Source organism: Lissotriton vulgaris, chromosome 6, assembly GCF_964263255.1.
Source record: "Lissotriton vulgaris chromosome 6, aLisVul1.2, whole genome shotgun sequence".
In the NCBI taxonomy this organism is placed as follows: Eukaryota; Metazoa; Chordata; class Amphibia; order Caudata; family Salamandridae; genus Lissotriton; species Lissotriton vulgaris.
Window position 1 is genome coordinate 737,900,642 of NC_141694.1, and position 72,089 is coordinate 737,972,730.

General features: G+C 45.8%; 2 pseudogenes; both read left to right on the forward strand.

Moving 5' to 3' along the window:
• The first annotated feature begins 32,978 nt into the window (after nucleotides 1–32,978).
• Nucleotides 32,979–35,771, forward strand: LOC147707930 (18S ribosomal RNA; annotated as a pseudogene).
• Nucleotides 35,772–37,693: 1,922 nt separating this feature from the next.
• On the forward strand, nucleotides 37,694–37,847 carry LOC147707931 (5.8S ribosomal RNA; annotated as a pseudogene).
• The last annotated feature ends 34,242 nt before the right edge of the window (nucleotides 37,848–72,089 follow it).

Below are 72,089 nucleotides of genomic sequence, written 5' to 3' on the forward strand. Positions count from 1 at the left end.
CAAAACGTGAACACCAAACCCATTCCTCTTCGTTCTTTAGTTATTGTTAATTGATTAAATTTGATATCTGAAACTTATTATAGATCTGACCCTTTGTTTAAAACCAATGAAAATGGGGTTTTATAGATTGAGAAGAAGGATGTTTTCTGCATGTTTCTTATATATGTTTTCAGTTGTCAATGTATGTTTTTGATTTGATGATTGTTGTTTCTGGACCCCCATTCTAATTCTTGTATAATATAAAATGTATTCTCTTTTTTGATTCACCTATGTGCTGTAATTGTTTTTGCCCAATAATTTTTGTGAATTTACTCCTTAAAACTGTTTTATTTTTTATTTTTGATAATGGTCATTGGATGTCACCTAGATTTAGATAGATTACTGTGAATAATAATTGTTAAATGAATCCCATGTGGGCACCTCTACCTTTTCACTTACTAAAAGTGGCAATTCTAAAATAGTAATAAAGAATCCACCTACACCAGTAAGCATGATTTTTCACTACCATTCTAAGCATACCAAACATGGTTGCGCTACTCCTTTCAGACCAGGAATTACAACTTAAACATATTTAAGAGAATGCCCAATGCTGGTCTATGAGAGGAGTACGCCTCATAGTAGTGAGAAACAAACTAGAGTGTTTGTCACTACCAGGAGATGCCACACAATAAAGGCACATGTCCTAGTTTTTACTTACACAGAACCCTCCCCATAGGGCTACCCAGGTCCTACCTTAGGAATGACCTAAATGCAGTAAAAGGCGCGTTTAAGGTTTGGCAAGTAGTTTTAAATCCCATGTCAAGGTGGCGGAAAGTGTGCATGCAGGCACTGCAGGGGCAAGCCTGACACAGGTTTTGAAATGCTACTTCTGTGGGTGGTGCAATCTGTGCTGCAGGCCCACTAGCGGTACAAAAGGGGGTGGTGATGGACGGAGCATCTGAATGATTCAAACTCTAACACCCAGTCAAAAGATCTGGGTTTAATCCATCACCATTCTTTAGCCCACTCTGCCACCCCAGTTCAGACATGGCTATATGCAAATCAGTCTGACCCTGTGCCTCATGGGAACAGTCCAGCCCGAACTGCCAAGCCATGTCTTCCCTGGACTGTAAACAAGCTTCCGAGGACCAGTTTCTGGCATTCCAGCCGTCTTCAGCCTGGCTTGCTTGAATCCAGTGGCAAAAAGAGCAAGGGATTCACATCTGAGCATACCCTGCCACACTTATGGCGGCCAAAAGCGGTACAAAAGGGGGTGGTGATGGACAGAGCATCTGAATCAATCAAACACTCACACCCAGTCAAAAGATCTGGGTTTAATTCATCACCGTTCTTTAGCCCACTCTGCCAAAAGTGGATGCTGGTGTAGGCGTACTACACTGTCCATTAACTCTGAAAGCACTTGCACAGAAGTAGATGCCAGCTTGTGCCCCAGGAGCACTAGGGAGTGCTCAATTTGGAAATCAGGCTGGTCTGAGGCAGTCAAAGCGTTCATGACACAACGCCTTTTGAAATAGGTTGCCGCACCTCAGACTTTCACCAGGGTCACCTCACATGTGCTGGTTGCAGAAAAAGGGAAGCAGTAAATAAACAAAACACATCATTTCCTTTACATCACTAAGTGTTCAGATTTCAAAGCTGCCCTGGAAGTCCATCTGAGGGCTCATTTGAAGCTTTAATGCCAATCAGGGCTCCAGGATGCCAGATACAATCTTATAAATGTCCCCCTCTGTCAGTCAGTGTGCATGGATTACAAGACTGGGTTGTGCTCAGGCAGGCCCAGGTAGAGGACCCGGGACCTAGTTTCTGTGTGCTGTGTTACAAAGTGCATGAATGGGGGACCTACAGGTCCTATTAGGCCTCCTGTGTTTTCCTGGGATATGAAGAGATAATCAGGCCGTGGATCAGAGCTACAGCAGTCCTAAGGGTTGGAAGCCCTGAGCCCTGTAACTTGGAGCCTGGGGCAAGGACCCATAGCCCCAGAGAGGCCTCCCTTTACTTGTCCACTGTAAGAAGCTCTGACTGAGTCCTGGGTAATAGACCCAGCATTTCCAGGTTCAAAGAACATAGCCCTGGGCTCCCTTCTTCAGCTCAACTTAGTAAAAAGTGCCCGGGCAGGATCCTGCAGGTCCAGGGATGTATCCCACTTGTCCAGGTTCAAAAGCTCTGATGGGGCCCTTGAGGGTCATGGGACAGAAGTCCCTGACCCTAGGCTGCATTGCCTCACTGGCCATGCCTCAGAGTGCCAACGATGGGGACCAGCAGGCCCGGGGAGGACTTCTCTACTTGGCTGGGTTCAAAAGCTCTGACTGGGACCCGCAGGATCTGAGTTGAAAATTCCCCAGCCCTGGGCTGTCTTTTCCAACCTGCCATGTTGCAGAGTGTCAAGGATGGGGTCCCGCAGGCCTGGTGAGGTATCCCAAGCTGAAGCCCTGCCCTAGCCCTGTTCAGGGCTCCAGCGGGCTCTGGTTTACAAGCCTGTGGCCCTGCGCTCCCTTTTCCAATCCGCCATGTTGCAAAGTGCCCAGGATTGGATCCTGCAGGCAAGAGGATGCCTCCCCTGATAGCCTGAGATAAGAAGGGCTGACGGGGCCATGGGGCAGAGCTCAGGTGCACCCTGGGGTGGAAGCCCTAGGGCCTGGGCTTTCTTCTCTGGCCCACCATTTCTCAAAGTTCCCAGGACGTGGTCCCTTGGACCTCAGGAGGTATTCCCTGCTTGCCCGGCATAAGAAGCGCTGACCAGGCCCTTGATCAGACCTCTGGGTGGCCTTTGCTTGGAAGCCCCAGGGCCTGTGTTATGTAGCCTATAATAAGTCTCGATTTTAGCTTTTAATTTTTAGTATTAAATGTTTTTATTCAGTGCAACAGAACATTCCGACTCATGCATGTAAAGGCATCGGTCACCCATGTACAATGGTTAAGGAAACTCCAGGCGGGCCTAAGTATCAATCTGTATAGTTAAACACAGCAAGCCGCCTACAACCCAGTTGGGCCGGCCGCGTCAAGTAAGTCTGGCATGAGTCGGAAGCAGTAGTAATCCATGCAGTTCAATTAACCCTCAACAAGCCTAAACAACCCCCCCCAATCCCGCTCCCCCTCCTTCTTGTCCGCTAAGTAAAGCTGGCCCGATCCCTTCCGTTACAACTGGTCTAGAGAGCTGGTACCCGAACTCTCCCGCCCTGAAGTGTGCGCCGCTGAGTCTTGACCTTGGGGTCCAGGATAGGAGTATCGGCTAGGCGCAGCAGCCGCGGGTAGCGTGGGCAGCTCAATTCTCGAAATTCCCCTGTGAGCAGGGTTAGGAACGGCCGCCACAGGTCAGCAAACTCCTCCCCCCTCCCGGCCGCAGTCAGGGACAGCTTCTCCATCCCCAGCACCAGCTTTTCATTTTTAACTTACCATTATTCTCCAGTGGTGGTTTGCACATGTTTCCCCTGTTGGGAGAATGTGCTCTGCACCCATTCATTCTTCACTGAAATTGTCTACTTGTAGTCTGTAAATTTAGTTCCAGGGTCGCAAAACACAGAACACGCTGTTTTGTTATTTTTTGTGCTTGTAGGAGATGACTTTGCTGCTTCAGTCTAATTAAACGTTCTGCACCTCTGGCATAGTATGAAAATCTTGCCATTTTATTATAAAAATGCTGTCAATGCTGAAGTAGGTGAGAGCTGCACTTCCTGCCGGAATCATCATTGCAGGCTGATGTTGTGCTGTGACTGAGATTCTGTTCAGCTGTCCCTGACCTTGCGAGAAGAAGTGTGCATGCTTGCACACTCGAGACTGGGTTCATTCTTTAAATGAACTAAGGTTGTCTTTCTGACAGACAGTTCCAAGGTATGGGGTTTGGACATTCCAATAGGCCTGGCAGATGGTTACGCCTTATATGCTCTATGTAGCATAGAGATATTAGTAATCAATAGGAGTAACCTTAGTAACATTATGAACAATTAAAATGGTTGAATTGTTTTTTTTTCTCACCATTCTAATAATGCTTATTACAATGATGTGTCTCATTGTTTTGATAATCGCATTCCGTGTTTTCTTTGCAAAGATTAGAGCTTTTCATAAAGCGTTTGAAAAAGGCAACACTATCTTTTTTGTGACACTTTGGGCACGCAAAATTAACAAATGAAAGGGTTAGATCTGTTTCCACGATTTCCTTGGAAATCTGAGAGTCATGTTATCGGTTACTGACAATATCTATAAACCTGTGGGTTTAGGAGTTTGGATGCAGTACAGTGAGCTAGCCAAACAGACCAACATTTACTGATTTTATGAGACGACTCAGTCTGTGTATTATGAAATTTAATGCTCTAAATACACAGGGCCCAATTCACAAAGGTTTAGTTAGACGAAAATCTAACTTTGAGACTTTTGGTATTCACAAAGGGCATTTGCTACTCATAAATGTCCTTTGTCAATACCAAAAGTCAAACTTTGCGACTTTCAGTATTCACAAAATGCATTTACGAGTAGTAAATACCCTTTGTGAATAAAGAAAGATGTAAAGTTAGGCTTTTGTCTCACTTTACCTTTGTGAATCGGTCCCACAGTCTTACTATATTTGTAGGAACAGTATATTTCTTTGAAAGATTTATATAGCGCTGGCTAGACCCAGAGGTCTCAGAGCGCTTTACATGAGCATCCGACCATAGTTGCAGGTTACATCGTTGCAAAGGTTACACGGTTATTAGAGCATAGCTACATAACACATGTGTTACATTGGCCCGGTGAGCCAGGTACATGTGGTCCCCCACGAGGGGGGTGTTTTTGTAACACCCCCTTCCTACGTCTGTCCCGATAGTCCCAACTGTGAGGTAGGGACGTAAGTGGTGAAATAAAGGTATTCGTGGAATTATCAAGTTAGTTGTTAAGACGTCCCTAAGTGTGTCTGTGTCTTTCTTGGTTTACCCCTAGTCTGGGCCTTGCATTTGTGAGCTTACATCCCCATAATTTGCCACAATTGACCTATATGTCGACAGATGGCGTCCAATACCATTACACTTAGGGGGGCCAGTTATCCATAAGTTGGGGAAATCAGTGGTCGTGGCTTGGCCACCATACACATACACAGCGTTGAAACGAGCACTGGCAGCTCACTTTGAACCACTAGCGAACCCTGACTATGAGCATTTTCTGCTACCTCAAGCCAGGCAGTTACCGGAAAAGTCTATTGACACATTTTATGCATGACTGAGAGATTTAGCTAGCACATGAACCTAGCCAGATGCTGCTGATGAAATCCGAGCACAATTTATCCAAGGCTGCTCATCCAAGTAGCTACGGGAAAATATTCTGCATGTTTCGGGCATGTCCATGGCAGACATGCTGACTATGGACAGATCGAAAAAACTTTCCAAAGTACGGCCCACCCACATGGAGGCAGCACTTCAACACTCTGTAAAAGTGGAGCCAGTAAATACTGTGGCTGCCAAGACTCCCTGGGTGTCTCCAATTGTGGTCGCCCGCAAACCCAAGCAGCCTGGAGAAGTTTGAATCTGTGTAGATATGCGTCTGTTCAACCTTGCTATAAAGCGAGAACGACATATTACACCCACAGTGGATGATATCGTGGCTGACGTCAGCGGTTCAAAACGGTTTTCAAAGATGGATCTACATGCCGAATATCACCAGTTGATGCCGGATCCAGTATCTTGAGTGATCACCACTTTTTCCACTCATGTAGGATTAAGAAGGTACAAGGGCCTCCGTTTTGGAATCTTGAGTGCTGGGGAGATCTTCCAGGATACCTTCCAGGGTGTACCTGCCGGCCTCGAGGGAGTGCTTAACGTCAGTAATGATATTCTAGTTCACGCCCTCACATTAATGGAACATTTTGACCACCTAAAGGTTGTATTTCAACGTTTAAAGGACAATGGATTAACGCTCCATAAAGAAAAGTGTGACTTCCTTAAAAGGGAAATATCTTTCTTTGGCTACCATTTCTTTCAAGATGTGGTGTCATCAGACCCCCTCAAGGTCCAGGATATCAATGCAGCTCCTGCACCCATCCGCTGAGGGAGTTGGTCAAATCGAATACTGCATGGAACTGGGGACCGGAACAGTGGAACGCTTTCCAGGCCACAATTCAGGACCTTTCAGCAGACACCACCCTAGCCCATTTTGACCCAGCGAAGGAATCTGAGCTGTTGGTTGATGCTAGTCCCACAGGCGTTTGAGCAGTGCTATCTGAATGGCAGGGCAACGGAGCATGGGCCCCGGTAGCATATGCAGGTCGAGCTCTGACCTTGACGGAACAGAGATATTCACACATTGAAAAAGAGGCAATTGCTATCCACTGGGGCTGCTGCCATTTTCACTTATACCTTTATGGACAGCCTTTTACTGTACATACTGATCACAAACCTATTATACCGTTGTTCATGGGGTCATCATCTAAGCCCCCAACTCAGGTGGTGGAAATGTTACACAAACCTCAGCTGAAGAATGAGCAAGTATCCAGGAGTCGTAGGGCTAGACAGAACTACTTAAAAGTAAGGGACGCAGTTATGGTGATGAATCGAAACCCCCGGGGAAAGTTTAGTCTGTCTTTTGAACTTGAACCTTGGTAAATACAGAAAGTGCAGGGAACCAGGATCACTGCGATGAGAGATGGAGCAACCATAACTCTGAATGTATCCTTTTTCAAGGCATACCAAACTCCGGACAGTAGTGAACCGGTGGGTCCTCAGATCCCGAGTGAGCCAGAACCAATGTTGGAGGATGAGTCAGGAGCATTTGGACGGTTTGACAATCTTGAGTCCCCAAGCTTGACGCAGTTGCTGTCTGGAAGGGGAAGTACCTGTTCGCCGGAGGAGTCATCAGGTGGGTCGGCTGAGAGAAACACGTCCCTCAGCCCGGAAGAGTCCCAGGAGCACAAGGATGGTGTCCGACATCAAGGGGCAGAGAGGTACCAGTTTTGCCCTTGTCCAGAAAGATCCTCTTGTTTGAAGGACTTTGTGGTATACTGAATAGAGTTGCTGAAAGTGAACATGTGTGTTGAGTTTTTGTTTTCAGGTCCTGTGGTTTTTGTGTTTTTACTTTTGGTTTTGTTTGTTGGTTGAGGAGGAATGTTACATGGGCCCAGATGAGCCAGGCTCATGTGGTCCCCCACGAGAGGGGAATTTTTGTAACTCTCCCTTTCTTTGTTGGTCCTGATAGTCCCGATTGTGACGTAAGGGATGTATAAAGGAACTGCGGGCATTACAGAGTTTCTTGTTAACATGTCCCTAAGTGTGTCTGTGCCTTTATTGGTTTACCCCTAGTCTGGGTCTTGCATTTGTGAACTTACATTCTCGTCTGGGCCTTGCATTTGTGAACTTACATTCTCGACTGGAGCTCGGCCAGAGGACATACCAACCTGGACTCCCGTCTTTGGCCCACTGTGGCGCAAAGTGCATGGATCAGGGAAATGCAGGCCCGAGGAGGCCCCCCTGCTTGCCTGAGTTCAGAAACTCTGATCGGGCCCTGGGTCAGAGTCCCAGTGTGCCCTTGAGTGAAAGCCCCAGGCTCTGGGCACCCTTCTCTGGCACACTGTGTCTCAAAGTGCTCTGGACGAAGTCCTGCTGACCTGTTATGTTATGTTATGGTATGTTATGTTATGTTATGTTATGTTATGTTATGTTATGCTATGTTATGGTATGGTATGGTATGGTATGTTATGTTAAAAGAGCTTATAAAGCACACGCACACCAATTGGTTTCATGGCCCTCGGGTCCAGGTGTGATGCTGTGGAGAGGGGATTAGTCATATGCTTGGCGGAACAGCCAGGTCTTTAGCTGTTTTCTAGACTGTGCATAAGAGGTCAGTGATCTGATCTTTATTGGACCGAATTCCATGAATGAGGGGCCAAGACAGCAAGCCTTAGTCCTCCAAGTTTCTTCAGATTAGAGGAGAGAATGACCAACAAATTCAGATGCGAAGACCTAAGGTCCTGGGAGGGAACAAAGCGCTGAATCCGAGAGAATACTAATGCTGGGCTCTTGCTGTATAGAGCTTTAAAGGTGTTACACCCCAGCTTGATTGTGCAGCGTTTGGCAACTGGGAGCCAGTGTAGACTTTCCATTAATGGCTTAACATGGTGCCATTTGGGCAGGTGATGGATTATTCTGGCCGCTTGATTTTGCACCAACTGCAGGCGTTTTAGTTGATATGCTGGGATACCTGCATAAAGTGTGTTGGCATAGACAATGCAGGAGATTAGCAGCTCCAAGATGATCTGGATTTGGGCTTCTGTAGTCAGAAATCTACTAATCTTCTGATTCATCGCAACTGGAAGAAGCAGGAGGAAACCACTGTCCCAATCTGGTCTTTCACAGACAGATCATTGCCGATAACAATACCCAGACATTTGATGGAGCATGCTGGGAGTGGGGGGTTTCCTAATTGGGTTGGCCAGAAGTTGGAATTTCAAGGGTTGGCTCATATTTATCAGGGTTTAATTTTACATGATTACTATTCATCCATTCACTGATAAATCGCATGGTGGAAATATCAGTTGAAGGTCATTGGCGTATTGAAAGGTGATGACCTTCATTTCTCCAAGATATCGAATCAAGGGTAATAGGTACAAATTGAAAAGAAGTGGTGAAAGGGAAGAGACCTGGGGTACTCCGCAGGTCAGTTTCATTTTGGCAGAAGAGAAGTTGGCAAGGTGAATCGCTTGAAAGCGGTTACTAAGAGAGGATGAGAGCCATTCAAGCGCCGAGCCCTGGATTCTGGCGTTATTGACACGGTTGATCAAAATATCATGGTCAACCGTGTCGAAAGCTGCCAAGAGATCAAGTGATCCCCCTATTAGCCCCCCTTTTAAGTTCATCCATGACCGTGAGGATGACCTCTGTTGAATGCACCGGTCGGAAGCCTGCTTGTTGAGGATCAAGATAGTCGGAACATTCAATAAAGAAGCTGAGGCAACTAGCCACATGAGCTTCCAGAATTTTAGTTAGATAGGGTAGCAATGAGATAGGGCAATATTTAAGGTTGAGGGATCGGCTCCTGGTTTCTTCAGGATTGGAACAATATCAGCATCTTTGAATGTATTTGGAACAATGCCCTGTTTAAGGAGTTTATCAGGAGCGAGAGAGGAGGATCCGGACAGGTGAGAAAAGCTCCCCACAAAATGTTTGGGGGACAGCAATCGTTAGGAGAGCCGGATCCAACCTTCTTTAGAAGGCTAAAAAGACTTCCCTAGAGATAAAAGGGATCTGATCTAACAGAATATGGTTTCTACATATGAGCGATAAGGATGTAAGAGAAGTATTAGTAGGAATACTGGACTTGATGGTGGCAATCTTTTCAATGAAATTGGTGCTAAGTGAGTCACATAGGGTTTGAGTGGGGGCGGGTTTTACTGTGACTCTGTCCGGTTTTGATAATTCATCCACAATAGCGAAGATTTCCTTGGACCTGTTAGTAGAGTTTAAGATCTTGTTGGAGAAGTATTCTGCCTTTGTTTGCAAAATGGCATTTTTTTATTCCTTAAGCTGAGTTAGGAATATATCTTTTTTGTTTGGGGAGTAATTTTGCCTCCACTTGCTTTCGGCTTGACGCCGGGTGAGTTTCTTTAGTTTTAATTCGTCAGAGAACCAACATTGAGCATCAGGAGGTCTCATAATTTTGGTTATCTTAGTGGGGCAACACTGTTGCTAGCAGATTCAAGCCAGGATTTGATACTTTCTGCTTGGCTGTTAAGTTTCTGCTGCTCTAAAGGTGCTGTATTAGCCAGCAGCGTGCAGAAATCATCTATGTTGGGGTGATTCCAGTTTCTTGCCATTCGCTCCCCTTCGAATGGGGCATGGTAAGGTGAACATTGGAGAGGGTGAATGTTATAAATAATGGTCTGACCAAGGACACAGAGAGATAAATAGAATAGATTAGATGTCCAAACTTTGATCAAGAATATGATCTTTTATGTGGGTCACACCAGGCACATTCTGGGTGCAATTCATCTCCGAGAGTAGATCTGTAAATTTAGCAGAGAAAGTACTCTCACTGGCATCATTAGCCCAGTAATTAAAGTCACCAATTATAAGAATGTTTACATAATTAATGGCCAAGTGAGAGATCATTTCGCCCAATAACTGGAATGCCATATGACAAGGAGGTCTATAGAACAGTGCACAGATGAAAGGAGACTGAGGAGACTCGAGTTTTATCATTTTAGCTGTCAACTAATGGTAGACACGCAACCGCTAGTGATGTAAACTGTAATGTATGATGTATAATGGCCGCAACACCCCCTCCTACTTTGCCCGTAGTCCTATCAGACTGAAGAATGTAGTAACTGTTAGGCACTGCTATCGGTATGCCAGGGGCAGACTCTACAGTGAGCCAGGTTTCAGTAAGAAGGAGTATGTCTGGCTTATCTGAGCCCAGTGGCTGAACAATTTCAAATTGGTGTTTGATCTGCGAACGGGTATTCAGATATACAATTGTAAGGGTCTTTTGCTCCTGGTGCCGTGGGATTGAGGGTTCGAGGGTAGGCTCCTGTCTAATACGATACTCCCTGCAGGGGGACTTTTGTTTGATTTCAGTGTAAATTTCTCTGTACTTTAGAATACCCATGTTTTTGAGTCTGGGACAGGGGATAGTGTCAATAGGCATGTTAACTCGCAAAGATTTCAGCTCCATAGATGAGTAGCTGAAAAATTAGGCACGGAGTCTGGCCCCTTGACCCGGTCGGATGCGGACGGGCGCAGACGGGCTTGGCTTTGGCACGCTGAGGCTATCATTTAAAGGTCAAGTACAGTAATTAGCTCCTCCTCCTCCCACACTCATGGGGCCCGTTGCAAAATGTGGAAATTCCATTCCAAAAGCCCGGAAAGCGGAAGATAGATCCTGAAGCAGTGCGCAAGTGCAACGTAGGAACAGGTTCAAATTCAACAACAATTGAAAAAAGAAATTAGCAGCATCATATTAAAAGGGCAGAATAAAATACAAACAGCGGGTTAATTTGATGAGGCAGAAGTTATATAAAAATCAAATAATCCAGGGAATTACAACATGCAGCACTCGTACCTAAGACGGGTGCTCCCACACTGAGGCCATCATTTGAAGGCCAAGCGTGGCAATTAGCCCCTCCTACACTGATGGGGTCCATCGCAAAATGTGAAATTTCCAGTCCAAATGACCGGAAACCGGAAGATGGATCACAAAGCTGTGCGCAAGTGCAAGGTAGGAACAGGTTCAAATTCAACAACAATTTAAAAAAGAAATTAGCAGCATCAGATCTAAAGGGCAGCATAAAATACAAATAGCGGGTTAATTTGATGAGGCAGAATTTATTGAAAACAAAAATATTCCAGTGCAATACAACATGCAGCACTTGTACCTGTGGAGGACTCCCCATCTTGCCCGGGATAAGGAGCGCTGATCAGGCTCCAGATCAAAGCCACGGCAGACCATGGGGTGGAAGCCCCAGGCCATGGGCTCCCTTCTCCAGTTTGCAGTTTCACAAAGTGCTCAGAGCAGGGTCCAGCAGGCCTGGGGACTGTTCAACTGCTTCTCTGGGTTCATAAGCTTTGAATGGGACCTGAGTCAGAACACCGGTGGGCCCTTTGTGGAAGCCCCAGGCCCTGTGCTCCTTGCACCGACCTGCCTTGTCATCCAGGAAGGTGTCTCAAAGGCCTGGGAAGATCTCCCATGTTTGTCTGGGTTCAGAAGATGTCACTGAGACCTGGGTCAAAGCTGCATGAGGCCCCACCAGTAGCCCCTTGTCTGATTCCCAACTTGGGATCTGAGAAACTGGGCCTCAGAGTCCCTGTCCCCTTCAATGGTGAGTGGAAGCTTTTTTCAGATGTCACGTTGCGACCAGATGCCTGTCCTTCAAATGCCGGTATCAGGCCGCTCCAAACATCTAGACATGCGTATTGTGTTCCTATGGCATGCTCAGATGGCCGGGCTGCACTAGAAGTACCAATGAGGGCTCACTTGAGTCTTCAAGCCCAGACAGGGCTTCATGCGGTCAGGTGCATTTTCTCTGACAGCCCCCCTGTCACTTTGCATGCACGGATTACAAGAAAAGGGGATAATCTTCCTCTGGCTTCTTAGGGAAAGGCTCCCTATGACCCCCTTGTTTTTTGGTCATTCTCACCTGGATGCCACCACACCTGTGGGGGCCTTAGAGCCCCCAGGAGTTTGGGTCTGCAGATGCCTTCCAGTCCTATCTGTTGGGCCTTTTCTCAAAGCCTTGCTTCCTGGATAGCAGGCAGGGATGTAAAGCTGGCATCCCTATGCGCTGTTGTTCGAGGGGGAGGATAGTGATTTAGCCAGCACAGTACTGTGATCGTGATGGCGGGGCTGATCTGGAAGTCCTGATAACATCTCAATTGAGTCTCCAAGCCTACCCAGGGCTCCAGGAGGTTGGGTGTGTTTGCTACAATGGCCCCCTTTCACTCGGTGCACATGGATTAAAAGAAAGGCTGGCAGCTTTCCTCCAGATTATTAAAGACAAGGAATGAGGGACACCATTGTCCTCCAGTCTTTCTCCCCAGGATCTGTGAGGACCTGGGATGGCTGACCTGGGGTCCCAGGGCATGAGTCTTTGGCGGTCTTCCAGCTCTGTCCTATGGGCCTTTCCTCCAAGTCCTGCTTCCTGGAGAGCAGGTAGGGATGCAAAGCCAGCACTGTACTCTGATTGATTGGGCTCAGAAGCAGCACTGTACTCTGATTGGTTGGGCTCAGAAGCTCTGACCAGACCCTGGGTCAGAGGTCCAGCTGGCCCATGGGTGGAAGCCCATGGCCCTGGACTCCCTTCTCCGGCCCGCTGTGTCGCAAAGTGCTCATGACTGGATCCTGCAGACCTGTAGAGGTCTAACTTGCTTGTCTTGGTACATAAGCTGTCACCGGGCCCTGGGACAGAGCTCTGTAAGGTGTCCCAAGAGCCTTTGCCTAATTCCTAGCTTAAACTCACAGGGCTCAGAGTCCTCGTCCCCTCCAAGGGTGAGCAGGATCTTTTTTCAGAAGTCACAGTGTGACCAGATGGCCATTCTTTGAGGTCCAGGCATCTGGTTGTGTGCCAAGCATTCCCATGGGGTGCTCAGATGCCCGGGCTACTCTGGAAGCCCCACTGAGGGCTCATATGGCTCTTCAGTCCCAGCCAGGTCTCCTGGTGGATGGGTGATTTTTTTCTTTTTCCTGTGGTCCTCTCTGTCACTCCTTGTGCCTGTATTATAGGAAAGGAGGGGTAGCCTTGCTCCAGATTAGTAGGAACAGTGTACTTGGGACCCCCTTGTGTTCTGTTGATTGTCATCTAGTAGCTGCCTGGATCTGCGGCTGCATTGCTACTAAGTCTGATGGGCCTTTCCTCTGGGCCTTGCTTCCTGGAGAGCAGGAAGACATACAAAGCTGACATCCCTTTGCAGGGTGGCCTGCTTGGGGTAGTTTACCCAGCACTGTACTGTGATTATGACACACGTGATGATCTGGAAGTCCTGTTAAAGGTTAAAAGTGACTCTCCAAGCCGAGTCAAGGGTCCATGAGGTCATATGCATTTGCTCTAATGGACCCCTTTCACTTGGTGTGCATGGATTACAGGAAAGGAATGGTGGTAGCCTTCCTCTGGATTATTAGGGGCAAAGTATGAAGGACCCCTGTTATACTCCGTTCTTTCTTCCCCAGGTGCTGTGATGACCAGGGCAGGCCCACAGTGGAGTCCCAGGAGCCTGAGTCTGTGGTTGCCTTCAAACCCTGTCCAATGGCACTTTCCTCTGAGCCTTTTATATCCAGAGTAGAGGCAGTAGTGTAAAGCTGACTTCCTCCATGCAGGGTAGCCTGCTTAGGGCTGATTTAGCCACCACTGTACCCTGATTGATTTGGCATTATTGGTCCACTTTGGGATGGACAGCTTAGCCAGCCTTGACTGTTGTTTCAAGCAATGAACGTCCATCCTGCCTGGATTGTCTGACTTGAAAGTCTGACTTTTGTAAAGGCCACTCAAAAGAGCAAAGGCAAAGCAGCATGGCAGCTTATAAAGTAGTCTTTCCAGAGTGGATGGGGTCAGGTGGTGCTAGTCTCAGATGATGCCTGGTGGTCTGGGTCCCATGTGCCTGTCTGTTCCTCTTTGCCTCCCAGTGCTTTTCCGTAGCAGCTTGGAATGACCATTCTGCAGGGTGGACCGGGCTGCCCAGGCTGGTACACAGCACCCCTGTGTCTTGCTCAGAATGCACCTTGGATTGCCCCTCCCTTTTGTCATTACAGAGCAGACTGGGCCTGCCAGTGCCTGTGTGACTGCCAGGTCCCTCAGCCCCTGCAAGCAAGCAGAGGCTCTCAAAGCAGGCTCCAAAGGGGTGTGAAGGTCGGACCAGGATTGGCATGCGGCTCCTCTTCAGACCACGACCAATCCAGGCTCGCTTGGCAACTTTGGTGACTGGAGATAACCTTGGGCTGATCACACGTCCCATGACAGTGGTGATACATACAGGTGTCTGCCGTATCAACTTTCAATGGTGCTTTCTGTATGTACGATGGAGACCACGAATAATGGGGAATCAGGTTTCAATTCTGGAAAGGGAGTCTGAGAAATAACTACCACATCCAATGAAGGCAGCAGTTGTGCAAATCACTCAATTTAAACTCAGTCAGCTAGTGCTGAAAAATTATAATACAGGACTCCTTCAAGGCCTTGCAATTGGAATCAGTATGTGGTTCCGTAGTTCTGAATTGGGTTCGATAGTTCCGAAACCGGATTTATAAAGATTGTCGGAAATGGACGATCTTGATGTCGGCAGACCGCAAATGACGAGTCTAACGTGTCTGAGTGTTTTCGTATGAATCGATATAGGGGAACACTCTGCATTTGAGGATTTAGTTTGAACCCTCGGGTTCCATTTTGTAAAGCGGCAGCCATCTTGTATGGTTGCCCTAACATAGGCCCTGTGATTGTGGCCGAACGAGTCCTTGACACGTATGCCTTAGCTGACACTTGGTTGACCTGGCCGAACTGACTTTTCCCCTGGGGCGAATCCTGCTGAGCCAGTTCCTTGGTTAGCAGCTGCACTGATAAAGATCAAAGAGCAGGACGTGGTCCGACTTTATGGCCTACCGTTCCCACTCCTCTATCTCCTTTCCATCTGTTCTTGCCTTTCCTTTACAACATGTTCATCGATCTAATGAAGGTTTTATGATAGGTTTGTCCGGCCCGATCGAACAGGAAAATAACATATGTGTGACCATTTGTGGTGGGCTGGACAACGGAAAATGGGATTAACTTTGACTGTCGTGATTCGCTACTTTTTGAAATGCTACTTGCTCATTGGTTATTTTTGTATGCACCGAATGTAAATTGTGATGTTGCCAGAAGCGTAATTTTCGGCATAAAAGACCGAGTTTCGTTCACTGAGATGGTGCAGTCTCTTTCGAACTACCCGTGTGTACTTCGTAGACCTATGTCCCTGGTTGCAACCATTAAACTTTGGTCTTTGACGTCATCGAGAAGTATCCCGTGTCTCTGTTTGCCAAGACAGGGGAATCCGGGGTCTTTGGGCGTTGTCCTGACACCGCTGGGTTTTTGTATTAGTATTGGTTCCGAGAAAACCCAGTACCTCATTTGGCGCCCAACGTGGGGCGACTTCAGCGATACCGGTCCAAGCCAGAGGTTTGTGAGGAGCGTCGTGTGAAAATTCCGGAGGTTGGCCAGCCACTTCAGCGACCCCTGCATGTCGACGTGGTTCCGAAGGTCTTTGCTGCGAGGCTTCCCGCGTCCCGACGGCTACGAAGGACTGCTGCCCTGACTGTTGCCCTGTTTTGGAGCCTTAGACGTTTGTAGAGCGAGACGATTGACGGGTCTTCTGGGGACGCCATCGACAATTCAGTTAAGTATAAAGGGAGCGTCTCCTAGTTCTTAGTTCATAGGTTTGGTTTGTATCCTTTAGTGGATAGCTTTGATTTGGTACCTGCAGGCCCCAAAGCCAAGGGATTCGTGTATTCACGAGCTTATCGATTTTAGATTACCCTTGTTGTTTGAAGCTAGACTAGTGAGCAAGATGCCTGGTTTTAGCAGTCTTAGGAATTTGTTTAGTTGTGGTACTATGAGGGATTCACGGTTAGAGGATTCGTGTCCGGTTCCTCCGATCGGAACTCCTACATATGAGTTATACGTGAAGCATGGCGTAGGTCCAATTAGCTACAACGAGATTTGGATAAAATACACGAAGAAGGACGGTGTCCTACAGTGGCCCCGTTATGGTTGTTTTGAGACAGAAGTTTTAGATAATCTTGAAGTGAAGTTGTTCAAGAAGAAAGCCCGGCCGGCAATGTTTGATTCTTTCCGCATTTGGCGCAAGGAAGCCAAACAGAAAGAAATTAAGTTAGCAAAGAAGAATAGGAAGGGTATGTCAATGGTGCAAGCCGCCGTTGCATGCAAGAACGATGAGGAAGAAAAAGATAGTGAGCAGATGCTTAGAGTGAGGAAGTTAGCGGTAGACAGATGCTACCCAGTTTTGCCAGCTAAAGAGCAGAAAGACGAAAAGGATCTTGTGAAAGACCCTTTGATGTCACATTTGCTAAATTCTCCACCACCCTATGTGCAGAATGCTACAGCTCCACCACAGCCTGTTGTGGCCGTGCAAGCTCCTGTTGCTTTGCCTCCTGTTATTCCTTTACCGCCAGCTCCTCCGTTGGTTGGTCCTTCTAATTTGCAGCCTTCTCAAGGGTTGCCTGCTTTGCCTTCTGTTACTACTGCTGTTCCTATGCCTGTTCCACCTATGGATCCGACTGCTATTGCTTCGCCTCCTCTTGTCCTTCCGACTGTTCCTTCTCCTAGACAGCGGCTGTCCGCTGCCTTTTCTAATTTCTTAACTCCTATTTTGGGGCAGATGGGTATGTCTCCTGTGACTGAGCGTAGACAACTGCGTAGTCAATTGCCCGCTACAGATGAGCGAGTGATTCTAGATCATATGACACGTAGATGGGTGACGTATACGTCCCAGTATGATCTGGAAGGTATTATGGATGTTTTCCGACAATGGGAAGCACCAAAGCACCAAAGCAGCGATATGTTTTCAAACTAATGTGTGCGTTCCTCCATGAACAATGGATGAATGAAGTGGGTAGAGTTCCTGTAGAATTATCCCGATTGCGTTCGGAGTTTGCCAAAGGAACGATTGTGAGTCTACCCGATGTTGAGAAAGCGGTATCAGTGTTATTGTTGCTGCGAAGCGACGTTCCTGTTGAACAGTTGTTTGAGCCAGATTCGTCAGTTAGGAGAAAAGCGCGTCAATATCCGATGCGAGAGGTTCCTCCAGTATGGAGACCTGCTGACCCTGCTGCTGTTCCACCGGTTCAAGCACATTTCCAACGTGTGTGGGTACATGTGCCATGGAAGCGTGCAGAAGTTTTAGCGCTTAAGCAGCCTTTACCAGATCCACGAAAGAACCCTGCTGGGTATTAGGCCAATGGTACAAAAAACATCAACGTATCTGAAGGATACCAAGGAAGTGTTAAACTTGCTAGAGGAGGTAAGTTTTGATCCTGAAACCCAGCTACTAATCAGCTGTGATGTGGAAAGCCTATACACCAGCCTGCCTCACCAAGCCACTCTGGATATCATTGAAGATGTCTTATTTGAGGACTTCTGGGAATACCAAACACCATGCAACGTGGTGATGAACTGTTGCGCACTCGCTTTGAAAGAGAACTTCTTTGAATACGAAGGTACCTTGTATATACAAAAGCATGGGACCAGCATGGGAAGTACATTTGCCCCTAGTATAGCTGGATTGTACGTACACCATCTCGAGGTAACCAAAATACTGAACTCCAACAATCCCTTCAGACCTAACATAAGACTATGGAAACGATATATCGATGATATCCTTATCATCTGGGATGGAGATGAAAGAGGCTCTGAACAATTTCTAACTTGGCTCAATCTACAGGGCGATTTCCTAAGGTTTACCAGCACAGTGTCCAGAAGCAACTTGGTTTTCCTAGACCTGAACATATTCCCCAAAGATGGTAGATTGATGACCATGACCCATTTCAAAAGTACATCCAAGAACTGCCTCCTCATGTATAACAGTTTTCACCCCAAACATTTGCGAGACAACCTTCCATATGGCCAGTTCCTGCGCCTACGCAGGAATTGTACAGAGATTGAGAATTTCAGAATTCAATCAAATGATCTCAAAAAGAAATTAAAAGCACGAATGTACCCTGACCGTGTTATTAACCAGGCCTACACACGAGCAAGAAATAACTGCCGTGAAAGCCTGTTGGAAGAGAAAACAGCCAAAGAGGAAGAGAAACGACCGATTTGTGTGACAACATATAACACCAGCTCCAATTTAGTGACTAAAATCATCAACAAAAATTGGAAAATTTTGAACAGTGGTGGGTTACAAATACCAAAGCCAATGTTTGCGCACAAAAGAGCAAAGAGTTTGAGGGATGTTTTGGTCCATACAAGACCAAAACCCAATAACAACACACAAAGAGACCCCAACTTTGTTCAGGGTCACTATCCCTGTGGAGGATGCAGGGTTTGTGGTCTTACTAAAAAAAGTAAAAAAATAACCTTCAACAATGGCACTGTCTGGGAACAGAGAGCTTTTAGCAACTGCAACAGTGTGAATGTTGTATATTTGATCACCTGCCCTTGTCAACTGGAATATGTGGGCATGACAAGCAGAGCGGTCAAGGTCAGGATAGGTGAACACAAGAGCACGATTAAATGCAGGAAATCCAGTACTAAGTTGACCAACCATTTCCTGGAAATGAACCATAAACCAGAGGATATTACATGGATGGTAATAGAACTGGTGAGCAACGAAAGATTTCTGTTGGAAAAGGAACAGAGATGGGTGTTCCGTGTTCAATCACACAAACACGGGCTAAATGACAATATACCCTGGAGCCAACTGTAAGGTACCGAGCCCTTCATCCCTTTCCACCTTTCCACCCCCATGTACTTCTACTGCCACCACGAGGGTTCTCTAAACTGAGAAACTCACCCCCAAAAAATACTGTCTGAATTGGGAAGTAACCAAAAATGGCCTTTAAGAATTTATCCAATTAAAAGGTATTGCGCCCATCTTTTCTTCCCACCACCCCCCTGTACTCCTATTTGCCACCACGAGGGCTCTCAGAACTAAAAGACTCACTCCCAAAATATACTGTTTCAATTGTGGAATTGTTCAAATGGTTTTTTAATAGTTTAACCTTTTTTTAAAAAATATTTTCCATTGAAACCTTCGATATGCATTATCAAAATAGATACTGCGGAAAGACTTCCGCATTTACCCACTCGCCGCGCCACGAACAGGCGGCCATTTTTCGATGTCAACGCTCTAGCGTTGCAAGGGAGGCGGCACCCGCGCCTGGAGCAAACGCGGAAGTGAAAAGCTCTTTAAAAACAAACGGAGGCACGAGTCCGGTTATCCTCGGAGGAGCACGGGGGTAGGAATAATGATTTCCGTTGCTGGTAGAAATGTGAGTACATGACTTTGACGCCGAGTCTCTAAAAACGGGTCGCTGGGGTGAAATGTATCGACAAAATTCTCGCTGATTCCGAAACCATCTAATACGAGATTTTGTCCTTTGCAGTAAACTGCGCATAATACCCCTCGCCTGCAAACTCATGGGGTGCTGATATTTATTGAGATAAGTATGTCATTGATACCCTGACCACTACTCTAAATGTTACAAAGGAGGTCCCCCTCCCCTCTCATTTGTTAGTCTGTTGTAAGTGCATTGAGTCATAAGTGTTGTGTGTGTGTGATGCGATGATAGTGGACCTTACAATATGAAACCACTATTGTCTCTACCGACAGGAAGTTGATATCGAGAGACATATGACAACTACATGTCAATTTACATGTAGAAATCGAACCGCTTTTAAAATTTACAATGCGGTTTGCTCCCAAAAATAGGGAAAAATTGTCTGTTTGCATTTACCACTCAGATAAGAATGCTTATTTATGCATCTATGTTGGTTTTTCTCTTCCCTTTCTTTTTCAGAGACCACATCAGGTCAATTTTTTCTGCTTCACCTGGGCCAGCTCATGCCCTGAAGCCCAAACAGCCAACTTATTTTTGTTGTTTGTTTGTAGGACAGTAGGCACTATTTGTTAGAACTGAGTAGTAACAGTAGGGATCGCTATATGGTCCTGATGAGTAAGCAGTAAGGGACTGCTTACGAAACATGTCGACAGGTAGTAGCTAATGCTCTACCACACTACCCCGTCTTAATGTTCCCAGCTAGAGAAGCTAATAAAATTGTTTTTTTCTACTAAGCCAGGGAATTTTTAACTTTTTTCCATTTTTTCACTTTTTGCACACTCACTAGTGTTAGGTCCCTACACTTTCACTGATACCCATGCACCTACACATAGCCTCTGTCACATCTTAGTGCTCCCGCGTATTCCGTCTGGTCGTAGCACGCCCCGTCCCGTTATAGGGGCGGGAAGACCCCTATGATGAAGCATGACACTAACGGTTTTTTAGTGTGTGAGGGGTATTTTAACAAGCACATTGTGCTCCCATCTTTCCATGTATAAGAGAGAGCCTAGCACCCTTTTAGAAACTGTAAAAATTAAAAAATCATCACTTTTTTCACTTTTTTGATAGAATCTCTGTGGTTAAAAAATATTATAAAGAACTTACACAGACTGTGAGTTCGTGTGTCATGAATTTGGCGGATATAGATATGCTTTTTGGGAATGTTGTTCCACAACCTATTTAGAATGTCATTCGTTGTACAGATCACAATGCTGAGTTGGGTGATTCGTGGGTGAATCTCGCTGCAGCAAATGATAGACAAGTGGGAGGTGCTAAGCCTGAAGATGTTATTACTGAACTTCCTGGTAGGATTATTACTTTCATGAAGACTTTAATGCCTGAAGTCCGTGTTAATTGGGATAAATTGTCAGCCTGTAAGCAGAAGAAAGAAGAGTCTGTTTCAGACTTTTTCTCGCGTTTCGAAGAGACGTTCGTAGATCATAGTGGTCAGGATATGGCTACCGAAGGTGGCCAGAGATTGTTTGTCGATAAATTTGTGCACAATCTTCTTCCCGAGCTGTGTACTAAGTTGAAAGATTCTGAGAGTTCTTGGCCCGTTTCTACTTCGGCGCTGATTCTTGCTACGGCTCAGTACTACGAGAATAGGCGCAAAGATGAGTTAGAGAAAGCGGATAAGAAGACTAAGGAATTGAAGACGAAAGTTCTTCTACAACAAGCTTATCCACCCCGTGTTAATAATCAGCGTGATTATCAACAGCCTCAACAGTATTCGAGGAACTCGCAACGTAACGAGACTCCTCAACAACAGCGTGTTCAGTATGGTCCTAATCAGTGTGCGTATTGTTAAGAAGAGGGTCATTACAAGAATAGTTGTCCGGTTTTGTTGCAACGTGCAAATAGTGCTCCTGGCGTTAGAGGTCGAGGTGCTCAACAAGTGCCTCGTGGTAGAGGTTGCGGACAAAATGCGTGCCCTTTGCCTCCACAGAATTCAATGAATAGTTTTGATCAGCAACAGAGTTCTTCTGGTCGATCTACACAGTACTATGTCGATGATTTCTATGTTGAAGGCGATGGTGAGCAAGGTAATGATTATTAGGACAGCCATGGACAAAGAGAGGGAGTTGTTTCAGTTCCGGTAGATCAGAATGGACCTTACGTGGAAGTGATTGCATCAGGTGTGTCAGAGCCTTTTCTGCTAGACACTGGTGCTACGAAGAGTTCTATTATGCATTCGAAACTCCCTGGCGCACCTTTGTCTGGCTTAAATAATGTTTCTATAGGTTTTTCTGGCGCCCCCGTTATGAATCCGATTTCCGTTCCATTGCCTATTTCTGTTGGTCCTCGAAGACTTGAAGCACCCCTTCTTTTGACAACGGGTTGTAATGAGAACTTACTAGGCCTTGATTTGCTGAAAAGATTGTATGCGACATTGTATTGTTCTCCAGCAGGAGTACATCTTACGTTGGGTGAGAATGTGATTTCTCCGATCTATGTTTCGAAAGATTGTCTTCCATCTGAATTGTCTTCCTTACCCGACTCGTTGTGGGCTACAGGTCCCAATGATGTGGGCCTGTTAGACATTCCTCCATATGTTGTGACGTTGAAGGCGAATGCTCAGTTGCCACGCATTCCGCAATATCGTATTTCAAGTGATGGTGAACGTGCACTTTTAGCGATCATTTATGATCTGATTGACAAAGATGTTATTGAAGAGACTCGAGGTAACGTGTGTAATAGTCCGGTTTTGCCTGTTCTAAAGAGAACTGATTCTTCACAGCCTCCGGTATATAGGTTCGTTATCGATCTTCGTGAGGTGAACAAAATAGTTGTTCCACAATTCCCTGTTGTGCCTGACATTACTGCGTTACTGACATTGATTCCAGCTTCAGCTATGTGGTTTTCGGTGATCGACTTGAAGAATGCTTTCTTCAGCATCCCGATTGCCATAGAGAGTAGAGATATCTTTGGATTCTCTTTGGGAGGACGAAGTTTCCGCTTCAAGCGCGCTCCTCAAGGTTATTGTGAGAGTCCATCGATTTATAGTCAAGCTTTGAAGACACAACTTGACTTGTTGGCCTTACCGGAAGGTGCGGCCCTTATCCAGTACGTTGACGATTTGTTAGTTGCTGCCGATACTGAAGAGATATGTAAGGATGCCACTGTGTCTTTATTGTCTCATTTGTCTAAATGTCACCACAAAGTTTCTCTTTCCAAGCTACAATTTTGTCGCCAAGAAGTTACCAACTTAGGTCACCTCTTATCGAAGGAGGGAAGGAAACTGACCCCAGAAAGAATTCAGACCATTGCGAAAATGAGTGTCCCTAGGACACAGAGAGAAGTACGTGCGTTTTTGGGTATCACGTCGTACTGTAGACAGTGGATTCCAAGTTTTTCTCTTTTAGCGAAACCTTTGATAGCTCTTACGGTTAAGGACACTCCGAATCCTATTCCTTGGACTGATTAATGTCAAAAGAGCTTTTCTGAATTACGTGATGCATTGTGTTCGGCTCCTGTGTTGGGTACTCCCGACTACAGTAAACCTTTCACATTGTATGTCCATGAAAGGGAAGGATGTGCATTGTCGGTTTTGACTCAACAATTTGGCGAGAAGCAACGCCCATGTGCGTACTTTTCGTCAACTTTAGATTCTGTGGCTAGAGCGTTGCCGAGTTGCTTGAGAGCAACTGCAGCAGCGGCTGTTTCGATTCGACAATCTGCTGGCTTGGTTATGGATAATACGCTAGTGGTTATGGTTCCACATGCAGTGGATACCTTGTTGAATCGGACGAAGACACAGCACTTGACTAGTGCTAGGTTGTCAGGGTATGAGCTTACGTTGTTGGCAAGCCATGTGTACATCAAGAGGTGCAATACTCTAAATCCGGCTACGTTGTTGCCAGTCTCGCTTGAGACAGACAATGATAGCGAAGAGCACCACGATTGTTTCTTGAGAACTGAAGAAGAGACCAAAGGGAGGATTGATCTGAAAGATACTCCTCTCCCTGATTGCAATGATGCCTTGTGGGTTGACGGCTCATGTTTTAAATTGCCAAATGGCGATACTACTGCAGCATATGCCGTGACGACTTTACATACAGTTGTCGAAGCTGCTTGTATCCCATATAATTCTGCACAAGCGGCAGAGTTGATCGCACTTACGAGAGCATGTGTGTTAGCGAAAGGGAAAAGAGTGAATGTATATACTGACAGTCAGTATGCGTTTGGAGTTGCGCATAGTTTTGGACGATTGTGGCGTGAACGTGGATTTTTGACATCGCATGGGACGAAAATCCAGCATGGGCAACTGGTGAATGAACTTCTTGAATCTCTTACGTTACCTTTGCAAATAGCGATTGTGAAGTGTAGCGCCCATAGGAAAGTGACAGATGATGTTGGTCGTGGTAATGCGTTTGCGGATGAGGTCGCGAAAGAAACTGCTAGAAATGTAACGAGTCGAATGTATGTTGCGGGTCCAGCAAGATGGGTTCCAGAAGCAGGCATGTGCGAAGACACCATTGAGAGCGTGAAGGTTATTCAGAGTGAGACCACGGAGAAAGAGTTGAATGAATGGAGAGAGAGGAAGGGTAGATTGGATGCGAGTGGTTGTTGGACTGACTTGTCCGAACACCAGAGATGGTTGCTACCGAATGCGTATGTGTTGCCAGTTGTTACAATGGCGCACGGACTGGCACATATTAGCTTGAAAGGGATTTGCAAGTTGTTGGCTCCGGTTTGGCAGAATACAGGAATACCCAAATGTGCAGAGAACTTGGTTAAGAATTGCATGGTATGCTTGATGCATAATCCTGGTAAGGGAACTCCAACACCAGCTGGTCATTTTGCTCCTCCGACATATCCGTTTGAGGCATTGCAGCTAGATTTTATTCATATGGAAAGATGCAACAACATGAAGTATGTGTTGGTGGTTGTTTGCTCTTTTTCTAGATGGGTAGAAGCTTACCCCCTTAAGGACAATACTGCCTTGTCCACTGCTAAAGTTTTGATCAAAGAATTCTTCCCAAGGTTTGGATTGCCAAGAATCATTTGGAGTGATAACGGAAGTGAGTTTGTGGGACGAGTGATGAAGAGAGTGTGTGAAGGTCTTGGGATTAGGCAGAAGTTCCACGCTGCAAATCATCCCCAATCAGCTGGTTTAGTCGAATGCTATAATGGCACTCTGAAGCTAAAGTTGGCCAAAATTCAAGAGAGCACTGGTTTACAATGGCCAGATGCTTTGCCTTTAGCGCTATTGTCCACCCGAATGACTGTACACTCGCGAATGGGTTTGAGTCCGTATGAGGTTGTGTTTGGTCGCCCGGCGAATATTTGGGGCGTACCAAGACCGAAGGGGTTTAGTGACCTTGAGTATCCTGTTTTGCTTGATTATTTGCGTGAACTGACAACTAAAATGAGTGTTTTACGCCAACAGGTTCACAACTCGCTACCACAAGCTACAGATGATCCAGGACACGTGATTGAACCTGGTTCCTGGGTCTTCATCAGGAACTTCCAAAGAACAAAGAATACTCAGCCCCGCTGGACTGGACCGTATCAGGTCCTCTTGTCAACGAGATCTGCGGTGCGAGTTTGTGGTAAAAAACACTGGATTCATGGGTGTCATACGAAGAAGGCACCCCTACCTTTACCATACGATCAGTGGGCTCAAGACGGTCTTGCAGATTCAGAAACAGAGACTGTCCCAAGGTTCGTCACGTTTAGTGATGCTCGTTTAATCGGCACCTATTCAGAATTTGAGAGTGATCAGCTTTTGCAAGAAGCAATACCTCCTGAGAAGCGGTTGGACACTACTGATCCTTAGCTGTTGTTCACCGATCAAGAACTGCCTGGAAAAGACAGATACAATCTAAGATCGAGAAATAAGGACTAGTAAAGTGAATAAAGTTGATTTTTTTAATGTTTGCAGGTTAACTCTCCACCAATGATCTACGTATTTTTATTTTTCTGAACTGCCATCCGGTTCTTGCTGCTAGGGTCGCGGTTGCTACAAGTCTTGGGAGTGCAAGCCTGAGACACTAGGTCTTAAGTTCCGTTAGTCCGAGGCTGTCTTCCTGGGTTTCGCGGAGGCCTCTCGAGCAGAAACAACCAACCACCGCGGGCAGCAACCTTAGTTTAGGATGGATTTCTTTGAGTCGGAGAGACCTGTGCAGACATTGACTTTTAGAACACGCATTTGTAAAATAATGTTGAAGAAATGTTTTTTGATACAGTGCATACTTTTACTACTGAGTATCGTAATTTTTATAATTGGTTATGTAGCATTTGTTTTTAAAGAGACGTCTAATTCCACTGTGCTATCTACACCATCACCTACTATTTCCTCTCATTCTTTCCACCCTTTGCCTGAATATGAGGAAGTTAGACGTAAGGAGTTTGCTAATAATTCCTTCATACAGCTTTTGCACCAGCATCAGTTAGTGATTAATACAACGAACTGCTGGATTTGTGGTTTAATGCCTCATACAGCTGACAAGGGAATTCCTTATTTAGTTTTGCCCTTTAGTTTAAATGGTTCGATTCGAGTTTACAGAACAATGTTTATATATGCCCACAGTGTTGACCCCTTACGCTCACCGAGAGATAATCCGAAGAATAGTCCTATAGCTAGAGGCATAGTCGATATGATTCAAGGGACTAATGCAGTAGAGACTATTCCACAAGACGAGAGACAACCATATAGTGGTTGGAGCGTAAGTGGATATGGAGTAAGTCTGAGTATTAACCAGCGTGCGAAAAGTCCCCTACGGATCTGGATAGTGCCCCATAAGGGTTACTATTGTCTACAGGGCAACGGTAAGAATCCGAGAGCTCAGTTAGGGAAGAGCATTTGCCCTGAGACTTACGTGTTTCCGTCTCAGTCTTCCCCAGTGTTTTTAGCTGCCAAGGGTACTTATTTTGTCTGCTATGACAAAGCATATACATGGTTGCCCCATGATTTTTCGGGCACATGTTTTGTTTCCTTTCTGTTACCCCCCACCTTTACAGCTGCGGCAGATTATCACAAGATGAGAATTGCTAGAGGTGTCTTTAGTCAAGAAGACACTGCAGGACAAGAATTGGGTGATTTCTTCAAGGGTTTTCTGTCGTTTTGGGGTCCTATGGCTAACAGTAGGAATATTCGTCAGCTGACCAGAGTGGTTGAGTCCACCATAGTTGAGACTGCCGGTGCCCTTGGTAATCTGACTGCTGAGCTCCAGTCGGATAGACTTATGACACTTCAGAATAGAGTTGCCCTAGACGTTATTCTAGCCGATCGAGGGGGAGTTTGTAGATTGATACAATCAAGCTGCTGCGTTTTTATTCCGGATAATGCTCCGTCAGTCTTCCAGGCCATTTCCAAATTGCATAAAATCTCCGATTCTGTCCACCTGGACAAAGGGGATTGGTCTCTGATGGGATGGTTATGGGGATTGATATCCACTTGGGGTTGGAAGATTTTGATGGTCATTGGTATGGTCTTAGCGATTCTGTTCATGTTCTGTCTCTGTGTGCAGTGCGCTCCGGCCCTTTTTGGCCTTTGTGCTACAATGTGCGTACGGAAGCCTGTCCGAAGAGAGATCCATAGCAATAAGATGATGTTACAGAAGCATATTGATGATCTGATGAATATAGATCCAGATTCAGATTAAAATGGGTTTGGGTTTATTGCCTATGATAGGGCAAAAGGAGGGTCTGTGGTTCCGTAGTTCCGAATTGGGTTCGATAGTTTCGAAACCCGATTTATAAATATTGTCGGAAATGGACGATCTTGATGTCGGCAGACCGCAAATTACGAGTCTAACGTGTCTGAGTGTTTTCGTATGAATCGATATAGGGGAACACTCTGCATTTGAGGATTTAGTTTGAACCCTCGGGTTCCATTTTGTAAAGCCGATTTACAAAAGGGGGTGGTGATGAACAGAGTGTCTGAATTGAGCAGACCACTCTTACCCAGTCCAAAGATCAGGGCTTGATCCATCACCGTTATTTATCTCACTGCCCCATCCCAGCTCAGAACCTGGCTATATGCAAATCAGTCTGTCCCTGGCCCAGTGCATCATGGGAACAGGGCAGACTAAACTACCAAGCCAATTCTTTACCAGAAAGGAGACAAGCTACCGGGGACCGGTTTCTGGCATTTCAGCCGTCTTCGGCCCGGCTTGCTTGAATCCTGATGGAGCAGTGAGAAAGGGACTCATGTCTGAGTATACCCTGCCACACCTATAGTGGCCAAAATCGATTTACAAAAGGGGGTGGTGATGAACAGAGTGTCTGAATTGAGCAGACCACTCTTACCCAGTCCAAAGATCAGGGCTTGATCCATCACCGTTATTTATCTCACTGCCCCATCCCAGCTCAGAACCTGGCTATATGCAAATCAGTCTGTCCCTGGCCCAGTGCATCATGGGAACAGGGCAGACTAAACTACCAAGCCAATTCTTTACCAGAAAGGAGACAAGCTACCGGGGACCGGTTTCTGGCATTTCAGCCGTCTTCGGCCCGGCTTGCTTGAATCCTGATGGAGCAGTGAGAAAGGGACTCATGTCTGAGTATACCCTGCCACACCTATAGTGGCCAAAATCGATTTACAAAAGGGGGTGGTGATGAACAGAGTGTCTGAATTGAGCAGACCACTCTTACCCAGTCCAAAGATCAGGGCTTGATCCATCACCGTTATTTATCTCACTGCCCCATCCCAGCTCAGAACCTGGCTATATGCAAATCAGTCTGTCCCTGGCCCAGTGCATCATGGGAACAGGGCAGACTAAACTACCAAGCCAATTCTTTACCAGAAAGGAGACAAGCTACCGGGGACCGGTTTCTGGCATTTCAGCCGTCTTCGGCCCGGCTTGCTTGAATCCTGATGGAGCAGTGAGAAAGGGACTCATGTCTGAGTATACCCTGCCACACCTATAGTGGCCAAAATCGATTTACAAAAGGGGGTGGTGATGAACAGAGTGTCTGAATTGAGCAGACCACTCTTACCCAGTCCAAAGATCAGGGCTTGATCCATCACCGTTATTTATCTCACTGCCCCATCCCAGCTCAGAACCTGGCTATATGCAAATCAGTCTGTCCCTGGCCCAGTGCATCATGGGAACAGGGCAGACTAAACTACCAAGCCAATTCTTTACCAGAAAGGAGACAAGCTACCGGGGACCGGTTTCTGGCATTTCAGCCGTCTTCGGCCCGGCTTGCTTGAATCCTGATGGAGCAGTGAGAAAGGGACTCATGTCTGAGTATACCCTGCCACACCTATAGTGGCCAAAATCGATTTACAAAAGGGGGTGGTGATGAACAGAGTGTCTGAATTGAGCAGACCACTCTTACCCAGTCCAAAGATCAGGGCTTGATCCATCACCGTTATTTATCTCACTGCCCCATCCCAGCTCAGAACCTGGCTATATGCAAATCAGTCTGTCCCTGGCCCAGTGCATCATGGGAACAGGGCAGACTAAACTACCAAGCCAATTCTTTACCAGAAAGGAGACAAGCTACCGGGGACCGGTTTCTGGCATTTCAGCCGTCTTCGGCCCGGCTTGCTTGAATCCTGATGGAGCAGTGAGAAAGGGACTCATGTCTGAGTATACCCTGCCACACCTATAGTGGCCAAAATCGATTTACAAAAGGGGGTGGTGATGAACAGAGTGTCTGAATTGAGCAGACCACTCTTACCCAGTCCAAAGATCAGGGCTTGATCCATCACCGTTATTTATCTCACTGCCCCATCCCAGCTCAGAACCTGGCTATATGCAAATCAGTCTGTCCCTGGCCCAGTGCATCATGGGAACAGGGCAGACTAAACTACCAAGCCAATTCTTTACCAGAAAGGAGACAAGCTACCGGGGACCGGTTTCTGGCATTTCAGCCGTCTTCGGCCCGGCTTGCTTGAATCCTGATGGAGCAGTGAGAAAGGGACTCATGTCTGAGTATACCCTGCCACACCTATAGTGGCCAAAATCGATTTACAAAAGGGGGTGGTGATGAACAGAGTGTCTGAATTGAGCAGACCACTCTTACCCAGTCCAAAGATCAGGGCTTGATCCATCACCGTTATTTATCTCACTGCCCCATCCCAGCTCAGAACCTGGCTATATGCAAATCAGTCTGTCCCTGGCCCAGTGCATCATGGGAACAGGGCAGACTAAACTACCAAGCCAATTCTTTACCAGAAAGGAGACAAGCTACCGGGGACCGGTTTCTGGCATTTCAGCCGTCTTCGGCCCGGCTTGCTTGAATCCTGATGGAGCAGTGAGAAAGGGACTCATGTCTGAGTATACCCTGCCACACCTATAGTGGCCAAAATCGATTTACAAAAGGGGGTGGTGATGAACAGAGTGTCTGAATTGAGCAGACCACTCTTACCCAGTCCAAAGATCAGGGCTTGATCCATCACCGTTATTTATCTCACTGCCCCATCCCAGCTCAGAACCTGGCTATATGCAAATCAGTCTGTCCCTGGCCCAGTGCATCATGGGAACAGGGCAGACTAAACTACCAAGCCAATTCTTTACCAGAAAGGAGACAAGCTACCGGGGACCGGTTTCTGGCATTTCAGCCGTCTTCGGCCCGGCTTGCTTGAATCCTGATGGAGCAGTGAGAAAGGGACTCATGTCTGAGTATACCCTGCCACACCTATAGTGGCCAAAATCGATTTACAAAAGGGGGTGGTGATGAACAGAGTGTCTGAATTGAGCAGACCACTCTTACCCAGTCCAAAGATCAGGGCTTGATCCATCACCGTTATTTATCTCACTGCCCCATCCCAGCTCAGAACCTGGCTATATGCAAATCAGTCTGTCCCTGGCCCAGTGCATCATGGGAACAGGGCAGACTAAACTACCAAGCCAATTCTTTACCAGAAAGGAGACAAGCTACCGGGGACCGCTTTCTGGCATTTCAGCCGTCTTCGGCCCGGCTTGCTTGAATCCTGATGGAGCAGTGAGAAAGGGACTCATGTCTGAGTATACCCTGCCACACCTATAGTGGCCAAAATCGATTTACAAAAGGGGGTGGTGATGAACAGAGTGTCTGAATTGAGCAGACCACTCTTACCCAGTCCAAAGATCAGGGCTTGATCCATCACCGTTATTTATCTCACTGCCCCATCCCAGCTCAGAACCTGGCTATATGCAAATCAGTCTGTCCCTGGCCCAGTGCATCATGGGAACAGGGCAGACTAAACTACCAAGCCAATTCTTTACCAGAAAGGAGACAAGCTACCGGGGACCGGTTTCTGGCATTTCAGCCGTCTTCGGCCCGGCTTGCTTGAATCCTGATGGAGCAGTGAGAAAGGGACTCATGTCTGAGTATACCCTGCCACACCTATAGTGGCCAAAATCGATTTACAAAAGGGGGTGGTGATGAACAGAGTGTCTGAATTGAGCAGACCACTCTTACCCAGTCCAAAGATCAGGGCTTGATCCATCACCGTTATTTATCTCACTGCCCCATCCCAGCTCAGAACCTGGCTATATGCAAATCAGTCTGTCCCTGGCCCAGTGCATCATGGGAACAGGGCAGACTAAACTACCAAGCCAATTCTTTACCAGAAAGGAGACAAGCTACCGGGGACCGGTTTCTGGCATTTCAGCCGTCTTCGGCCCGGCTTGCTTGAATCCTGATGGAGCAGTGAGAAAGGGACTCATGTCTGAGTATACCCTGCCACACCTATAGTGGCCAAAATCGATTTACAAAAGGGGGTGGTGATGAACAGAGTGTCTGAATTGAGCAGACCACTCTTACCCAGTCCAAAGATCAGGGCTTGATCCATCACCGTTATTTATCTCACTGCCCCATCCCAGCTCAGAACCTGGCTATATGCAAATCAGTCTGTCCCTGGCCCAGTGCATCATGGGAACAGGGCAGACTAAACTACCAAGCCAATTCTTTACCAGAAAGGAGACAAGCTACCGGGGACCGGTTTCTGGCATTTCAGCCGTCTTCGGCCCGGCTTGCTTGAATCCTGATGGAGCAGTGAGAAAGGGACTCATGTCTGAGTATACCCTGCCACACCTATAGTGGCCAAAATCGATTTACAAAAGGGGGTGGTGATGAACAGAGTGTCTGAATTGAGCAGACCACTCTTACCCAGTCCAAAGATCAGGGCTTGATCCATCACCGTTATTTATCTCACTGCCCCATCCCAGCTCAGAACCTGGCTATATGCAAATCAGTCTGTCCCTGGCCCAGTGCATCATGGGAACAGGGCAGACTAAACTACCAAGCCAATTCTTTACCAGAAAGGAGACAAGCTACCGGGGACCGGTTTCTGGCATTTCAGCCGTCTTCGGCCCGGCTTGCTTGAATCCTGATGGAGCAGTGAGAAAGGGACTCATGTCTGAGTATACCCTGCCACACCTATAGTGGCCAAAATCGATTTACAAAAGGGGGTGGTGATGAACAGAGTGTCTGAATTGAGCAGACCACTCTTACCCAGTCCAAAGATCAGGGCTTGATCCATCACCGTTATTTATCTCACTGCCCCATCCCAGCTCAGAACCTGGCTGTATGCAAATCAGTCTGTCCCTGGCCCAGTGCATCATGGGAACAGGGCAGACTAAACTACCAAGCCAATTCTTTACCAGAAAGGAGACAAGCTACCGGGGACCGGTTTCTGGCATTTCAGCCGTCTTCGGCCCGGCTTGCTTGAATCCTGATGGAGCAGTGAGAAAGGGACTCATGTCTGAGTATACCCTGCCACACCTATAGTGGCCAAATGCCAGAAACCGGTCCCCGGTAGCTTGTTTCCTTCCCAGTGTAAGAATTGGCTTTTGTAGTTTGGTTTGCCCTGTTCCCATCATGCACTGGGACAGGAACAGACTAATTTGCATACAGCCAGGTTCTGAAACTGGGATGGTGCAGTGAGCTAAAAAACGGTGTTGGATCTAGCCCTGATCTCTTGACTGGGTGAGAGTATTCTGTTTAATTCAGAGACTCTGTCCCTCACCACCCCTTGTTGTAACCATTTTGTAAAGCGGCAGCCATCTTGTATGGTTGCCCTAACATAGGCCCTGTGATTGTGGCCGAACGAGTCCTTGACACATATGCCTTAGCTGACACTTGGTTGACCTGGCCGAACTGACTTTTCCCCTGGGGCGAATCCTGCTGAGCCAGTTCCTTGGTTAGCAGCTGCACTGATAAAGATCAAAGAGCAGGACGTGGTCCGACTTTATGGCCTACCGTTCCCACTCCTCTATCTCCTTTCCATCTGTTCTTGCCTTTCCTTTACAACATGTTCATCGATCTAGTTGAAGGTTTTATGATAGGTTTGTCCGGCCTGATCGAACAGGAAAATAACATATGTGTGACCATTTGTGGTGGGCTGGACAACGGAAAATGGGATTAACTTTGACTGTTGTGATTCGCTACTTTTTGAAATGCTACTTGCTCATTGGTTAGTTTTGTATGCACCGAATGTAAATTGTGATGTTGCCAGAAGCGTAATTTTCGGCATAAAAGAACAAGTTTCGTTCACTGAGATGGTGCAGTCTCTTTCGAACTACCCGTGTGTACTTCGTAGACCTCTGTCCCTGGTTGCAACCATTAAACTTTGGTCTTTGACGTCATCGAGAAGTATCCTGTGTCTCTGTTTGCCAAGACAGGGGAATCCGGGGTCTTTGGGTGTTGCCCTGACACCGCTGGGTTTTTGTATTAGTATTGGTTCAGAGAAAACCCAGTACCTCAAGTACACATTAAAAACGTTAACAAGAATCCATAGGAGGGCACATTTGGTGCCAGCAGCTGTGGTAATTCCAGCTCCAATAGAGCATATTAAAGTTGGTGTAGTTAAAAAGTTTGTTGCTGGATCTTGGGATTGAGGTGGTGGTCTCCCAGAAGGCAAACTACTGCCTGTCCCAGCCTCTGCCTCTCATGCTCCCCTTGATGCTCTTGACTGTATGTTCTGCAGGGCTGTAGCGTTTACTTTGAAAACATTAGAGTTTTCAAAACAGGCCAGTGTCGTGGACACGTCACCTAGAAATAAAGGAATGGGACTTTGGTTCTATTTAGTTGTTTTTTCGGAACTGAGGCCATGATTAAGAGGGATGGTCTGTGCATTTGTACCATGCCTCTAGAGGTGAAATTCTTGGACTGGCGTAAGATGAACCAGAGTGAAAGCATTTGCCAATAATGTTTTCATTAATCAAGAATCAAAGTCAGAGATTTGAAGATGATCAGAAACCGTCGTAGTTCCACCCATAAAAAATGCCGACAAGAGATTACAGAGGCGTTATTTCCATGACCTGCTGAGCATCTTCTGGGATTCCGGGGGGAGTATGGTTGCAAAGCTGAAACTTAAAGGAATTGACAGAAAGGCACAACCAGGAGTGGATCCTACGGTTTAATTTGACTCAATACAGATAACCTCTCCCTACCCGGGCATGTAAAGGATTGACAGATTTATAGCTCTTTCTCTTTTCTGTGGGTGGTGGCTCATGGCCATTCTTAGTTGGTGGAGCGATTTGTCTGGTTAATTCCAATGACAAACGAGTCTCCTCCATGCTACCTAGTTACGTGACCCCCATTGGTTGGTGTTCAACTTCTTAGAGGGACACGTGGTATTCAGTCACATGAGACCGAGCAGTAACAGGTTTGTGATGTTCTTAGATGTCTTGGACTACATGTGTGCTACACAGAATACATCTTTGATAGGGGGTGGTGAAGGACGTGGCTATATGCAAATCAGTCTGACCCTGTGCCTCATGGGAACAGTCTAGCCCGAACTGCCAAGCCATGTCTTCCCTGGACCGGAAACAAGCTTCCGAGGACCGGTTTCTGGCATTCCAACCGTCTTCAGCCCGGCTTGCTTGAATCCAGTGGCTGGACTGTTCCCATGAGGCACAGGGTCAGACTGATTTGCATATAGCCATGTCTGAACTGGGGTGGCAGAGTGGGCTAAAGAACAGTGATGGATTAAAACCAGATCTTTTGACTGGGTGTCAGTGTTTGATTGATTCAGACGCTCCGTCCATCACCACGACCTTTTGTACCGCTTTTGGCCGCCATAAGTGTGGCAGGGTTTGCTCAGACGTGAGTCCCTTGCTCACTTGCCACTGGATTCAAGCAAGCCGGGCTGAAGACGGCTGTAATGCCAGAAACCGGTCCTTGGAAGCTTTTTTCCGGTCCAGGGAAGACATGGCTTGGCAGTTCAGGCTGGACTGTTCCCATGTGGCACATGGTCAGACTGATATGCATATAGCCATATCTGAACTGGGGTGGCAGAGTGGGCTAAAGAACGGTGATGGATTAAACCCAGATCATTTGACTGGGTGTGAGTGTTTGATTGATTCAGATGCTCCGTCCATCACCACGACCTTTTGTACCGCTTTTGGCCGCCATAAGTATGGCAGGGTATGCTCAGACGTGAGTACCTTGCTCACTTTGCCACTGGATTCAAGCAAGCCGGGCTGAAGACGGCTGGAATGCCAGAAACCGGTCCTTGGAAGCTTGTTTCCGGTCCAGGGAAGACATGGCTTGGCAGTTCTGGCTGGACTGTTCCCATGAGGCACAGGGTCAGACTGATTTGCATATAGCCATGTCTGAACTGGGGTGGCAGAGTGGGCTAAAGAACGGTGATGGATTAAACCCTGATCTTTTGACTGGGTGTGAGTATTTGATTGATTCAGATGCTCCGTCCATCACCACGACCTTTTGTACCGCTTTTGGCCGCCATAAGTGTGGCAGGGTATGCTCAGACGTGAGTCCCTTGCTCACTTTGCCACTGAATTCAAGCAAGCCAGGCTGAAGACGGCTGGAATGCCAGAAACCGGTCCTCGGAAGCTTGTTTCCGGTCCAGGTAAGACGTGGCTTGGCAGTTTGGGCTGGACTGTTCCCATGAGGCACAGGGTCAGACTGATTTGCATATAGCCATGTCTGAACTGTGGTGGCAGAGTGGGCTAAAGAACGGTGATAGATTAAGCCCAGATCTTTTGACTGGGTGTGAGTGTTTGATTGATGCAGATGCTCCGTCCATCACCACGACCTTTTGCAACACAGGATACATCAGCATATGTCTACTTTTTGCCGACTTCTGAGGGTACCCTGCTGAACCCCGTTCATGATAGAAATTGAGGAGTACAATTTTTTTCCATAAACAAGACATTCTCAGTAAGTGCGGGTCATAAGCTTGCGCTCATTAAGTCCCTGCCCTTTGTACACACCGGCCGTTGCTACAACTGTTTGGATGGTTTACTGAGGTCCATGGATTGGCCCTGCCGGGGCTGGCAAATATCTGGTGGAGCACCTAGATGATTAAATGACTTTCTAAAGAAATAAAAAGTTGTAACAAGGTTTCCATAGGTGAACCTGTGGAAGCAACATTAATGCTGCCTGAGTTATTGTGACGGCCTTAACCCTCTGGCACCTCCAAGATGGAACCCAATGCACAGTGCCTGGCCATTCCCTTGTGCGCCCTGGCTGGCGGAGTTGTCTGTGGTTGCTAGATGCCTCAGGTGAGGACCAGGCATGGTGTGGGCTCTTCCACCTGGGAGGACCGAACTAACATGTCAAGGACCAGGGCAGGTAATGCCCCAGACCCTCTGGAAGGAGGACAATACCTTAGACAGCCCTCCCAAGATTATACCCATGTTCATCCAGCATGCACCCTGGAGGTAACTAAATTGCAGTGCATCCCAAGGCTGGGCCCCCGAAGGACCTGCTGCCTGGGCCCTCTCAAGCCTAATATCAGCCCACATGGATTTGAGTGACTGAGTAGTGGGCTCTCTTGGGTGCCAGGCCAGCCTTGATAAGAAGGAGCTGGGCCATGGGGGAACCTTGGCTCCTCTCGGTGGCGATGCCATAACCCCTCAAAGCCAGTGTAAACTGTACTGAGGGGCGGGAGGAGATGCTACTCCGGGCAATTCAAGCATCCTTCAATGTACCAGACGTGGGTGATTTGCTTTGATGGTGTGGGGGATCCCGGATCTTCTCCTCGTGTTGCCTCATACCAGGATGCTGGCATGGCTCCGGATTACTGCCTAAGCTGGGAACTCTTGAAGTGCAGGGATAAAGCCCTGACTCCCACCGGCCCTAGTGGGTGGAAGATGGCTGATGTATTGGTGGGGCAACCTTCCCTCATTGTAAGGTACCTGGTGGACTGGTCCTGTGTGGCCAGGTTGAGGGTTTAAAGATTATGTGGGGTATTTGTAAAGCGCACTGTTACTCTAACCGAGTGTCCTGGCGCTGCAGACCGCTGGGAAACCCGTCCTGGTTTTCCCTGTGAGATGGTCCCTTACTGGGTATCTCCAGGGTGAAACCAGGCATCCCTGGCTTCTGTGGGGGCCGTTGTAGAGATGAGGCAAGCTTAATGCCCAGAGTTACCAAGTGTGTTCCCAGGTTAGAGTAAGCACTGAGGCGAGAATTATCGAGTCCGTTTGACCCTGGTCCACGACCCTGCCGCATTGGGAATTGAACCCTGGTCTCGGGCCGTTCTCTGCTTACAAGTCTGCCGCCTCTAACCAGTGAGCCACACCTCTCCACATTAGACTTATGCGGCTTCGTCCGAGAGGGCCGGTGGTGGAGCTTCCTGTCTCTGCTGCTTAGGGAGTCTCTTGCTTGCCTGTCTGCTGTGGCAGTGTGGTGGGGCTGCTGGGCCGAACACCTGGTAACACTTTTTTAAATCGTGGAAGCATGACAGGTTGCTGGCTGTCTCAATGCACGGTTGGTGGATGGTTGGTGCTTCCACCTGTGAGTGTTTGATTGATTCAGATGCTCCGTCCATCACCACCCCCTTTTGTACCGCTTTTGGCCGCCATAAGTGTGGCAGGGTATATTCAGACGTGAGTCCCTTGCTCACTTTGCCACTGGATTCAAGCAAGCCGGGCTGAAGACGGCTGGAATGCCAGAAACCGGTCCTCGGAAGCTTGTTTCCGGTCCGGGGAAGACATGGCCTGGCAGTTCGGGCTGGACTGTTCCCATGAGGCACAGGGTCAGACTGATTTGCATATAGCCTTGTCTGAACTGGCGTGGCAGAGTGGGCTAAAGAACAGTGATGGATTAAACCCAGATCATTGACTGGGTGTGAGTGTTTGATTGATTCAGATGCTCCGTCCATCACCACCCCCTTTTGTACTGCCTGCCTGCTGTGGCAGTGTGGTGGGGTTGCTGGGCCGAACACCTGGTAACACTTTTTTAAATCGTGGAAGCATGACAGGTTGCTGGCTGTCTCAATGCACAGTTGGTGGATGGTTGGTGCTTCCACCTGTTCTACACCTGCAGGTGGGAGAGCATTGCACAAGTTGTCAGTGACTCTCTTCGGTGGATCACTTGGGTCGTGCACTCATGAAGAACACAGCAAGCTGAGAGAGTTAGTGTGAATTGCAGGAAACATTGATCATCGATACTTTGAACTCACCTTGCCGCTCTTGGTTCCTCCTGGGGCTAGGCCTGTCTGATGGTCGTTTGAATGTCAATCGCCCTGTGCTCTCCCAGGGCTCAGTTGGGGCTGTTGCAGAGGAACGCCTATCCGGGAATGCTTTCTTCAGTTCTTTGGCAAAAAGTCAAAGAGTTGGAGTAAGAAAATCTCTTAGGCAGAAAGAAGCATTTTAAGTCCAGCAGATATTGGTTCCATGTAGGGAAGTCATTAATTATGCGTGTCACTTTTTTCAATATAACCTTATTAACCCCTTGCATGCACGTGATGGAACCACAACGTCATGAGCCACGGGCGGCGTGTGCTAATGATGGCGTGGTTCCGTCATGCGGCTGCCGCTCCTCCCACATGGCATTAATTCCCCACCTGTGCAGGCGAATTAATGAGCAGGTGGGGCCGTGATGGAACCATGCCATCATGAACACATGCCGCCCAAGGCTCATGACGGCGTGGTTCCGTCATGAGCACGGAAGCACCGCGCTCACCCCCACCACCCGCGCCTCAGCAAAATTCAGGCCGCGGCGAAGGGGTTGTTAAAGGACACATGTAGAGCACTTTACCAAGCACATTCTCTCCTTGACGGAAACTTTTTAGGGACAAGCTGCTGGATGTATTAGTAACCAAACCTTGTCCCAGAAAAAAAGCTGATAATTCTCATTTGCAATTTGAATTATTTGCTCCAGCGCCAGTCCCTACTTATTTCCCTAATTTGCCTGGGGCTAAGTAGACATTATAACATTGTTGGCACTTAAGCAAGAGTCTCACAGTAGACAGCATGTTACAAGGGCATGTCTGACATTTTTCCATCTCCCCTTACTTGACATTGTTCCCCTTAAGATACTATGTCTGGACCACATTTAATACACATACCACCCCAAGCATATTTACATTAGAACCTTTTGACTTCTATGGACCACCACTAAATCACTACTGGAAGTTGGGGACCCCAGCTAATGCAATTTTGACAATTTGAACCACAGAACAATACAAAATAAAATACTGAAATTTGTGTACACCAAACAAATACACAAATTATAAAATACATTATTAATTCACAAACAAAACAAATATACCATTATTGAAAGTTTTTGGTTTTACTGCTAAAAGACAAAGTGATATGCTAGACTCTAGCATATCAATTTATCTTGTTTGTTCCTTTTTGTTTTGCATACAAGTGCTTCGGTTGAGGCCATCAAACGATCATATTAGATTCTGTTTGCTGTGCTTCTGCTTAATTTATAGCCTCCAGTTTCAAATTCCATATATTCATAGAGCATGTTTACAATTTAAATTTTTCTTTTTTATGTATATATATTACCTACTGGTGGTCGCCAGTAGGTAGTTATAGTTACAACCTAGTTTCCATAGGAAAAGCATTTTTTGATTTGCTAATAACTTTGGCGTTGTTTGACGAATCTTTGTGAAAATCTCCCAAAAAAAAGTCTATCCAGGTCAGCTCCTATCCTGAAAGTTTGGGGGTGGCTCATTAAGCAGGGGCAGAGAAAAAAGGGGGGTCCCAAAACGCATTTTCCCCATTTTCATATCAATAAGAAATTTTGCGACAAACTACAGTCCAAACTGCTGAACGGAATTACCGCAAATTTGGCAGAAAGGTAGAGCTTGGTTCAGAAAGCGACCTTTATTTTAAAATGCTGTAAATCCGTTCAGTAGTTTTTGAGAAATAAAAAAAAAGAGAGTCAAAATATCATTTTCCCATAGGAAACTTCGTGCTGTGCAAGACTACACCTGAAACTACTGAATGGATTACCCCAAATTTGGCACGAAGGTAGTGCGTGGGTCAGAAAGCGACCTTTTTTAAAAAAATGGTGTAAATCCATTCAGTAGTTGCTGATAAATTAGAAAAATACAAGTTTTGATATCTGGGCGGAGCCTAAGTCCCATGCACAAGCTTCACTGTGATTTGCTGCGAACACTTCAAACCAGGAAGTGTTGGCAGCGATCTTGTGACTTGGTAGAAGCGAGTTGCAATAAAACAGAGAAACAAAGGTATAAAACAAGAGAAGGGGGCAGGGTAGAACAACCTGACCCCCTAGGCCTACTCAGGGGGTCCCAGAAGGAACCACAGGGCCCACAAAAGATTTTATTTTTTATTTTGGCACGTTAGCACAGTGGTGCAGGGAGGGGTGGGGCCTGACATAGCAAGTGTGCAAACGCACCCCCTGGAACACTTCAATCCTGAGGGTCCCTGGGGGTCAACTAGCCCACCAGGTACCTCCAGTATGTGCCAGGGAGCTGCGTTGCAAAGAGTAGTTCAGAGGCCACGCCCCTTTTTACACCTCTCTGCAACTCAGATCTGTGGCGCTAACTGGAGGTAGTTGGTGGGATAGTTGGCCCAAGGGACCATCAGGACTCAAGGGGAAGTAATCCCCCAACTTAGAACGGGCCAGGGGGGCGCGTTTGCACTGTGGTGCAGGGAGGGGGCGTGCCCTGATGTGACAAGTGTGCAAATGCACCCTGTGGCACATTTTGAGTTGGGCGATTAAGTCCCTTTGAGTCCTGAAGGTCCCTGAGGTCCAACTAGCCCACCAGCTTCCTCCAGAAAGCGGCACAGGAGGACTTTCTGGTCCTCTGTTAGTTCTTTTGCACATCTCTTGCTTCTTCCTGCACTTTTCTTCGTCTTTCTGGACTTCTGTTGACTCTCTCAGCATTTGTCTTGCTTCTTTCTGCGCTTTTCTTCCTCTTTTTTCACATGCCCTACCTTTGTAGGCATAGTTGGAAATTAGCATTTAAAAAACCATTGAAATTCACTGAAAAAACCATAGGTTTCAGGGACATTATAGTTAGTTGGACATTTCACTCATACAAAACCATAGAAATTCCGCTGTTATAGTTAGTTGAGCTAACAATAACTCACACCCCCGCAATGCACTGCTGATGACGTCCCATATTACATCATTCATGACATGGTCAGTGACATCACTGATGACATCTCAGATGATCAAAGCTCAATTGCAACAGGGAAGCTTCTTGCCTCATCCTTAGGTACTATTCATCTGGAAAGCAGATTCATTTTGTTCCACCAAAAGCACTTTCAGGTATTTCACAATTTCTCAGTTGTGTCACATCATTTTTTTTTTTTTAAGTTTTTCTAAATACAACATCTAAACAACTTAGCCATCAGTTTACACATAGTATTATTGTATATCAAATCATGCATTACATCAACCATCAGATCTTTTCCTTATAAAAAGAAATCCACAGCAGTATGTTTATTACACCAGTTCATTAAATCTCATATTCATATCACTTGTCGCTTCTGACCAACATGTATGATGTGAAGGGGCTCCATATACCCTAGGTCCATGAGGCCTGGGGTACTTCTTCAGCATATCAATGAAGTTGGTCTCAACAGTATACTATGTCTTGTAACCATTGCTCATGTTTTGGGGCTGCTTTCCCCCCAATGAATGGAAGCCCTCCCTTTTAGCCAATAATAGGGTTATAGTCACTAGCTTACGATTTGATGGTTGCATGGTTTTAATCAAGCCTAACGGACACATTTGTGGGGTGCATTCCACTTTTCCATAACTATTTCAGTTAGCGTTTTTTTTTATTTGATCCCAATAAGCCAGAACTCTCGGGCATAGCTATGCTAAATGTATAAAATCTGCCTCTGGTGCCCCACACCAGTACACTCTGCTTTCTCTCGTAACCCAAGCCTATACAATTGTGCTTTGGTGCAGAATAGTTGGTGTAAGTATTTAAAAGGTAAAATTCTAAGGTTCCTGTTCGCTGTCAGCTGTCCCGCTAGGCTACAGCACAATTTCCAGTCTTCTGTGCTGATTTGTATAAAAATTGCATGGTTCCATTTAGTGAAGGGCCCCTTTAGTATGTATTGTTTATCGATCTGCGATGTATTATATAGGCGTGTGACCAAACAGTTCCGTGTGTCTGTTGTGAGTGGTAGTGGAAGTAGTATTTGAAGCGCTCCTAGAGCCCTTGGTTCAGTGGGGAACTTTGGGTACAATGTACGCAATGCTGCAAGGAGTCTACTGTATGCGAAGAGCAACATAGGGTATATTGTACCATCTACATGGAGTTCGGAGGATGCTTTAAATGCACCATTACGGTAGACATCCCTGCATGATGTGTAGTCCCGCCGCCCTCAAGGTAACTAATGAGCCCGCTTCTCTTGTTACCAAAATGTCTGAATGATGCTCTATTGGCAAGGTAGGGGCATCCAGGGGATCTACCTGTGCTCCGCGTCCTAGGTTCTTCCATGCATGTACTGTGCATTGTACTGTGTAGACTTCCCCATATGCAAAATTAGTACTGTTATTGTAAATCATGGCTTTAAGAGGGATAGGGTACACCGCATCACATTCCACGGCTACATGCAGGATATAGTTCAGAGCGTGTTGCAAGTGACAGGCAAAATGCGGCTGCGCGCACAAATAATATAATTGTAGAGCTGGTGTTGCAAATCATCCCTGGTCATATTGGAGTGTTAATATATGCAACTTTAGTCTGGGGAGATTTCCCGCCCAGGCCAGATAATTAATAATGAATGCAACGTGTTGAAGAAAGTTTGCGTTAATGGTATAGGGATATTTGTGAATAAATACAGAAATTTAGGCAGCACGATAATTTTTATCAATACTATTCTGTCAGCAAAAGTCAGAGGAAGTCTTATCCATCTCGATATCTGCTCTTCTAGTTGGGAGACCGCTTTGCCATAGTTATATTGTACGATCTTTTGGGGTCCCTGAGGATCCACATTCCCAGATATTTTACAAGATACTCGCACCACTCCAGGGGACACTCCATCTTATGGGGTATTGTGTCTCTAGTTAGAGGGAGTATTACCGACTTGGCGCAATTGATACTTAGCCAGAGTACCATTCAAACCGCACATACTCTTGTATAACAGGGTCCAGGTGCTCCTTGGGGCACTTGACATACAGCACCAAATCATCAGCATATAGTGTTATAGCCAACTGTGGCTGCCAAAACCACTGTGCAGTGCTAGCGTGTTTTTTGTTGTAGTATACATGCAAGAGGCTCCAATGCCACTGCAAACAATAGGCGCGATAGCGGACACCCCTTCCGTGTGCCTTGATGGATCAGGAAGGTCCCTGATGTGTGCCCATTTACTCGGATCTGAGCTACTGGGTTGATGTACAATAATTTGATCAGACGTGCAAAAAGGCCTACGTAACTACCATACGACTCAATACTGCAAACATATATATACCCATTGAATTGAATCAAAAGCCTTAGCGGCATCCAATAATACCGCCATGGCAGAAGGTGATGGTTTCAGTTGGTGTAATATTGTGAACAGTGTCCGCAAATTGTGTGAGGTCGATTGCGTCGGCATAAACCCCGACTGGTCTGGAAAAACCATGGTGGTTAGAAGTAGGCGAAGCAGAGTTGCCAGGGCCTTGTTGACTAGTATCTTAGCATCCGTGCTTATAAGAGACAATAGGCGATATGAATCGCACCTATGTGTGAGTTTATCAGGCTTTAAAAGTGTTACAATGAGAGCGTCTCGGAGGGAATCGGGCAAGCAACTCCATTAGTAAGCCTCTAGGTACATGGAGTGAAAAGGTGGGGCCAGCAGGGTAGAGTATTCTTTGTAATATTCTCTTGGCAGCCCATCACTCCCGGTGGCCTTTCCTTTGGGTAAAGTGGTTATGGCCTCTTGTATCTCTTGTATTGTAAGTGGTTGCGCTAAGAACTCGTGACGCCTCTGACAGAGCCAGACCGTGGTAATATCTTCAAAATAAGATGCTATTTCTGGCTGCCCTGCAGACCCACGCTCAGCATACATTCCTGTATAATATTCTACAAAGGTGCTCAATATGCCCGACGTGTCTTACCTCATGATGCCTTCTTCCAAGGCCATCTCAACTGTATGCGATCTCACCCAGAGCATTGCCACTCTGTTGGCCAATGTGCTACCTGGCCTGCCGTCCTCTCCTAAAACATGGGAACCCTATCTCCGCACATACGTTGCACCTCATGCTCTGTCGTTTCATTATATTTCGTGACCTTTTCTCTAATGTCCGCCAGTGTGTGCTCGCTATGCGTAGTCTCTTAAGACCTTTCTAGTTCCCACAGTGCCACTTCCCACAGTTTCTTGAGGTGTGCGCATATGGATTTAAGAATCTGAGCTTGCAGGCTAATGCATGTCCCTCGGAATGTAACCTTGAATGCCTCCCATACTGTTGCTATGTTCTGCACTGACCCTACATTTTTATCAAAATAGTCTATCATTGTTGATCTAACTCCCGCCCTGAATACCTGATCTAATAGTATGGATGACTGCAGTCGCCACTGAAATTAAGGAGGGATGTGTGTGGGGATCGTCACTGTCAGTAAAACCGGGGCATGGTCTGACAGTATCTTGGGCAAATGTTTACAGCTACTGCCCATGCATTTACCTCTTTTGTAACTAACCAATAGTCTAGTCGAGACCAGGAATTGTGGATGTAGGAGTGATATGTGCCCTCCCTACTTGCAGGGTTTTGCAGCCTCCAGATGTCAATCAGGCCCAATTCCCAAGCAGTGCCTCAGCCACCCGCTCAATGACCCCCGTTCATTGACGAACGATCCTCATGCGTGTTCAACGGAGTGTTAAAATCTACTCCCCAGATAATTGCATGAAGGTAGTGTATGTAACTTTGACCATATCGACACAAAAAGCTATCCGTGTTGGTTCCATATCCATTAACAGTAGTGAACAGTATACCACACATTTTACCCTGTGAAATAATACACCTACCCTGTTCGTCTGTCTCAGAGTGGATAAGTACAAAAGGTAGGTTCTTGTTAATAAGGATCATTACCCCCCTCGAATATGAGGAATAAGAGGAGGCTATCTTTACCCCAGCCCATCTTGAAGCCTTTTTCTGTGAATGCTGTGTAAGATGTGTTTCCTGCAGTAGTGACACCTGTGTACCCTGTCGATCTAAATATGCTAACACCTGCCTTATTTTTTGGGGATTATTAAGGCCCCTAATATTCCATGTAATCCAGGAGATGTGGCCCACAGTAGTTCCTGCTGCAGCACCAGGTTTACCTGCAGATAACATTTAGTATTGTGAATTGCATTTTTGCAGCTACAACAGTGAAGCATGCACAATGAATGTTAAACTTTATGGCTAAACAATGAATCCCACCCACCCTGCCTATCCACCTCAGTATCCCAATCATGCCAAAGAGATCCCCTAGTAACCAAAGGATTACAACTAAAGAACACGTGACAAACATCTAGCCTGGCTACAGGCATACTCATTCAAGAGCAATAGCATTTGGGGAACCCCCTCTGGGGGCCGCTAGTGGTCAACACTCCCCCACTTGGCGGGGTGGTCGGGGCAATCTCTTGGACCGTCACATGGTATAGTAGTGCCAGCTGAATGGCATAGCACCTATTATTTCTCAGTTCACCTCTTGAGTGCGCCCAGAAACACAGTACTGTAAGGGTAAGTGTTCTTTCAGTTAGTGATATCCACGGTCCTCTGCCCACCTGCAGTATTATATGTAATGTTTAAATGCCTGGCAAGCGTCCATGACCACCCATAATGCACACTCAGTGTCTCCTGCCCACTTCTCCCAGTCCTCACAGCATAATATGCGTGTTGGGCCTCAGCTCTTAGTCACTACATTCTCCATCTATCTGGATTCACTCTGTATTGTTCTCATCATTATTGTTCATACGGCGAGGCTGAGCTGCCTTCTCGAGTTGCTTAATGAATGCCATTGCGTCCTTGGGTGTCACAAAGATTTTGGTCTTGTCCCTGTGATGAACTCTGAGATGAGCTGGCTAAAGCATGGCCTACTGTATATTCATGTATGCAGTTTCCTCTTGACCTGCTGGAACTCCCGTTGTGCCTGTTGCACTACCATTGTGAAGTCCGGATGTAGTGCTATTTCATTACCTTGGTACGACGTGACTCCCTTCTCCCGTGCAAGCCATAGTGCTGTATCTATGTCCCGGTAATTTAGCATCTTCGCAATGATGGGCCTTGGACAGGCCCCCGGCACCGGCCTAGGGGCCAAAGACCTGTGAGCTCATACCACAATCAATACTGACGAGAAGTGCTCCGCCCCAAACATCTCTCGCAGCATCGCTTCCACATATAGCTCCAGTTTCCCAGTGTTAGTAGACACTGGGACTCCCACCATCGGGAGATTGTTCCACCTGGATCTGGCTTCGAAGTCTTCATTCTTGGCTTGGATTACAGTGAGTAGTTTCTCCATATGTAGGCAGAAGGTTTGCACAGTACTGAGAGTATCTTCCATCGTGGAGATTCACTGTTCTGCTTCTGTGATGTAGGCCCCCTGTCTTTCTATTTTTGCCACCATGTGATCCATCCTCAGGTTAAAGGTGGCTATTTTGCCATGAATAGACGGTAAACTGTGCTGCATTGCCAGCAAGGTGCTTTCCAAGGTGGTACCACCACCGGCAGCCAGGTCCTGTTTGGAATCCGACGCCACATGTGATTGAGGTTTGGTTAGGCACCTGGCCTCGAATGTAAGCTTTGATTGCTGTTTATCCATCTTCCCCATGGTTGCCACTCTCCACCACTTCTTTAATGATTCTGAGAAACGTGCACTGCAAGTGATGCGCTCCACTATCCAGACACAGCTAACTATACACTATCCGCACCCAGCACTATCTTCCTTCTCGGGCGTATGAATCTGGTCACTAATTCACCCCGTTGACTACCAATCTCGTAGCTACCCTTCTCTTCTAGCACTGCTGATCTTGAGAGTCTCAAGGCACTCACTCCGCTCCACTTTGCTGTTTTTTCGATCCACAGAGCCACAGTGCAGTGCACCTATTCCACAAGTATGCTAGAACTTTTTGTGCAGGAGAGTACAATATCCTTCACCCAGTAGACCATTGGCTGCCTCAGCTTAACATGTGCTGCGTCTAAGCACTCTCTTCAAGTGCCGCACCACAGCAGGTCATCTTGTCGCAAACCCGCTGCCATAGTCTATTCCGCACTTCGGTGCCAACGGCCTGTTCACCAGTATACCACCACAGGACCTTGCCGGCAGGAACTGCAGGGTAATTTTATTGCAATCCAAGGACCCAGCAACTATTTCAAATACCTGGCTGTCTTTCTCCACATGATCAAGTCCCTCCTTCTTGGGATGCAGAAGGTACAATTTCTGCTCAAGCACCAGTAGATCACCTGCCCAGGTATACACCACAGTACCTCCAGTCCTACTAGTCCCAGGAGGCCTGCCTCATCATCCAACCGATTTGCGGGTCTTAGGTGCAGCGGGGGCACCCCACCAGCTCACCAGCGCCACTTCATTTTCAATGATTCACTTCCGGTCTCAGTGCACCACACAGCACACCCAGGCCCTTTCCATGGATCACTGAGAGTCCACAGCCACAAACCACCCCTCTCCCCAAGCCGCAGCGACGTCTCAGGCCCGGCCTCCACTGTGATACTGCAGGACTCTGGGCGGCACCCGCCACTCGTGCTCTGGGATGGCATTAAGAAAGCCTTGTCACTGCCGTGGCTCACTCTACAGAATCGGCGCCCGGCCCTCAGTTGCCACAGACCCTTCACGGCCCAGAGATCTCAAGCCAGGCCCGTGGCACTCGCTTCTCCCCCGCCAGATAATGCTGCAGATGTCAACTCACTGGGGCATCCACTGGAATTGATAGCACCAGCAGGCTTCACCACCGCACACCCGCCCAAGGAGTTCCAGCATAGCCACAGTCCGCCTGCATGCCTCTCGCTGCCTAGCGTACCGTGGTGGCCGCCATGTTGTCTGCTGTCCTCAGACGGTTGTCTCTCTGCCTTGCAGTCAGGGGCTACCAGCTCTGCTGTCTTCGGTCTGACTGCCTCCAAACTGCTCAGCAGGGCAGAAGGTATTTATTCCTGTGCGATATCAGAAGTGATGACTGCCCAAATGTTGGATTTTTAACGGATTTAGCCCCGACCAGCCGAGCAGCACTAATGTGCGGCCATCTTGCTACAGGCTCTCTAGCGCCCACCATTTGTGTCACATCTTTACAATTAGTATAAATGTATTAATAGAGATTGGTCTTAGAAAGAAATGTAATTCTGGTGTCAACTACAGGCCTCTTTCTCTAACCATCTTCAAGGAGCCAATCGATGCTCTTGAGTTTTTCACGGATCTAACAGCCATGTTGGCTTGGATGTGAATGTTTCTACTGTCATGCCCTGCAATATCACATAGCTGTACAGTGACTTCTATCTTTTGACCCCAGTCTGTCATGTGCCTGTTAAGCTTTCTGCATTTTAATTGGACTATTTTGAGTGAACTGCGCTTTTAACTCATTGGGTGGTTAAATCTTTCTGCTATGTGATGGCCTTCCAGTTTAATAAAATGTTCATTTTCACTGTGATATTTTCATAGACCATATTTTTGTTGCAGTCCCATTTGCTTATTGCTGCAATGGCTATCCTCACAAATGTTGATGTGTTATTATTACTTTTTTATTATTGTATCATTGCTCAAGAACACATTTGCACTTTTTTGTTGACACTTCCTGCTGAGCTCTCTAATAAGGGAACTGATATATTATGTCTATAGATTTACTAGTGAGCACAGCCATTTTATGACCTGAGAGCCCAAATTCTACTTTCCACGTTCCGAGCTGTTCCAGAACTCCAGCTCCCAGAAGCAAACTAAATATTTATGTATTTATTTGCTGAACGGTTTTTATAGAGGGTGCTATGCTGAATAGGTATTAATGAACTTTCAACAGAGGATAACTACGTGGTTCAGAAGATGCACAATAAGTGAAAAATAAGAAGAGGAATGAATATTATTGTTACAAAACTGAGGTCGTTTGAAATGAATCAGAGTGCCCTGGCAGTTGTAATGTCAAAGTCTGGTAGCGAGAGTCCCTGTTGCAGTGGAACATTCATGAAGTGGACGCTCAGCTGCCGTCACATTACTGCTATGCGAGGGCCTGCGCATCACTAGAAGCTGAGGTAGAACTTAAATGACAAAGTACTCACAGAGACATGGGTAAGGTGGACGTCAGTCATAAATGGGGGAACATGAGGTGTACAGTAAAAGCAAATGGGACAAAAAAGATAGTATGAATAGGGTAATTAGGAGCGCAGTCACTAGATTTTTGGAGAGGATTTAACGAGCCCATCAGGAATGATGCACACAGAGGTATGTAATGAGAAGCTGCAGACATACAAGTAATAAGTCTCTAAGGATTGTTTTGTGTAGGAAAGTGTCCCTTCTGGCACAAAAACTATCCTGCTCACAATGCAGGCACCACTGCACCAGGGCCCAAGGGGCCCTGCGTTGGTGCTAGGCAGCCAAAAGTATGGCAGTGCATGGAGAAAGCTGAACAGCACCATGCCTTTGTAAATATGGCACAGTTCAGTTCTCTCTCCTTAAAGCAAAGCAGCGGAGAAAGTTACCTTGCTGCTCTGTGTGAAAGATTAGTGAATCTGGGCCTGGGTAATGATGGATATCCCCACGCCTCCATTTACAATGTCATCCATGTCCCAGGATTTCAACAAGCAAGCTCTGCAGCTATTAATCTGACCGCGTACAAAACATGTAAATGTACAGGAATTTATATAGCGCAAATCACCGAGCGGTTTCTAAGCGCTTGCTTAGGGAACCCGTCCTGGTATTCCCCTGTGAGTTAACCCCGGCAGGGTATCCGCAAGGTGAAAGCCAGGCATCCCGCCGCGAGGGGCCGTTGTGGAGATTATGCAAGCTATTGCCCAGAGTTGCAGAGTGTGAACCCGTGAATCGAGTAGGCACCGGAGCGAGAATTGTCGAGTCCATGGACATTTTAGGACTCAAGACCCCGTCGAGCCGGGAATTGAACCCTGGTCCCGGGCTGACCTCTGCTTCTACGTCTGCCTCCTCTAACCAGTGAGCCACACTTCTCCAGATGTGCGTAGATAATTGTTTGCGATTACTAAATAGCGAATTTTTGCGATTCGCTATTTGGTAATTGCAAACACCCACTTACAAATGTAAGTATTACACATTTTGCAATTTCCAGTGGGTCTCACACCTACCTCATGATTATTAATGAGGTAGGGCTCGGTTTGTGACCCGTTAGGAATTGCAAAAATCACTGAGACGGTAGCCGGCAGAGATCTTTTTTTTTTTTTAAAGCAGCCCATTTCCCTTACAAACTTTCACAAAGGGGAAGGCGTCCCTTAGGAGCTGCTTCCTATTTGCGAATGGATTACCACCAAATTGAAGTTGGTGGTAAATTGGAAATGTTTTGCAACTGTATTTCGGTCTCAAAACATTCATACATGTCACTGCAATTCGTTATTAGGAAGGAACACCCTAAACAGGCCCCTTCCTAATACCGAATTGCTAACCCAAATTGCCAATTCAAACAGGTTACTGAATCGCAATTGGGCCATTTTACATTTAAATGTGCCTTTTTGTGTTCGCAAATGGTCCAATTCTGCTAATCGGGCAGGTTGCAAATTTAAAAAAGTTTTGTGCATCAGGCCCCTAGTCTCAGTGACACTAAAATATGACGTTCTAATCACTTTGATCCCGGAAAGTAATCTAAGTTCCAAAAGCTCTACATTCGGTTTCTATTGTGCAAATTGTTCTGAGCATTGAGGGCTCAATGACAAAACTTACACAAAAGGACACGTCTCTTCTACAAAGTTCTATAACTTTACATTTAAACTTTGTTTCATATTGATGAGAATACTTTTATGTTTTTATGTATCACTGTAAAATACTCCCCTCGTAAAATGCAGGTCTGTTCCTCAGTGGTCACCCGAAATCCCTTTATGAATATGCTCAGGCAGCGGAAAAAAATACAAGTCCCAGAACGATACAGAAGCCAAAACTGTTCCGAATTATGGTTCATGCATTGCTGACAGCTGGCAGAGGAGAGCTTTCACACATTTGTCAATAAACCAATTAGATAGGAGTCCAGCTGTAAATTTAGCAGAACGACCTCTTCAAAATGTGTCGTAAACATGAAATCTGCATACTTTAATGCACTCCCTTCATCTTGAGAGAGTTATAGAAGGTTCTAATTAGCCAGTGCCAGGTTAAGAAATCCAGCACTGGTTTTAAGTGCATTTATCAATAAAATAAACGACCCAAATGCGGTGTAAAGTGCGCGGCGCCTAGCGCTGCGTGGAGACTTAACGTTTATCGCTACTTTCAGGATTCATTTGCTGCCTTGTGCTCAGAGACAGCCTTTATTACAACTTAAATCAACAGCCAGCCCATGCGCTCGTCCGGCAAAACAAACACAAAGCGATAATAAATACACACTGGACGGTGCAGGGCAGTGAATATTAATCAGACAGTGGAATGCTGGCTTTGCAAAAAAGAGAAGAGGGAGGAATAAAGTTTAGATGCGCTTTCGTTACTCTACTTTTATTACATACCCCAAGACACACACAGGATGAGTCACATTGTAAAACAAGCACTTATGAGCCTCTGGTGAGTACAACTCCTCATTGTTTGTGTTTGGATGGCATTATGTATGTTTCAGCATACCCACCACCAAAATAACTTTTCTGTGTGAGAAACAAAATGAAAATGGTCCTTCAAAGAGCTCTAAATGGCAGAGCTGTCACTGGTTCCATGTCAGAAAGGTCACCTTCAGCCAGTAGGGCTTTTTGCTTAGTTGTGGTACTAAAGGTGGGCGAGCCAACAAATTACCAGGGAGAGCTGAACCAGAGAACTATTTATTAAAAAGGGAGAGTTTAAAAAAATGAACTGAGAAGCATTCCTGCCCATGCCATGATGACAATGCTGTTAGTGAACTAAGACGCTGGCCAGTGGTCAAGTCTACCATATATGCGGGTTCGATTTTTATTGTACATAGAGCAAATGTATAGTTTATTAAAACAAACCGGAGAGGTTTTTTATACAGCATATTTCCTGAACTCACATATTTGAAAGCGCTCTCATATGTGATAATGAACAACAAGCATTGGCGAAGCCAATAGGTCTTGCCTATGAGAGCTATTGGCTTTGTCAATGTTTTGTAGGCATGTTGTACAGCATTGTCTGTAGCATGGCTAAAAATATTTTTTTTAAGTGCTATAACGCAAAAAGCGCTGGCAGCACGATATCGCTTTTTTCTTTCTCTCTAAGGGGGAAAGGAGGGAGGCAACACAGAGGGAGTGAGGAATGGAAGAAGTGTTGAAATAAGGAAACAAGGAAGGAGGGACTGATGGAGAAAATACAGAGGGTGGTGGGCAAGGAAATGGATGGGGAGCACATGAGCAACAGAGTGCATGTGCACAAGTCTGGAGGCAAGCGGACAGACAATGGAGAGTGGGAAAGATGGACTGGGATAAGAAGATGGACAATGTAGGTTGGGTGGGAGGGACTGTGTGCATGCAGAAGCACAATGGAGGGTGGTTGGGAGATGCTGGGGAAAGCAGACAGACATAGGAAGGTGGTGGGGAGGGGCTGGGTCAAGCAGACGGACAACAGAGGTTGGGTGGTAGGAGCTGGGACAAGCAGACAATCCACCAAGCGTGGGAGATAGGGGCTGGATGCAAGAATGAGCACAATGGAGGGTCGACTAGCAGGTGGGACTGAGGTAGGAATGTTTAGGGGGAGAAGTATATGAGGAGACAGATGAAAAACGCACTCTCTTGTAGAATGCTTAAACAAAAAAACAAAAAAATGTGCACTCGAAAAAAATGTGCAATGGAAGGACACAAGTAATACATCCATGCTCCAGTGGGGGGGGGGAAACATACAAGAGGAAGGAAGCCTGCAGAAGCTGACCGATGAGAAGCAAACAAATGAGTGTGATAATGAAGCTAACCAATGGAAGTCAATGGGTGGCCTTTAAGCCTGCTGCAAGATAACAAAAGGTCTCACGAGAGGCTGTCTTGTGTGAATTCTAAAACAGAGAGTCAATGAAAGAATGTGTTTGCCTAGGAACACAATTTGGACAAGCAGGGATGCTGGGATTAATCACAGTTTTTTAAAGTTTCACACCGGGCAGTTCAACCATGTGTTGAACATCTCTGACATCAATTTTTAATGGTTTGTCAATAATTATTGATTGGTGAGATTAGAATGTGGGTGTCAGGCATAATCTACACTTTATTTTTGGCAACTTTACATAGAACAAACCTTACCCATGGACAGGAGAACACTTCAAAAGAGACAAAGAGTACATTACACAGCTGTTTTTCAGCACAAGAATTGCCTGAAATTCACATGATGCTGAGTTAAAGCCAGCACTTGAACCTTTTCCCCCATATTACATGGTCAGCAGCTGCAGCCACTGAGCCACATCACCGCCCATAAACGTATGCCTAGTTTTGGACTCAAGGGGGCAGATTTACGTTTACGATTTCCTGGCGCATCCCTGCAAATCAACAGGGATGCGCAGGAAACTTGCGACACGCATCTCAATCATTGCGCCACTACGGATGCGCCGCATTTACAATGCGGCGCATCATGGCGGAAGGAAATACAGATGCGTGTCACATCTGCTGTTGTAACGTTGGTGCAGTGCTGGAGTTGTGTCGCGGGCGCAACGCAACTCCAGCACTGTGCCAACCCTGCCCTGCACGTGTCGCATCTAGGGAGATGCGCCACTTTGTAAATATCCCGCAGCACGGCACTGGCTTTACGCCGCTGCTGCGAGCGGGGCTAGTAAATCTGCCCCAGGGTTCCAAGATGTCCTCGAGCTGAGCCAGAGCCTAGCCTCTAGCTCGAGTCCGACTCGTGCTTTCAGTGGGACGCCCACCTCTATTTGGGATCTGCAAATTGCACCTTGTTGGATAAGAGGGCACCACAATACTTTTTTAAATATCAATAGTTCTGTGCAGCAGTGGAAATAATATACGTTTCAACACACATAATGCAATAAATCAACAAATCAGTCCTGGCATTAGCATCCCTGAGAAGCACACTTGATAGAGACTCCTAATTTGACGCTTTCAGGGCAGGTCTGGGAAAATTGATAAATGTACTCGGCTAGTACACCTTCTGGGCTGCAATGTGTCTCTGCATCATGAACAGCCACACGTCTCCACTTTACCAAACCTTGTGCAATTTAAAGCTTACATTCCTATTTCCTCACATGTAAAAATACTTTTGCTTCAGGTTCAGTCGGGATTAAGGAGAGAAAAAATCCAGTACATCAGGGGACGGGGTGGTTCTCTTACAAGGTCAGCTGCAATCGTAGAAACCGAAGCGCAGGTATCTCTCAAGCAATCTATACACGTCTTTATTGCCGTCCGCCGTTTGAAAGGAAAATCCATTGAATGCCTTCACTTTTTCACCGCTGCCTCGGAGGCCCGCGTGGATTAATTGCAACGGTTTCATCCACCTGGGCCTATTCCGGCTGAGGTTATCTGCCTCTAACAAAGCCCCGCGAGGCTTCAGCTGGCGCCTAACTACCATTTTTACACAGTGATTGATCTCTCTCGTCTTCGGGGCCAGTTCACCTGCTTTACTTTGCACAGTTTTTCTTCGTTTCAGTCCTCGTGAAGGAGGAGGAATTGGGAGCCGATAGACGTCTTGACATTCTCTCCACACCTTATTACTGGACCTATTTGGGACAGAATACTCGCCGAGGCAGATCACCGTGCTTAGACAACCAGGGCGAACCTGTGCGCCCTGGGCATCCCTCTCCCTGCTCATTCCCAAACAAAGTCTGAAAAGACTCACTCTAACTCACTCTACTGTCATATTCATGCTCCACTGCATAGTATTACCTCGACACGAGCGTGGATTTGAAGACCACAACCGTTTTAATAATCAAATAGGTTACATTTTGGAATAATGACGTAAGAACAGGTCAATTATGCAAATATTAGTACCAGAGAACACAGCTGAACGTGGATTATTAAAAGTTAAGAGGGCTGTATATTTTGTCAGGGGTGGGAGGCATTCCACCAATGGTCCCAAAGGTAACCTACAAATGTGAAATTTAAATGTGTAGTTTATTCTTACATTTTTGAGTAACTTTACTAATTTTAGCTATGGATAAAATCAGAGAAAAAAGTGAATCAAAAGTGTAGACTTACATGGAGTGGAGCCAAATTTATGAGTGTAAGTTGGTATTTATTTATTTTTATTTATTTAGAATTTTATATAGCGCTGGCAGAACCCATGGGTATCAGAGCGCTTTACAACATGTACACAGGCATAAGAAAAACAGACAGACAAAACGAAATGGACAGGTAATAGAGTTGAGAGCTACTTGATTGTAGCTATGGTATATTGTCCTGAGTTTTAAAGGGGCAGAGCGAGAAGGAGATCCTTTAGTTTTCTCTTGAAGGTCATGAAGGAGGGGTTGGTTTTAAGATCTGCTGGTAGGGAGTTCCAGATTTTGGGGGCATTGTCCGAGAAGGAGCAAGCCGGGGCTTTTTGTTTATGTCTCTTTGGGGGTATGAGAAGCAGGTGCTGGTTCTCCTCAGGTTTCTTGCCTGGCCTGTCTTGGTGAGTTTGGCTGCCAGGTGGACTGGTTTACCAGTATGAAGGACTTTGTGGGTGAGAGAGGCAGTTTTGAAGTGGCTGCAAGCTTCATGGCAGCAAGCTTCAATTGGGAGCCACTTGAGATCTTTCCGGGAGGGGGAGATGTGATCATGCCCTTTGGCTCCGTTGACCATCCTTGATGCTGCATTTAGAGTTGTTCTCATGGGGGCTAGGTGGGATTTTACTGTGCCTGTGAGGGTAGCATTCCCGATTTTACTGTGCCTGTGAGGGTAGCATTCCCATGGTATAGTCTGGATAGAACCAAGGCTTGCGTGCGGTTTTGAGATCATTAGGAGGGAGGAAGGGTGTGATTTTGTTAAGTAGTTTTAGTTTGTAGTGGGCACTCCTTGCGGTTGTCTTAATGTGTGAGCTCATGTTCAGGTTAGGGTCCATTATGATTCCCAACGATTTGGCAGAGCCGGCCAGAGTTAGGTCGTAATTTAGGGAGTTCAAAATCTTTATCCATTCTTGGACCTGGTGGGTTTGTCCGTTGTTTGAGATGAGAAGAATTTCCGTCTTATCTTGGTTGAGTTTTAACTGGTTGTAAGATAGCTAGTTTGGTATTTTTGTTAGAGTATCGTTTAGACGGCGTATGCCTTCTGGGGAGGATACTTACAGGTAGAGCTGTAGGTCATCTGCATAGAGGTGGACAGTGATGTTAGCTTGCTTGATTATTACAGTGAGGAGCTCCATGTAGATATTGAAGAGAGTAGGTGAAAGAACTGAGCCCTGGGAACAGGGCCGGACTGGCTACCAGGCAGTTTGGAATGCTGCTGAGCTGGGGGCTGATTTCGTTCATGGAGACCTGCGTGTGTTAAACGAAATTCGTTTTTCTTTAATTATTGTGAATGCACACGCTGGTCTCCATGGACAAAATCAGCCCACACCGCAGTGGAATTAACCCCCAGCTCAAGCATTCCAAACTGCCCGGTAGTCAGTCCAGCCCTGCCTGGGGATCTCCTCTGGTTATAGTAGAGGCATCTGAAGTTGCGTTGTTTATTTTTATTTGTTGGGAGCAGTTGTGAAAAAAAGATGTGAACCAATTCAGTACAATGCCGACTGCTCCAACCCGCTACTGCCGAAAAGAAACAATAGTATGTCCAGCGTCACACCTGGTACTGCAGCACCTTCCCAATGAAAATATTGGAAGTAGGGACTTCATATAAAACCCCATAGGGAATGTTAACCTAAATGTAATATTTCAAAATAGTAAAACATATATATAAGTTTAATTTAATGTTAAAAAATATAAAACTAAAACATCTTTATTATTTAAAGATGAAATAACAGCCACTTTTTAATTTATGAACGAATATAACATACATTTTTATCAAAATATATTTTAACTACTTTTAATTAATACTATGCATTACTTTTAATATTTTTAATGGACAATGAAAAATACATGTTTTCATTTTGGATGAGAATTTATTTTTTGACCTAAATTTTAGAAAAAGACTTATTTAAATTAGTCTACTTTTAATTATTGACGATTTAATGCAAAAATAAGTTACTAATATTGCTACATTTCTTCATTTTATTCTGCATTCAAATATATACATTTATTTTACATTAGTATTTAACATATGTATATTATTTTTATTTATTATAAAGAATAATACTCTATTTTAATTTTCTCCATGCTTTACCATAGGGAGATCTTCACATCAACTGTTTAGTCTCCTTATGGTAATGGAAAGAGAATAGGAAAAAAACTATAAAGCAATTTTAACTTGACTTTAATTTAAATTTTTAATTCATTTGTAATCTTTAAATAATAATTATTTTTCTGAAATTTGAATTATAATATGAATTCCCACACAAAGTAAACAATATTTTGTATGTATTAATAAATATTTAAAGCGTTATATAAAAGTACTAGCAGCCCGTCCCGACGTTGTCCAGGTAGGAATTGCTGCCGGCCAGTAGTATATTGTTTTGTAGGATTTCGTTTTGATAGCATTTCTTATCTGTGACAGGCCTGTGAAACGCTCCGATTCACAGTGAACTGCTGATGCACTTAAGAGTACGCGTTCAGTAGTGTGTGAACTCGAGTTTCCCTACTTTATTTTTCCTTGCAATATTATATAGCGCATACTCGACAACATGGCATGAGCACAATTTACATTGCAGAAGAACACATTCATTTGTGGTAGGCACAGGGAGGCAAAGCGATTTGCCTGGAATCACGGGATGTTGAGCTGATGCAGAGATTCGAACGTAGCTCCCCAGCTCTAAAGTTCGCAATTCTAGAACTTGTGGCAGGAGGTGTGTCTAAAAGTGTATGTCGGTGCTGGCCATCAATGAGAGAGACCTGTGCATTTTTCAAATGGGTGGTGAAAAAATATGAGTACGTTGCTGGAGATGTTGGCCACCGTGCCACCAATGTAGTTACCAGGGGAGGGTAACACCCATTATTCCGCAACTTTCTTTCCTCATATCATCACTCCGCATACTTTCATTACGAAAGTACCATGACTTCGCAATGCCATTATAACGCATGGCATTACATTTTATATGCTTTTACCACGCATACATTTACAACGAAATTCGTTGTAAATGCATGAATGGTAAAAGCATTTTTTTAAATGTTTGGATAAGGTAAGTATGGGTATAGGGGTTAATGTTTTGGGGGTACTGAGGTATATGTTTTGGGGGTGTTTGGGTATTTTAAGAGTTCAGATATAGTTTTGGGTTATGGGGTACAGGGGTAGTTTTAGGGTTTAGTGATAGGTATGAGTTTTGGGGTACAGGGGTATTTTTAGGGTTCAGGGCTAGGTTTGGGTTTTGGGGTATAGGGGTATTTTTAGGGTTCAGGGGTAGGTTTGGGTTTTGGGGTACAGGGGTAATTTAAGGGTTCAGGGCTAGGTTTGGGTTTTGGGGTACAGGGGTATTTTTAGGGTTCATGGCTAGGTTTGGGTTTTGGGGTACAGGGTTACTTTTAGGGTTCAGGGCTTGTTTTGGGTTTTGGGGTACAGGGGTATTTTTAGGGTTCAGGGGTAGGTTTGGGTTTTGGGGTACAGGGGTATTTTAGGGTTCAGGGCTAGGTTTGGGTTTTGGGGTACAGGGGTATTTTTAGGGTTCAGGGGTAGGTTTGGGTTTTGAGGTACAGGGGTATTTATAGGGTTCAGGGCTAGGTTTGGGTTTTGGGTACAGGGGTATTTTTAGGGTTTAGAGATAGGTTTGGGTTTTGGGGTACAGGGTATATTTATAGGGTTAAGATGGGTTAGTGTTTAAGGGTGTTTGGTTATTTTAAGGAGTAAGGGTGGGTTATGATTATGGGGTGCAGGGGTATTTAAAGGGAGCAGGGTGGGATTAGCACAAGATATGAGACATGGCATGAAGGGCGGAACGTACCACACGCCCCAGAGTTTGTCACGCCCACAGCACATGCCCACAGCACAACGCAGACACGCCCACAGGGGACTACTTTGCTGGCACGGTTCTTTTACCTTTTAAATGTATATGGTGGGCGTCTGCATAGCCTATGTCCTTCTGCTGCAACTGCCCTTCCCAATGCTGTATTGGGTGTTGTGATTGGTGCTATGGTTCCTGAGATTACCCGCCTCAAAGGTTTTTTGCTCTCTCTTTATTATATTAGTATGGGTTTAAAGAACATTAACTATATTTTCATAATAATAATATTACATTAATTTATACATCCAAATTATTAAATGTTTTATTTTTAATTTTTTTTCTAACATTAAATTTCATTTATTTATATTTTAAACTATTTTAAATATTTTATTTGAACATTATTTCCTAAGGGGTTCATAGACTATCAATGGCAGTAGCTAGTCCTTCATCAGTAACCCTAAGCAGCTGCTCTTGGTCATGTGCGATTACAGGTCCCAACAGAACATTAGTGTGAGAACTGGGGTCACCAGTTCCCCGGGGGTAGCCTGGCACGAGCAGGTAGGCACCCGAAAGCTCAGGTGTTAATTGACTACACAGCACACACATCCACTGAGACAATAAGTGCACGCAAGGACTTAGACCACACCAGTGAGTTTGATTAAAATAAATGAGTTTTATCCGCATTCAAGATCACGGTCCTTAAAATCACAGTGGAAATAACTTATTACTTCTCTTTAAAAGCACATAACTTTGCATTACCTGGCCATAAATAATTAAATACATACATATTAAATATTAAATACCTGTAGGCCTGGCATCAGCATTTCCCTATTCAAGCACAAACATTTCCTCATGTAAAGCAACCATTTTATTCAAGGAAATCAAACACTGCATTACGCAGCCATCAACATTTCATGGATCAGGGAAAATAGTTCATTACATAGGAATAACGAACTCCTTGAGCGAATAGGGGCATTTCATTTAGCATCTCATCTGGCAGGAATGAAACCGTTTCATTTAGCAAGAATAAACATTTCAGCAGGCCACATTAACATTTCATGAGGAATAACCATGTCCCTGAAAATCAGGCAGGAATCAGAATATTTCCTTACTCAGGGGTTAGCAGGGCAGTACGCTGGTTCAATCATCAGAGGTAGCCCAGCTATTAGTCACCCTAAGCATTCAACCCTTTGTGCCAGGGCCCCTTAAGCTAGCACAACCAGTCCCCCAACGTGGGGGTAGCCTCTCAAGGATTCGGCTCCCAATTGACTGACAGGGCTCGGTCCTAGTTCAGGGGCCTACTTTGACTAGAATAGGGCCAGCGGGGCCCAGTCCCAAGTCCTCCCGAGGGGAGTGGCGGTTTTGGGGCCTCCTACTCGCTCCTGGGAGGCCCCGTGTCCACTCGGGGCCTCTGCCCAACCGCCCTCCCCCCGGGGACTTTACCTGCAATCTTTGGCCCCCTCCGGCCTCTTGCGGCAATTCCCGCTGGCAGGCTGGGGCTCCGGTGCTCTCCCTCGGTGGTTTCAGGCTGTTCCCGGGCCTTCTGTAGCTTCCCCGGCCCGGGAACCAATCAGGGGGCTGATAGAGGCGGGACCTGGCCACAGCAGCCAATAGCGGGGCCTGCCGAGAGGGTGCGTCAGTCCAGGCCAATGGTTGTGCGTTCAAGGGCAGGGGTGCGGCCGATGACGCAGTTGTGCGCCCCCGTCACGTGAGGCAAGTGTTCGCGCCTCCTAGGGCCTAGCACGGCCTTCTGGTACAGTGCGGCGGCCCTCCCCTGACTCTGAGGGCCGCCGGGGTGATGCGGGCAGCAGTGGGGCCGGGACAGCCTAGCGCCGGGCAGCGGCAGGAATGCAGGCGGCTCTCCGATGGCGGAACTGCAGGCCGAGATGCTGGTGACTCGGGCTGCTGCGGTGAAGCAGGTATGCAGAGCTTCCTTTGACGCAGTGCTTGGAGGATCGACAGTAGTCTCTGACGGGTGCAGTGCTTCTCAGGGCCCACAACAGTTACGGGGCACAGCGCTAGTATGCGCGACAGCAGTTCTCGGAGCTTCCCCACGCTAGGAAGGGCAAGCGCCTAAACAGGTAGCAGTTCAGACATTAGCGCTGGTACCACAGCGCCTCAAATGACGGCGCTTGGCAGCAACAGTCTTTAGGCTCACAGTGCTTCTGAGGGCACGGCAAGGAATCGCTGACGAGCAGCACAGTTCAGTTCAACTTTAGGCAGGCTAACAAAGGGGATGAGGCAGGACAGCGCAGGGGCCAAAATGGCAGACAGAGGGGGCATGGATGGCACAGCCCAGTACCTGGCTGATCCCCAGTAGTCCTGGTTGGCGTAGGGGAGTTTCTTCTCGGTGCTGTTGGTCCTGGCGCCCTTGTGTTAAAGCAGAGTCCTGGTTGCTTGAAGAGGGGGGGTGGGGGGGGGGGTTGAGTTCAGGGCTGGTATCAAGTCTCCTCAGCAGGTCACTGAAGATGGTCCCTGGGTTCCCCTCCCGCCGGGCCAGATTAGTGGGCTAGTTCAGGGTTCATCACTCTACTTGGAAGGCAGATCCTAAGCCCTGTCACTCCCAGTGGCATAGGCCCCTGACTAGGCCCTACCGCCTAAATCTCCTGCATGGGTCTCCCAGGTCAGTGATGCTCCAACTGACTGGAAAGGCTCCCTCCCTTTCCTTATATAGCGACAGTTGGCAGTTGGTGTCACCTCCCCTGTTCTAGAAGGTTCCAGGAGCTTCCCTCATTCTAGCTATGGACAGGCTGGCTGGCTGGTATCGCAACATTGTTTAAGGGTTCCAGCCAGCTCCTGGCTACTAGAGTGTGTATACAAAGACCACGCTGCATTAGCAGGGGTCAGTGGCAGCCATCTTAGGGGAAGAGAGCACCTTCACCTTAACATTGGGAAACAATGGGAAGGTGACCAGAGACCTAAGGCCAACAAAAAGAAGGTGGCAAAAAATGAGGTAAGGGCGGAAAAGAAAATAGGGAAAGACCACCCTAGGGCTGACAGGTCTAACAATTAGAAAGATCATTTTTTTTTCAGGAATCATAAATTAACATCCATCATAGAACTGTCTCCTTAATCCTATATAATGAGACTATGAGAACGCTAATCTCAGGGAAACAATCTGAGCAATTATTTGACATGAAGCCAAGGTACTAGAAATATGAAACCAACAGTTTATGAAATATGAAGCCAACCAACAGACTTGCATGAGTGGTGACATGAAGAAGAACCTCCAAATGACAACCAAGAAGAGAAGCCATCTAACTAAAAGTGCACGCAATGGATCACGTCTCATACTAAAATGCTGAAAGCGATTCTCATTGGAAAGAAGAAAAAGAAAAATGCCCCACAAAGCAAATACTAGACATGTCCAAAAATCTTCATAAAGTACCAACCATCGTCATTATATCACTGCTGTTCCTGCAGACAGATGGAAAATTAATCACACAGCTCAAGAAAGACTGCCATACGAAGCATAATAAAAACAAGCATAAGTAAGAAAATTATGTGGATTTAACCAGCTGCCTGAATTTTGGAAGGGAAACAGACAAAAAGGACTCCGAGGAAAATATCCGGAATCTATGCCTTCAGGGCACTTGGAGTGGCTAAAAATGGGGTTAAATTTGTAAGGCTAGAACAGCTGGTTATTTCTGAGTTACTGCTCGCCCTTATAATGTTGGATTTAAGAGCTAGAAGAAGGGGCAAAATTGTAACGATCTGGAATAACTAAAATAACAATGCACAAAGCTGTCTAAAACCAAATAAATGCAATTTGTATGTGACTAACCCAGTGCTCCATCCAGTAAGGCGACTGAGTGAGCAGAAATGTGTACATTGCATCGAACAGGAAACTAGGCTTGCTTTCACTATCGCATTACATTCTTTTTCACAATACTTGACAGTCAGACAAATAGTGAACCTCAATTTTGTATTTATCTTTTTGAGCAGCCCCTCTCGCGTCTCTACATACATTTAGCACGTGAAGCGTCCATGTATGGATTTATTTTTTGTTCAGATAGATTTTATTATTTTTCGAAGAACTATAAAACAACATGGTACACAACCACGCTATTGTAATATATGTGAGACTAAAGAGTTATGAGTATACAGCATGTTAAACAAATATCATGCCCTTCTGAGGCTAAAGTAAAGAATGTGGGAAAATATCAAAAAGTAGAACAAAATATCGTATAATAGCTGGTCATGACATGGCTGTGATCGAAGGAAAAACAAATAAGAAAAATATTATATCACAATTAGTCACGAATGGTTATGATCCAGAGACGTAAACACAATAAATGCAGTTGTGTGCCAAAGATACCAAACTGTTCAGAAAAAAGACTGAAAGGGGAAAGAAAAGAAAGAGTTGATTACGGAACGATGTCAGAAAAGGGATAGAGAGAAGGAGGAACAAAGGAAAGAGGCGAACGGAAGATAAGGAAGACAATTATGACAAATGCTGGCATGTATATAGAGGTAAGAGAAGAAAGGCCACTTTTTAGAAAACAGAATATATACACTGATAGGGATGAAAGGGGGGAAAAATGGGTACACAAAAACAAGCAGGGGGGGTTGTTGTTGGGAAGATAGGTATCAAGAGCATCCCATAATGCCCTAGTAGAAGAAATAGTATGTGACTTTTGGAAACACTCATTGTTAGCACTTCTAACAAATCATAACCATTCCCATCATATTTATTATGATATTTTGAGGGAACTCTCCCAATTGGAAAAAATCGATTTTATGCCTATACCGAGCATCAGGTCAACCAGCAAACAGTCTGTTGGGGCAATATCTTTTGTTGAGGAGATGCATACATCTGTAAGGCAACAGTGACGGAATCGACATTTAGGTGAAAGTCCATAAAAATGTGTATTATATCCTATATCAGTTGCTATATTTGTCTGATATGGATACAATAAAAGAACATATGATTAAGTGCAAGATTACAGTTCCAGCATTAATTTGTGCTGGTAAAGCCCAATTTATGAAGTTTCTCGGGCATCCAATATACGTTAAGTAGCATCCACGACCTCATTTGGGACAGAGCAGGCGTAATCTTCTCTTTAAAGCTTGAGTCATAAATATCTTGCCAGGCCTTTGTTGGAATATCCGCTATAGATCTGTTGATTAGGTTCCAAAATTCTACTGTTTTCTTTGTCTAGCGCAGACGAGGTTTCGCCAAAACGTTATATACTCTGGCTGCAGTATGCCCTAATTTGGTGAAATTGCCTAAAAAAAGTGGTAAATCAATAGGATGTGTACACCAAATTTTCTAATTGCCCTTTGAGTTTCAAAAAGGTGTAGAAATCTGCATTTGCACAGTTATATTTAGCTTACATGGTTGCAAAAGAAACAGGATTAGTTTAGCGGTCTGGGTCCCTTAATTCTTTTAATCCTTTTTATGGCCCAGTAATTCCGTGTAGAATCATGATCCTGTAGGCATAAATGGCTGTTGAACCACAAAAATGCCATTTTGAACTTTAGAAGTGACTTTCTGAGTTTAGCGTAGTTTTTCAATTGGGTCGAGTAGCGATATACAGCATTTCTTCTGTTTACAGAGGAAATGCATTAACAGATTATCTGTAGATTTTTTTTAAACTGGGATGGAATTTGAAGGGGAGAACACTCATTGGAAAAATAATGACAGGGGTTGCTCCGATTTCCTCTCACCTTGGTACTTTTGCGACGGCTTTGCCAGGCACTTTGTTTCCCTGGGTCCCTGCTGTGGTTTCCTCCCGCCGCCGCCGCCATTGAGAACAGGCGCGGCCGCCGAGAGGGGGAGCCAGCCCCGGTGACTACATTGCCCAGGACCCTCCACTGCACCTACGCCCACAACGTGAAGGAGGTGCTTAAAAGCGCGCCAGATTTTCGGCGAAGCGGGTTGCTCCGATTTCCGCTCACCCTGGTACTTTTGCGATGGCTTTGCCAGGCACTTTGTTTCCCTGGGATCCCTGCTGTGGTTTCCTCCCCCCGCCGCCGCCGTTGAGAACAGGTGTGGCCACTGAGAGGGGGAGCCAGCCCCGGTGACTACATTGCCCAGGACCCTCCACTGCACCTACGCCCACAACGCGACAGGAGGCGCTTCAAAACGCGCCAGATTTCCTGCTTCGCGGGACGCCCGGGCGGCGCCGGGCTAAGCCCGGGCAAAGGGCGGGCCGTCTGTGGTCGTCTGAGGCCAGGCGAGGCCTGGCCGGTACCCGTCCTTAACATTTTGGTTTCCACAGTCAGTGACTGCCTTTTTTTGTGTATGATATCGTTATTGGAGAACTATTGAGGTTGGACTTGTGGTTCATTCCCCTTATTAAATAGCCTGGGCACATTGGGTATGCTGAGTTTATTTGACTTGAACTGCTCCACAATGATAGTGTAAACAAACTTGGAAGCTAGAAGTCGGAGATACATCTTGACCAATTGTATTTTTGTTGTAAAGTAACTATCTAGGTTCTACAACGGTCTTTTAGGTGTGCAGTGTAACTGAGGCACCATGACCTCCAAGCACAGCGGGGTAGGAACAAAATTGGGGGTTGGGGGCAGCTTTGCTGGCACTATGGATGCTTTCTTGGTTAGAGCAAGTAATATGCTACAGCAGGAGATAGTGCTAACTGAGAAAAGGCTTTCATTAGAAATCGATGCTGCCCAAAAAAGATCCTCTATAGGTAACATCCAATTAGTCCCCCGAAACAATGGCATTACCATTAATTGATGTTGATATCTTAGATAACTCACAGGGGGCATCGGGAGGCATTCCTTTAAGTCCAATAATTGAAGTAAGGGCTGGGCTGAATAATTCACCAGTGGAATGCACCACTGACCCAATAAATATTGCCCCAATGGTCTGTCATGATAAAAGTGTAACACCCCTAAATCGTACAATAGCACGTAGCGGCCCTAATAAGATCCCCTTTGAGACCAGTACTCATGTTATTTTTAATGCAAGGGAAACTTTAGACACTCGTTCAATTAGGCCAAAAAGGCCAGCCAGTGAAAGCATTGGACCAAATGGAAGGAGAGCTGAGCCCTTGGCAAAGCACACAAGGGGTGGGTCAGCAACACGGTCGCAGAATAAGATTGAAGGTAAAAGCGAAGATAACAAAGTTAAAAGGACAAGTATATCTGATCCTAGGTAGGAGCGTGTGGTAATTGGTTTTTCGATTTACAGTGATACAGCTGAACTGTTAGGCACTCAAGCATTTTGGGTGTGAATGGAGTCTGTGATATCCTCATCTTTAGCTCCTTTTTGGTCTAGGTTAGATGCTTTGGAGAACAAAATTAACAGCTTAACTAAAGAGGTCAAAAAAGATTTTACACTATCCCAAGATAAGGAGAGGGGACTATGTACAGTTGCGATGGCTACAGGGAATATGCTTTTGGGACTACGGTCACGAAGTCTAACATCTCGATTGCACACCCCATCCCCTCTAAGGCCGTTAGTAAAGTCACCTCAATAGCACCAGTTTTAGAATGGTCTGTCACTCCAAGTAGCCTGAGAGGCCCAGTAAGTCGTCTACAGCATAGTAATACTCAGCAAGCTGGTGCAACGCAAACACATCCCACGAATAACGCAAGAGGTACAAAAAAGTGCTTCCTTGTGGGGCAGATACCCAAAAGCAAGCCTGTGGGTTGAAGCCAGCAGTGGATGTTATAGATTTTCCTCCCTCATTGAGTCCCTTGGTGGTTGTCCTGACAGGCGTCCCCCCCATCAAGGGAAGACCAACTCGAGACTTGGGTAGAGTTGAAAAATAAAACAGTGGACTGGTTGATCAGGCATAAAGGCTTTAAGTCCTTCCTTGCAAACCACATCCTGATGGTTCGGAGAGTGGCTTGGTTGGGGAACTCGTCTAAAAATATTAGGGGTGACTGTGTCATCATTAACTTTGATAGATGTGATTTTGTCTTAACTACTTTCGAAGCACAGGACTACTCTTTCACAACTACATGTATTGCTGCATTGCCATTGGGCTATTTTTATAAACCGCAAGCGAGATTGGAAGGAGGAACTAATTTGGACAACCCTATTTTAAACCGATATGAGGTTTTATCAGGTTTGGGTGAACAAGGCTGACTGTTGAATAGACAAGGTTCTGAAACGCTACAGCTCGACATTATTAAACCACTGGAGGGTAGCGTAATGTCCACTATAGTTGAGTCAGAGGAGCATTCCACCACCGAGCTGGTCCCATCTAATTCTGTAAGTATGCCGACCATGGGAGATAATATAACAGGCAAGGTTGCTACCATGAATAAGAATAAGCTAGGGATACCCTCTTGGAACATCGCCGGGCTCCAGTCCAAAAGAGGGAATAAAGCTTGGAAAGACTTCCTATACTGCAAGCCATATTATAGCGTTGCAGGAAACTTGGGAGGCGAAAGATCCCTATTATTTGGATGGTTATCTTTCCTTTAACAAGCTCGCCCTACCGTCCCAAATGTGAAGACCTAGGGGTGGTCTTTTGTTACTGTTTAGCTTAAAACTATCTTACAGTCCAGCGTTGGTGGTCTCCAACTCTCCTCACATCTTAGCTGTCAAGTTGGAGAGTAAAAATAGCCTTTCAACATTATTGGTCATACATTTTTATAATTCTTTTAGAAGGGAAGACGAATTAGAGCACTTGAAATCACTGAGTGCTTTTTTAGATGATTTTGAAATATGTAACGAAGCACCTTACTATGTCATAATCCCAGGCGATTTTAATATTCATGGTTGTCACCTAAACTGTTTGCAAAGTATTGAGCAAGAATCCACCTCGCAGGGGCTCATCCACTTCGAGCACATGAGAAGCCTTTTAGCTGCCCAATATTTGTTTTGTTCCGAACAATTGGATCTTTTTACACTTATACAGGTCAAGGACATGACAGCATTATTGACTATATTCTAGTGTCATGCCCCCTGATGGACCTCGTTGGTTATCTGGAAGTTGAACAGGTTGGGATGAGCGACCACAACCCCCTTAAGATGGCTATTGAAATTGAGGCCCTCATTTTAGAGACCCCCCCCTGGCCCCTATTTCAAATACTAATCTGGTTACCAACTCTCAAGTACGAAGGCTGAGATGGGAGGTTATTACTCCGGCCGACTTTCTTGGTACCCTATACGACAGTAACCATGAAGATTTTAGTCTCTGCTCAGACCCAGATGCGGAATCTATAGAAATCCTAGGTGCCTTCGACCGTATTACAAACCAAATAACTGCTAATTTAATTCGGCGAGGGAAAAAGCGGCCCAAGAAGTTTAGAAAATGGTTTGACCAATCGTGCATAACTGCACACAATGCTCTAATGGTGGTCCTGAAAGCCCCTGTAAGGGATTTAACCAGTATTGCTGAAGCTAGGAGGACCTATAAAAAAGTAATTAAGTTACGGAAAATTAAGCTTAAAGAGATGGCATGGGAGGATTTAAGTCAAGCTAGTACTCTGAAAAGAAGTACCCACTTCTGGAAGGTCTTAAATAGCCCGGTTTTTGATGAGGCAGTCAACACCAACAAGGACTGTCTCATCGCCCCAGAAAGATGGGTGGAACATTTCAGTAACTTATACTCTGTGAGTACGCAACCATTGCCTACCGGTGATAGGGACCTTAATCACGTACCTAACATTATTTTTCAGGAGGAGGAAGTCATGGATGCAATCCTATCAACCTCTAAAGGGAAAGTGCCGGGCCCGGACGGGGTCCCGGTGGACGTGTATAAGGCTGATCCAAGTCTGTGGGCAAAGATTTTAACTAGAGTTTTAAATGCTTCTACCAAGGCGGGGTTCCCAACAACATGGGGCAAAGCAGTCATAGTCCCTATATTTAAAAAGGGCTCAAGAGAAGATCCGTCCTGCTACAGGCCAATCTCACTCTTGGACTCTGCTGCAGAAATTATGGGGAAAGTCGTTTTAGCACGGTTGACATGAGGAAACAGAAATTTTATGTGGTCAGTGTGTCCCCCACTCGCACCCTATCCACGTACCTATGCTCCATGTATGCTCATGTTATCATATAAATCCCTTCCCGTGCCTGTCATAATAATGCCCCTGCATTTCCGTCTTATGTTAGCATGTAAGTTATTAGGCCTTCCATGAATGAAACGTTAATTCTGCACTGAGGCCTACGTTGCCAATGCATTTACATGGTACACGTTTAAATATCGAGAAGCACACGTTTTCGTGGCCCAGCCGAGCCAGGCCCTGAATTCAGGCTCCGAGCCTCTTCTGACTCTGGAAAGCTGCAGTTTAGGTATGCATCCCTGACCTCTCCCTTACTTCCTGCTCAGCCGCGAGGTGCCCGGCCTGGCCTGCCTGCCAAGACGGTATTTTGCCTACAGTTATCTGCTCAGCCTCCGCAAAAACACATTCCAGTCTAGTGAAGGAGGTAAACATATTCCGCCTGCAGAGCATAGGGCCTAGCCTTCCTGTCTCCATGCAAGTGATTTACTGAACCCGTTGCCATAGAAGGCCCATGCCCCACGCAATGCACGAAGAAATATATGCACACACTAGCATTTAGTGATGAACAGCCTTTACTCGAGAGACCTTTACTTCAGACAATACATCCTCCAAACACAAGATATCAGATATGCCAAAGGTGCCGGTCGTTCTGACATCCCAGACTCCAGACTCCTCTACTAGTGCTAAAGTCAACTCCCCCCAGCTTTCCCCGATTACACGTCAATTTCACGTCATGACCAGTTGTGCACACATGTAGGGTAAAGGTTCCTGCTGACCCTGCAGACCTCCTCTATGCATCCACCCACCTATGACACATCTATGACTCATCAAGTGCACACCTACGTGTACGCCTTCTTTCACGCCTTCTTTCACTTGCTCCGCCTGGAGTGTTCCGCCTACTGTATTCATTGCAATTGTATGGTTTTACTATATATAATGTGTGATGTAATTAAAACGTTGGATATCCCTTCCTGAACCTTAGTGGTGATGGAACCCGATTCTCAGTGACTCGAGTCATTTGAATTAAAGCCCTTTTGACTCAGATACCACGGACTCTGCCTCTCATTTTATGAGCTATCCTTATTCTTTATTAATGTATAGAAACTATGTCCGGGTAATTTTATTTACCACAGACAGACTGGCTGGATAGTAATGAGGTTGTCTCTGATCTGCAGTATGGCTTCAGGCAGGGGAAAAGTACCGTGGGCCAATGTCTGAATTTACATTTGGTCATAGGAAAATATACGGTAGCAAGGCAGGGAGACATACACCTAGCCTTTATGGACCTTTCTACCGCTTTCGACCTTGTAAACAGGCAAAAGTTATGGGCCTCCCTTTTTGACATCGGGCTCGATCCCACTTTGATATCCTTCCTGGCTGAAATGCACGAGAATAATACCGCTGCAGTACGTTACAATGAAAATGGGAGCCTAACCGAAGCATGACCCGTTAAATGTGGAGTAAGGCAAGGGTGTATCCTTGCCCCCCTGTTGTTTTCACTTTACATAAACAATTTTGGCGATACATTAACAACAGTTTGTGAAGACATCCCAAGGGTGGGCTCCGAAAGAATTCCAGCATTGTTATACGCCGATAACGCCGTCTTGGTGGCTAGAACAGCAAGAGGACTGCAATTACTTTTAGATCGTTTTATTAGTTTTATGGACTCTCTTGATCTCATAACTAATTTTAAGAAGTCACACTCAATGACAATTGGTGGAAAGAAGGCAAAAAAGGCAAGATTTTTTTGTAAAGGCTTGGAACTGACCAAAGTCCCGACATTTCCATACCTATTTGATCACAAAGGTCATGGGTGGAGCAGCGAACCATAAAAAAGAATGGTCTAGCAAGGTCTACGGGGGCTGTTCTGGGGTGCGCTAAGCGAATAGGTTCCAAGCCTCTCCCAGTCCTTATGAAAATCTACAAAGCGAAGTGTGTCCCCATGGCTCTATATGAGAGCGAGGTATGGGGATACATTGACGCAGGAGAAATACAAGTAGCAGAAAATATTTTTTACGGAAATTATTGTCGCTCCCAGCATCTGCTGCCAATTTTAATGTACATGAGGACTTAGGAGTTGGTTACATTCAAGATCAGATTGCTGTGGCACCTTTATTAGGCTGGTTAAGAATTTGGGCCCTGAAACCGCCTAATTTGAATCAAGACATGATCCAAGATTGTATGTCCCTAGACAAAGCCTTGGATATTCCTTGGCTCAGATATGTTAAAACTCAAATGGCCATTTTAGGCTGGCCAGACCTGTTCACAAATCCATGGGCATTGAGTAAGGTGGCTATTAAAGCCATCAAACTCCAGTTCTTAAATAGGTATATGTCAATGAGGGAACAAGATGAGCTGGTCAAACCCTCAGTTAGAAGCTTTGTAATCCTAAATTCGGGGAGAGGAATTCAGCCGTACTTAACATATATAAACAAACCATTTCATTTGTTTGTATTGATAAGATATAAGTACAATATGCTTTCATGGCTACTTTCTTTCCCAAAGGGTTTTTCGAAGGTGGGGGCCCTTGGTCCATGCCCCTGTGATAATTTTTCAGACCAGAACACCTTACATGTGATTTTCTTTTGCGATTTTTATGTTACTATTCGCAAGAAATTCATATTGCCATTGTTAAAGGGCGGTAACTTTGAACAGGTCAGGCCAGCTCCAACATATCTGCAATGTCTGAAGTCCCCAATGGTATGTTTTGGAGTGGCTAGTTATATCACAGGGGCAATCAGACGAAGAAATAAGATGTAGCTAATATGATATGAGCCCGCTATTTTTGCACATGTGGCGAATTCATGATTAAGGAGTATTTATTGTTATGAATTTCTATTGTTATGTAGCTTTTAAAAATGTAAATTTAGTGGGTGACAATCTTTTTAATTATTTATTGAATGTCAAGCATTGTGTTTGTAAGGGATAAGTTGCTTAAATGGTCTTCTTGATAATTACGAAACATATATGTCGGTATTAATTGTATCTTATGTATATAGAGAACATTATTATGACCCTTATGTGGAATTGCGCTATGAGGGTTTTAAAAACTTTTTTTACTGAAAAAAGCTTATTGTTGACTGACGGACAGGGGTTACCATCTTTTTAATTGTGTCTAATCTACCCCACGAAGTAATGAGTTTTGGAGACCATTGTGTAAGGAGTTCCTTGACTCTACCAATTGTTTTTACTCAGTGTTAAGGTGTCTGCAAAATCCCATCTAAACAAGGCCCCTATGTATTTTAATTATTTGTTTTGTCATTTTGGTCCCAAATCTTGGATAGAGGCACGCAAGCAGTGCACATTTAGAGGAAAGACCTACATTTTCTCTTTATTGAGAGATAACTAGAAACTCATATAGGCATTAATTGTTTTTAGTATGTAGGGGATGGATCGATCAGCTTGATCATATCAATAAAGACCATCAGCATACACTACTACCTTTTGTGTTCCTGTAGGAGAAAGGGATGCCCATAATGTTGGTGTTTATGTGAATCGTATGCAGGAGGGGTCCAGTAGCCAATACAAATAGGAGTGGGGATGA